At 60.9% G+C, this 68,567-nt stretch overlaps 2 protein-coding genes and 7 pseudogenes across 2 annotated transcripts; 7 read left to right on the top strand and 2 right to left on the bottom strand.

The window, feature by feature from the left end:
- Positions 1-3,478: 3,478 nt before the first annotated feature.
- Positions 3,479-4,886, bottom strand: LOC134730304 (angiogenic factor with G patch and FHA domains 1-like; annotated as a pseudogene).
- A 1,901-nt stretch (positions 4,887-6,787) lies between these two features.
- Positions 6,788-12,726, top strand: LOC129397654 (retinoic acid receptor responder protein 2-like; annotated as a pseudogene).
- Positions 12,727-19,515: 6,789 nt separating this feature from the next.
- Positions 19,516-21,350, top strand: LOC134730329 (protein FRG2-like-1). The gene is given in 4 exon segments (XM_063604072.1): positions 19,516-19,875; positions 20,134-20,211; positions 20,441-20,518; positions 20,836-21,350. Coding segments are annotated over 4 exon segments (849 nt in total). The 5' UTR covers positions 19,516-19,697.
- Positions 21,351-25,872: 4,522 nt separating this feature from the next.
- On the top strand, positions 25,873-28,440 carry LOC134730223 (proline-rich protein 36-like; annotated as a pseudogene).
- Positions 28,441-29,187: 747 nt separating this feature from the next.
- LOC134730222 (proline-rich protein 36-like) lies at positions 29,188-31,749 on the top strand (annotated as a pseudogene).
- Positions 31,750-32,496: 747 nt separating this feature from the next.
- LOC134730221 (proline-rich protein 36-like) lies at positions 32,497-35,064 on the top strand (annotated as a pseudogene).
- A 2,150-nt stretch (positions 35,065-37,214) lies between these two features.
- On the top strand, positions 37,215-38,701 carry LOC134730220 (double homeobox protein 4C-like). Its single transcript, XM_063603600.1, has 2 exons — positions 37,215-38,471; positions 38,609-38,701. Exon 1 carries the CDS (start codon positions 37,215-37,217, stop codon positions 38,313-38,315), a length of 1,101 nt encoding a protein of 366 aa, XP_063459670.1. The 3' UTR covers positions 38,316-38,471; positions 38,609-38,701.
- Positions 38,702-39,111: 410 nt separating this feature from the next.
- LOC134730328 (lysine-specific demethylase 6B-like) lies at positions 39,112-41,491 on the top strand (annotated as a pseudogene).
- Positions 41,492-43,340: 1,849 nt separating this feature from the next.
- LOC134730219 (proline-rich protein 36-like) lies at positions 43,341-45,910 on the bottom strand (annotated as a pseudogene).
- Between the last annotated feature and the right edge of the window lie 22,657 nt (positions 45,911-68,567).

Below are 68,567 nucleotides of genomic sequence, written 5' to 3'. Positions count from 1 at the left end.
AGGGGCACTCAGGGGTCCACACCTCCTTTAGAATACCCAGCATCCCCACACTATCAGAGTCTTCTGTAGAATCTAAGCTTGTTTCACCTCCTCCTTATGCTCCTTTCTATCAGCCTTTGCCAGGTACAATAGAGACCAGCCCAGCTGCAGTTACTCACAGTGGGACTTCACACCATCCAGGGCCAGAGAAATTGCTCCTCTTACAGAAAGTTCCAAATGGAGAGAGGACCATCAGAGTGCTTGTTCTACTCTCAATAAATGATCTAATCCAATATAAGCAACAACTCTGATGGCCCTCAGACAACTTCAGCGCATTTACTGAAGGCTTCCAGGCTCTAACTTTGACCACCATTCAACTGTACCATCCATAAATGGACCGAATGACTGCTGCCAACTTAGCTGCACAAAATTTTGCTTATTAGCAAAAAATAGAAAATACTTAAAACGTTTGTTGCTTTCACCATTTTAATGCAAAATACTTTTGCAGCATAAATGTCACCATAAGGTGGAGCCTTGGGAATCCAGTATAAACTATCTCAGAAAACCTCAATGGGTCCGCAACAAGCAGCAGAGGGCCTCAGTAGACTTCAACAACATCTGGACTCCATGGCCACTGTAGTCCGACAAAAGCAAAGAGCCTGGGATCTTCTCCCAGCCAGGCAAAGAGGAACATGTTTATATCTAAAAGAGGAATGCTGTTTTTGAGATCAATCAGCCCGGTTTAGTCCAAGAAAATATTAAAAATATCATCACCCAGGCAGACAAAATTGAATCTCTATGAACTTCCATGGGACCATGAAAGCAATGTCTATTACCTGCCTTACTCTCTTTAATAGTAACAGCCATTACTATACTTTCAGCTTTTACTTTTGTTCCAATTTTGTTTAAAATGTTAACTGATTTCTTGCTCTCTTGCTTACGGCAACTCCATGTTTGCATGATGGTTTTGCAAGGCTTTCAACATTTGGCTGCCAACATCTTGCCCACTGGTTCCACAAATTACATGGTTTACACCCAGTTAGATCACACAGGAAGAAACTTTAGGGCCCAGACTAGGCAGAAATAACACCCACTCAGCAGGAAACAGCTCCAGAAAAAGTGACCTAGCCCCTCAACCTCCAATATGATTATGACCCTAAGATCTCTTAGGGGGAAACTGAGGCAGAATAGATCAGAATAGATAGTCAAGAAAATGACCATGATCTCGGGATACAGAAATGTGGGGAAATTATAAATAGAACTACCATATGATGCAGCAATCTCATTGCTGGGTTTATATCAAAAGGAAACAAAATAAGCATGTCAAAAAAGACAACTGCACTCTCATGTGTATTAAGCAGTATTCAAAATAACCCAAACCACTATTTCTTCTAAGTATTTCTTAATTTACCTTTTTTTTCATATATTACACCCTAAACTTTTAAAGGTTTCATGTCTGGTTTCCAATTTCTGAAACTTACAAGTCACTGATTCTTTGTTGCCTTCCTATTTAGAGTCTGGTAAAACAATTAAATGCTTTTTATTTCTTCTCAATCTAATCTTCATATATAAATATATTTATATTTTCTATTAATTTGCCTTCTATAACATATATGACTACATTAATTGTGATCAGCATTTCACTTTACTAGCCCTCTTTTTGGCTCAGCCTATTTTAATATGTAATTTGTATGTTGTACATTAAATTGTTTTACAACACTTTCAATACTTTACTTTTCATTGGCCTCTTTTCCAAAGATAGCTTGACAAGCTCGTAGTTTCTTTCCACATTATTTTGGTTTCTTGTTTTTCCATTATATTGACTTAAACATGTAAATATAAATTCAATATCTGAGATTTATGTGCCATATAATTTCTTCTGATGCTTCACACCAGTAGCTCATCTCCTTGTGTGCGACATAATTTATAATTTAATCCTCACATATGGGAGACACCGCATTCCAATGCCTGCAGGCAGTTTCTCTTTATTTATTCCATTTGCTTTGTCAGAAGGGAACAACCCACACGGACCTGACATTCTTGTAATCAGACGCATCTGAGTGGAGCCCTGGCCTCTTAGGTTGATTACTTCTCTGGATCATTACCTTTATTTACTTCCAGTGCTGGGAGGTTTTCTTAATTTCCTTTCAACTATATTAGGCATTCTGTGAATTCTTGTAACTTCTTGGTGATTTTAATTGTCTGCATTAAGTGTTTAAAGTATATTACTTTTCTGAAAAGCAGAAATATCAATAATTGCATATATGACTGAAATATTTTACATAGATTTTCTATGGCATCTATCACCATGAGAAATTCCAAGTTTTTTTCATTTGAAACACCCCTCTCATCAATAGACCATATTGTAATAATTTGTAGAGTGTGATTACTTTTATACCATTAGAAAAATAATTATATATTATGTACATATTTTTGAAATACTCCACTGCAATAAATAGTATATGGTCAGAAGTATTGTTTTCTCTAACCTAAAACTAATATGAGTAAAATTATCTACCTGAATTCAGACCTTTTGGCTTCAATGGCCATTCTGTCTCATTAGCACTTCCCTGATCCATAAAAGACATCATTCGTATTTTTTGTTTAATTCATAATTTATTGAAATGAGTAATTTAATGTTATAATGTTTTATGGCAATTTAGGACATTTTCAATAAATATATTGAGCTTGAGGCCCTGGCTAAGTATTCCTTTTGTACTCAAAATCAGATTTTTCTGGCACAACTTCATTGCCTGCAATGGTATTTATAAAAAGTATGAATGCCAGCACATGGACTATTTCAATACTGTACTCTTTTTTTCATGTATAAACATTTCATTAGCTATGAAACAAACCAAATACCAATGCTGAATGCACAGTATATATCAACAAATGCAGATTCTTCACCGAAGAAAACAATAAAAGACTAATTTTCTGTGACATGTCACCTGTTCATTAGTTCTTTAATATGATTTAGGCTATTCCAAATATAAGAAAATGTATGCATCACTATTCATGTCTCAACATTTTTTATCTAGGTCCTGAAGGACATAAAAAAGAATGTATATTGTCAGATTTATTTTTATAGATTTTAGATGTTTCTTTTGCTGTATTTTCTGTGCATGCTACTATGAATATATGGAGACAAGGACAAATGAGCATTTAAGTGGTTATATGAATTTTGCTTATATGGCTAATTGCTTATATGGATGTTGTAAATGACAAGATAAAATAGTAAAGTTTGATAAACTTATCTGTGCCCTGTGAACTTTAGTTCACTTACTGTATAACTTAATTCAGTCACTAATTATTAATTTAAAAAGTGTTTTTTAAAAGCTGCAAACCACATTTTATTACACATTTCTGAATCAGGAAGGGGTAAACTGTGACACAGCTTTCTTATGCCACTGACTTTTTTGGGGAGAAACATTCTGCAATAAAATAAGAGTTTCCAAACTCTATTTATAAAAAAGCTTGAGTTTTCTTCTGTGATTAACCTTCACTCCTCAGTCCCTTTTACCCGAGGAATGGTTCCTAGGTCATCTTTTGGAAGTTTAGTATCTGGAAAGTTTTTGGCAAACCTCTCCTGTGCTTTGTCCCAGTTGTTGTTGTTGTTCTTGTTTTGGAGAAGGTGAGTCTCTTTAACTGAGGATGGTTTGTCTGTCTCCAATCCTGCATGTGTTTGCCAAAGCTGAAGCTGTATTGGAGTTTTTATTCTCCCACCATCCTTCCCCGGGCCTTCTCCTGTTTTCAACACATCTTTTTCAACATCTTCTGACCTTTGTCGCCATCAGTAATTTCAGAATGAACAGATGCAGCAGCAGCATCTCTTTGGAAATTTCCTTCACTTCCAATCTGCTCCCTATGTTTTCCAGCTCTATCTTTATATTTTTGATTCTCCAGTATCTTAACATCTTTGTAGTCTGTATTCTGTAAACCATATTTTACTCATGTATTTTTAAAATCCTTTTCTTCTTTCCAAGTCGTTTCCTTCTTAGTTAATGATGGACCAACAAATGATTCATCTTTCTTATCAAGGAAAAGGTGAGCTCTAACCTGCCTGGTTCACATCCAGCACAGCTATTTCTGCCAGGGTGAATGTAATAGGATAACACAGTGTCTCCAACTTTCACTTTACCTCCCTGCTCAGGTTCATAAGGGTCACATTTAGTTTTCAGCTGAACAATCCATTTTCCATTAACAATTGTTCCATTTTGACTGCCTGATCCAAAAGGACATCACTTTGTAAGTCATGGTCAAAAGAGATTTCTGCATGAAACTTACACCAGCTTCAGGGATTCGAAGAGTATGCTCCATGTCATTTTCTCTTCCAATTGGAGCAGGTTTTACAGCAGTAATGATGAAGAATGATCCTGTCTGTAGCACAGGTGATCTAATGACAATTACTCTCATATATGAGGTCCACAATTTTTCCTCATCTTCCTCCTCAGTGTCTTTTGCAGTTGCATTGCGTTTACTGGTAATGCCTTCATCATAACTACCCTCGGTCTGAGAGTCTGTAATTTCACCTTCTTCTGGTTCACTATCAGTCTCCGTGATTTTCTCATCCTTAACGATGAATTGAGATGTTTTCATTAAAAGGGGATTCCATAGTATTTCCACTAACTGCAACAGCGAATTTTGGGGATTATTTTTGTGATGAATGCCTATTTTGGCTTTTTTTTTCACATTTGTGAAATTGTCTTTCTCATTGCAGCTTGTATGTTCAACACTGAAGGCTTCTCGATCCTCTGAATTCAAATCCTTTTCCTCATCGTTTTTTTGTAGAAGAATCCTTTCTTTTCTCAATGTTTCATTTTTGTTTCGTGCTATAAGTCTCATAAGGTTGCAAATCTACTCGAGAATGAAACCGATAGCGACCACTTTCCACATCACAGTAGTAATAAATTAAATCATAATATATTTGATTCTCAGAATCTTAATAGAAACCAGTGCTGTGCTGAAAATACAGTCCAGTATTTTCATCATCACTAAATCCAGTCTGTGATAAACCCGCTTCTGCTGCAGCTCTCAAACTTCCAGCTAATGACGAACCTTCTAAGGACGTATCTTGTGCTGCTAATGCAGAGGCTGGCTCCTGTGAATTGGAGGCAGATGACCCTCTTGTCTACACTTAACATTTGCTGTCCTATCAGTACCAGGGTGAGCGTCATTTTCTATTTATAACTTGTCGTTAGAATTCAAAGCAGGACTTTCAATATCCTGATCTTGCTGATCTGACCGTTCAGTCACTCACTTTATTTGGAAGACTAACATCATTAGAGTAGGTCTGATAATAATCTGAGATTGACCAAGGAGCATGGTTCTCTGCGAGTACTTCTACATCAGACTTTTATTATCTCCATTTCTCCCACAGCGGAGTACGTTACTGAGTTCTTCCAGCTGCGTGCGGAGCTCCTGGCGGTTGCTCGTGTCGCTCTGAGCAGCCGTCCTGTGCGAGGCCATAGCTTCTCCCGTTCCCGCACCTGCCGCCTGCAGCTCCGCGTTCGGGTTCCAGCTTCTCCGCCCTCCTTCTCCGCTGGGCCCGCTCGGGCTCGGGGAGGGGGAGGAGCGGCCACAGCGAAGGCGCTGGCGGCGGGTACGGGCAGAGGCCGCGGGTACGGGCGCCAGACGGCTGCGGCCTCGGAGGGGCTGCGCGGGGCCGAAGCGGGGGCCGGCGGAGCCACAGCCCCGGGGGCGCGCGGGCAGCCACAGGCAGCCTCCCCGGCCAGGAGGCCCCGAAACGCGGAGCCTAACGGGGCTGCGGCAAGAGCAAGGGGACGGCGATGGCCCTGCCGGATCTGCGTGCCTGGAATCCTGGGAACGACTGTACCCTCCCCAGCCACGGGGGCGCGGGAGGAGCGTCGAAGTCCAGGGGCCCGAAGCGCTCCGGCCGTTCCCGAGTTGAGCTGCGAACAGTGGCCAAGCGTGTTTTAAATCGAGTTTCCGTGTGGCTAGATATGACCTGCTGGTTACTCTTATTTTTTCTCCATTCGTTGAGCTATGATTGACAAATTGAAAAGTGTGTATTTTTAGGGTGTACAATAGAGTGTTTTGAGATGTCAGTGGTCTTTAAATTACCTCAGTTAAGCTAGTTAGCCTATCTATCCCCTCACATAGTGAATACGTTTCTGTGTGTGTGGTGAGAGCACCTGAGATCTACTCTTGCAGCAAATTTCAAGTACACGGTATTGTTAACTATAGTCACTATTCTGTACATTAGGTCCCCAGCAGTTACTCACCTTGTAACTGAAGGTGCGCCCCTTCCATGGAAATCTCCCCACTTTCCCCACTTCCTAGCCCATGGGAACCAGCGTTCTACTGTTTCCATGGCTTTTTAAAATTTTTATTTACTTTTTTAGATTTTACATACAAACGAGATCATGCAGTAGTTGTCTTTCTGTATTCAGCTTATTTCATTTAGCATAATGTCTTCAAGATTTATCAATATTGTTGTGGATGAAAGAGTTTCATTTTTATTAAAGCTGAAATTATGTCTCTCAGTTTATCTGTATCAGAGGAGTGCAGATACCCTTGATGATCCTGATTTTATGTCCTTTGGCTAAATACTCCTAATTGGGATTAATGGTAGTTCTAGTTTAAAAATTTGAAGGAACCTCCATACTGTTTTTCATAATAGCTGCACCAATTGACATCCTCAGCAACAGTGCACAAGTGTTCTCTTTTTCCACACCCTAACACTTTTTGTCTTTTGACTTTTTAATAATAGGTATCCAAACACCACGATAAGGTGATACCTCATTGTGATTTTGATTTTAATTACTGTGATAATTAGTGATGTTGAGCATTTTTTATATACCTGCTGGCCATTTGTATATCTTTGGAAAAATTACTATTTATATATTTTGCCCAATTATTAATCAAGAAATTGCTTTTAATTCTGCTGTGGGTTTTTTGTATTGATTAGTATGACATATATTTTGGATAGTAACATATTATCCTACATATGGTTTACAAATATTTTCTCCCATTCCATATAATGCCTTTATATTTTGCTGATTGTTTCCTTTATTGTGCAGAAAATTTTTACTTTGACATAGTTCCACTTGTTTATTTTTGCTTTTGTTGACTGTGTTCTTGGTGTCAAATCCAAAACATCATTGCCATGACCAGTGTCAAGGAGGTTTTTCTCCATTTTTTTTTTTTAGAGGATTCATGATTTCAGTTCTTATGTTTAAGTCTTTATTTCATTTCAAATTCATTTTGTGATGACATCAGAGAAAGGTTTACTTTTTGTCTGTGCGTATCTAGTTTTTCCTACACCACTCCTTGATGTGTTTATCCTTTCTCCATTCTGTGGGATTGGTTGACTGTATATCTGTGAGTTTATTTCTGGGTCCTCTATTCTGTTCTATTGGTTTTTATGTAGGTACTATACTATATTAATGACTACAGCTTTGTAATATAGTTTGAAATCAGGAAGTGTGAGGCTTTCAGCCTTTTTGTTCTCAGTATTTGGCTATTTGAGGTCTTTTGTGGTTCCATACTAATTTTAAAATTGTTGTTCTACATTTTAATAAAATGGCATTAAAATTTTGATAGAAATTTAACTCTGTAGATCACTTTGTGTAGTATGGATATTTTAACAATATTAATTTTTAAAATCCATGAACACATATTTCCCATTTTGTATTCTTCATTTTCTTTCCTCAACATTTTATAGTTTTCAGCATGCAGATCTTTCATATTCTTTGTTAACTCATTCCTAAGTACTTCATTCTATTTGCTAATATTGTAAATGGAACTATCTTTATTCCTGTTTCAGATATTTTGTTGTTACTGTAAAAAAATGCCACTGATGTTCATATGTTAATATTGTATCCTGAGAATTTACTGACTTAGTTGGTTAGTTATAACAGGTTTTTTTTTTTTTTCTGGTAAAATGGTGGGTATTCTGAATTCTGGTTAAACTTTAAATTGATAATTGCTATTATCATTTCAAAATTATTTAAAATATGACCAGATGGATTCCTGCTTTCATGAATTCAATGGAATTCAAATCTTCCCATTTAAAATAATTTTGCCGGTTGACCTAGACCCCGGGGATCGGGGGCACCCCGTGGGAGCCCGGAGATTCGCTTGGGGGTGGGAGGGAGAAGCCATCAGAGACGGGGCTGAGCTGGGGAAGCGGAGAGGGGCTCCGGGGACAGCCGGGAGGAGAGAGGGTCGTGTCGGAGACCCAGTGGGGAGAGAGAATGGGCCGGAAAAGGAGGAAGGGTGAGAGTGGGCAACAGGACGGCTTCCCGGCGCGGCAGGGAACTTTGCTGAAACTGCGGGCCCCAGGGAACAGCGCGGGCAGGGTGGGAGGGAGTGGAGAGGACCCAGCAGACCCGAAGGTCAGTGTGGAGAAAGGGACATTTCCGGGTTCCTTCGCCTCTGCCCAGCGTTCTGCGGGCATGGCTCCCCCCAGGGGCAGGGGAGGAGGTGGCTCCCGGCGGGCTCGGAGAACTAAGGGGCGCACACCCACTTCGCAGGGCCGGGGTGACAGGGGAAGCCTGAGACGGCTGCGGATCTCGCTGGCCCCGTGGGTGGGCGCGGGGGACGCGGGAGGGGCCGAGCTCACCGGGCCAGCGCCGGGGCCTGCAGGTGGCCCTGGAGGAATCTGCAAGCACCCGCCCGTGCAGCGGGCCTTCCGGGAGACCAGTGTGGACAGCGCCCTGGACACGCCCTTCCCAGCTGGAACATCTGTGAGGCTGGAATTTAAGCTCCAGCAGACAGGGAAGCGGCTGGAGGAAGGACTGGAAGAAACCCAAGTGCAAAGTCAGCCCGAGAGGAGGAAGCAGAAATGCCTGACCTGCGTCAAACTGGACTGTCAGGATAAGGTTCTGGGCAGGATGGTTCGCTGCCCTCCAGAGACGCAGACTCGGCGGGAGCCTGAGGAGCACCAGGGGGCCGGGTGCAGCCCGGCGGAGCGGGCGGTGAGGACCCCACAGCTGCTGCTTCCCTGCACAGTTCGCCTCCTCCAAGGCCCGGCCCCCAGCGGAGCCCAGCGCTGAATCGCATGGCGCCCCCTGGAGCCCTGGCGGGGATAACCAGTGGAAGACCCCACCTCCCAGGGAGAAGACCCCACTGTATCCCCAGATAATAAAACTGTTCTCTCCCCCAAAAAATAAATAAATAATTTTGTCTGGTCTTTGAAAATGTGTATCCCCTGTGTACTGGTCAAAATGCTGCCCATTTATCTATATGCCTAATTAGCCAACTTTTTAATGAAGTTATTAAACATTCTTTTTTATTATGAAACAAAACAGTAAATTTGTTAATGGTTTTAATATCATCTAATATGATTGAAAATATGTCAATTTGTCATTGCCAATGAATCTTTCTGTTATTTATTTTACTCTGTTATGTATTCTGTCCATAAAGGTCTAAGTGGCTTAGAATCTTGCCTAACATATTGTATGTGCTAAGTACTAACTACTCTAATTCATCAAATTATCTTTCTATACCATTCTTAAAATACAATATTATTTTTATTTAGTTTTATTAAAATTTTTTGCCTAATCTAATTATTTATGAAAATTATGAGGTCTATTCAGTTTGTCCTCTTGATAAAAGCCAAAGTTTTTTTTTTTCTCTCTTTTTTTTTTTTTGAGACCGAGTTTCCCTCTGTTCCCCAGGCTGGAGTGCAGTGACACAATCTCGGCTCACCACAAGCTCCGCTTCCCGGGTTCAAGTGATTCTCCTGCCTCAGCCTCCCAAGTAGCTAGGACTACAGGCATGTGCCACCACGCCTGGCTAATTTTTGTATTTTTAGTAGAGATGGGGTTTCACTATATTGGCCACGCTGGTCTTGAACTCCTGACCACGTGATCCGCCCTCCTCAGCCTCCCAAAGTGCTGGGATTATAGGCTTGAGCCACCGCACCAGGCCTTTTTTTTATCTCTTTATTAATACGTGAGAGAGTACAAATGCAGCTCCCTTACAGAAGCATGTTGCATAGTGATGAAGTATGGGCTTTTGGTGTGACAATCATCTGAATGTTGTTTATTGTTCCAATTAGTTATTTTCTCATTCCTAAACCCTCTCCAACCTCCCATCTTTCTGAGTCTCCAGTGTCTATTTTTCCAGTCTCTATATCCAAGTGTATGCTTAATTGAGTTCCCACTTACAAGTGAGAAAATACTGAATTTGATTTTCTGTTTCTGAGTTTTTTCACTTACAGTAATGGCCTCCGGTTTTATTCATGTTGTTGCAAAAGACATGATTTTATTCTTCTTCATGGCTGAGTAGCATTCCATGGTATACTTGTATAGCACATTTTCTTTATTCGATTATTGATTGATAAATTTAAATTGATTTCATATATCGGCTATTATGAATAGTGCTGTGATAAACATGTCAGCATGGGTATTTTCTTTATGTAACAAATTGTTTTCCTTTGGGTAGATACCAAGCAGTGGGAGTGCTGAATCAAATGGAAGTTCTATTTTTAGTCTATTTTGAAATCTCCATACTGTTTTCCAGAGGTTGTAGAAAGTTACTTTCCCACAAACAATGTATAAGTGTTCTCTTTTCTCTCTATCCTTGCTGATAGCGTATTTTTCTGCTTTTTAGTAATAGCCATTCTGCATGGTGTAAGTTGGTATCACCTTGTGGTTTTTAATTGGCATTTCTCTGATCATTGACAAGGTTGAGCATCTTTTACGTGCTTGTTGACCATTGACCATCAGTGTCTTTTTTTTTTTTAATGTTCATGTTCTTTGCTTGCTTTTTAATGAGGTTACTTGTTTTATTTTTGTTGAGCTGTTTGAGTTCCTTGCATATTCTGGACATTAGATCTTTGTCACATGCAAAACTCGTAAACATTTATCTCATTCCATAGGTTTTCTGTTCACTGTGTTAATTAGAAAGCTCATTTTCAGGAGCTTTTTAGTTTAATTGAGTTGCTGTTGTCTATTTTTGTTATTGTTACATCTGCTTTTGAGATCTTAGTCATAAATTCTATGTCCAAGTCAATGTCTAGAAGAGTTTATCCTAGAGTTTCTTCTAGCATTTTTATAGTTTCAGGTCTTACATTTTAGTCTTTTAATCCATATTGAGTTGATTTTTGTATATGGTGGGACACAGGGGTCCCATTCCATTCTTCTGCATACGGAAATATAATTTTTCCAGCACAATTTGTTGAATAGGATGTCATTTCTCCAGTGTGTGTTTTTGTTGACTTTGTAAAAGATCAGTCATTTGTAGGTATGTGGCTTTATTTCTAGGTTCTCTATTCTGTACCATTGATCTATGTGTCGATTTATATCAGTACCATGCTGTTTTGGTTACTACAGCCTTCTAGCATAATTTTAAATCAGATAATGTAATATCTCCAGCTTTATTCTCTTTGCTTAGATTTGCTTTGACTATTCAGGCTCTTTTTGTGGTTCCATAAGAATTTTAGTGGGTTTTTTTTCTAATTTTATAAAAAATAACATTGGCATTTTGGTAGGAATTGCATTTAATATGTAGATTGTTTTGGGCAGTAGAGTCATTTTATTGATCATAATTCTTCCAATCCATAAGCATGGGGATGTTTTTCTCATTTGTGTCATGTACAATTTCTTTCATCAGTGTTTTGTAGTTTTCCTTGAAGGGATCATTCATCTCTTTGACCAATTGTATTTCTAAGCATTTTACCTTTTTTTTGTAGCTGTTGTAAAAGGAAGTGACTTTTTAATTCAGTTCTCAGCTTGATCATCCTTAGTGTATAAAAATGCTATCAATTTTTGTACTTTGATTTTTGCATCCTGAAACATTATTAAATTTATCAAATCTGAGTTTATTGGTGGTCTTTAGAATTTTTGTATATATGATATTATATTATCATCAAAGAGGGAAAATTTGACTTTCTAATTACAACCACATAGATGCTCCCACGAAGATCAATAGACAGAGTCTCTGGGGAGGGCACAAGTGATGGTATTTCTTTAAGCTGGCCATGTGATTATGGCTGGAAGCATGGGCCGAGAGCCACTTAGCTAAGCCTTGCCTCTCAAGTCTGTCTGTCTTTCTTTCTTTCTTTCTTTCTTTCTTTCTTTCTGTCTGTCTGTCTTTCTTTCTGTCTGTCTGTCTTTCTTTCTTTTCTTTCGACAGAGTTTTCACTCATTGTACAGGCAGGAGTGCAGTGGCACCATCTTGGCCCACTGCAACCTCCACTTCCCAGGTTCAAGGGATTCTGCAGACTCAGCCACCCGAGTAGCTAGGATTACAGGCACCAGCCACCACACCTGGCTAATTTTTGTATGTTTTAGTAGAGACATGGTTTGGCCATGTTGCCCAGGCTGGTCTTGAACTCCTGACTTCAGGTTATCTGCCCACTACCACCTCCCAAAGTGTTGGGATTACAGGCATAAGTCACCACACCCGGCTGCCTCTCAAGTTTCAATGTGCATATGAATTATTTCCGATTCCAGGCTCTCTCTTAGTAATGTGATTCTGTGGGTTTGGAAGGGGTCCATGAATTGGCTTCTTTAAAAAGTCTCCTCTTAATGCTGATGTTTCTTCCACTACATCCAATATAGTAGCACTCACCTAGAGAAAGTAGGCACAGCACAGAGCTCCTGACACCCAACACTGTTACCACAACACAAATACTTTTGGCTCAAAGTGGAAGCCACCAATCGCCATTTTCAAACATGTCATTTTCTGCTGGCTCTTTGCAGTTTAGAAAGCCTAGAGAAGGCATCAATGTTTGAGTAAGTCTGCATTTGGAAAACATGTACACATGAGTTAATACAATGTTTACTGAGCACGTACTATGTGTTCAGAAGTCTGTTACAGAGCACTGTTCAGGAAACATTACATGATGTGAGTTAATCCTCATAGCACCCTGGGGAGTTGGGTGCTAAGTTTTCTGTAATTTTCAGGACTTAAATGAAGGGCCTAGCATTTCTATTTTTTCTTCCATTTAAAAAATTATTTACCTGGAAAATAAAATGTGCAGAATAAAAGCTATATCGACAGATGAAGGCATAGAGAAAAAAGGATGAACTGTTCAGAGAGATGTTTTATATTTATATTTACCTTCTTGTGCCTTGTGGAGCAGCTACTGAATTTGCAGGAATGGAAAACAAGTTGCTAGGTGAGGTGTTTCTAGAAGCGCTAGCTTCAATGAAAAAGAAATTGTAACCCCCAAATATAGAATTATTTGCTTCCACTTATCTGCTTTTCCATTTTAGGAAACTGTGGGCACCAGCTCAGGAGAGGCAGCAGGAGCCCCCGCCCGAATCTCTGGTCTCCTTTAATGAGTTCTGTGAGAGAAGACTCTAGGGTGAGGCCAGACCTGGATGAGGCCTTAGAAGAGGGTGGATCTGGGCAGGGCTGGAACAGAAACTGGACCCCATGTTTCTGATGTTCATGCTGGTGGAGTATTTCCAGTTCTGTCTTTCCTAAGCCTTCCCAACAGAGACTTGACTCTTAGAGCTTGTGTAATTTTAATCTGTTTTAGCCACTTCCCTGTCAATTTTTATAACACATGATAACAAGAAACTTAAGCAAAACTCGTAGGGTTTTTTAGGACAATTATATGAGAAGCTAAAAACTTATTTTTACCAAGATAAAAGAAATAGAAATAATCACAACAATAACAATAATTCTTCGTCCATGAATAGCCCTTCAGGTAGTGACATCGGAACTCAAGGAACAGCATAAGGGAAATGGAGCAAATGCAGCCAAGGCCCCCTGTGCAGCTCCCTTCTCCCTTCCGACTACAGGATGCTGAATTCAGCCATTAATCCATTTCCCTTCCGACCACGGGATGCTGAATTCAGCCATTAATCCGTTTCCCTTCCGACCACAGGATGCTGAATTCAGCCATTAATCCGTTTCCCTTCTGACCACAGGATGCTGAATTCAGCCATTAATCTGTTTGCTCTAGATGAAAAGTTTCTGGACAGTAGAAACCATGAATTCTTCATCTGTTTTTCTGATGGTCATGTGATATAGTTTAGATGTCCCCTCCAAATCTCATATTGAATTTTAATCCCCAATGTGGCAGGTGGGGCCTGGGGAGGAGATGGTTGAATCACCGGGTGAGTCCCTCATGGCTCTGTGCCGTCCTTGTGATAGTGAGTACTCGTGAGATCTGGCTGTTTAGAAGTGTGGCGCATCCCTCCCCCATCTTTCTTGTTTCTGCTTCTACCATGTGAGATGCCTGCTTCTCTTTCACCATGATTGTAAGCTTCCCCAGGCCTTCCCAGAAGCAGACGCTGGTGCTTCCTGTACAGCCTGCAGAACCATGAGCCAATCAAACTCTTTTCTTATAAATTACCCAGTCTCAGGTTTTTTAAATAGCAATGCAAGAATAGCTTAATACCTCATATGAAAAGAAAGCAGTTGATATATTTACCAGTTTGAGTACTTACCAGTTTGAGTCTCCAGACCTCTGCCTTGCTTCAACTCAAAGAACAGGAAGGGAGCAACCTCCATCTACTGCCCCTGATTATGGGAGAATCTTCAGTTCATCTTAAAACATTTCAGTCAAAAGCACCGTGTTTTATGTAGAAGAATGAGGGTGTCTGAAAGAATGGGTCTCTTTATTTATTTTTATTTCTGAGACAGGGTCTCTTTCCCTGTCATTCTGGCTGGGGTGCAGTGGTTCACTGCAGCTTTGACATTCTGTGCTCCAGCGATTCTCCCACCTCAGCCTCCCAAGTAGCTGGGACCACACGTGCACACTACCACAACCAGATAATATTTGTATTTTTGGCAGAGATGAGGTTTTTCTGTGTTGAGCATGCTGGTCTTGAACTCCTGAGCTCAAGTGATCCTCCAGCCTCTGCCTTTCAAAGTGCTGGAATTATAGGTGTGAGCCACCACCCCGGGCAGATGGGTCTTAACTGATTTTAATCAGGATACCTGAGCATGGAAGACATGCCCTTAATTTTTTTCCTAATACAATATTTGACAGTTATATAACTATGATTTTTTTATTCCTGTGATTCATAAGGATATGATAGTAAAAGGCCTTGAAAGCCTATAGAAAAAAAGTGCTATATTGTGCTTGAAACCACCTTTTACTCTGAAAGCAAGTGCCATCCAGATACATCTTTTGAGAAGATATTTTCTCCTGCTGCATTTTAGTCAAACAGCTGAGTGTGTCTTGAAGTTGTTTTTTGATTTTTAACAGGACAAGTGTATTTTCTAAGACCCCAAACTCAGGAGTGGCCATGGGGCAAATCACCGCTGCACACATGGAATGCATGCACAGCAAATGCATTTCTCATCCCGAACCAGCAGTTGTTCCCCCTGGGTGCACACAGGAATCACCAGGGAGGCTTTTAAAATTACCTAAACTCAAAAGGCAATAGATAAGTGAACTCAGAATCCCTGCAGTGGGACCTGAGCCATAGTGCTGTTTAAAGCTCTCTGGGTGACTATGGGGTACAACCAAGCCCCCAAACTGCTGCTTTAAATCAGCTTCTTCAGATGAACTAGTGGCAAATGGTTTCCTGAAATGAATGGTTTAAATCAGCCTCTTCCGGTGAACTAGTGGCAAACGGGTTCCTGAAATAAATGGAAAGATTTGCTGCTGGGTTGTGCTCTTCTGATCTTACCTGCATTACCTACTTTTCCTTGCCGAACTGACCTCTGCTACATATTTTATTCCTGATTCAATCCAGTTCTACTCATACCAAATGCATAATATGCACTAGGTGCCCTTGCATTGCTGAACCTCACCGTGGGGAGAGGACTTTGCTGAATAATAATTGCATCCTAAAAAAACTCAAAATACTGGACTCAAATGATCCTCCTGCCTTGGCCTCCCAAAGAGCTGAGAGTGTAGGCATGAGCCACCGTGCTTGGCCTATACCCTAAAAAATTAAAACTATCTTACTTACTAAATTGATGTAAACATGGGAAGACCTAGAAGGTCACCGAAGTGTTACAACATAAGTAAATACCTTGGAATATTAATATCCATCTGATGATGCCCTGAGCAAACATGTCCCACTTTAAAACAGTACAAAACGGTGCTATTATTCTGAGATATGAAGTTAAAATTTTGTGCAAATAGGTAATATTTAAATTTTTATATATGTATAACATTCATGCAGAAAGACGTATACAAAGAAATCATGTAAAGTTCAATGAATTATTACAAAGTGAACACACGTGTGCAATCTAGAAATAGAACCAGCTTCACGGATGTCCTGGCAACCACTTTCTCTCTTTTGCTCCCCCAAAGTCACTAAGATCTTAAGAGCTAACAGTGTAGATCAACTTTGTATTATTATGCATGTTTTATTACAGAAAATTTAAAACATACACAAAATAAAAGAAACAGTACAATAGGCCTGTTACCCAGGCTCAACAACAACTAATAACATGCCAATTTTGTGTTATCTATACTTCAACTCATTTCTCATACAGACTTTGTTATTTATTATTATTTTTTGTGGTGTAAAATGTGTGCTCATTGAAGGTAAAATCTTGGCTGAGCACAATGGCTTAAGCCTGTGTAATCCCATCACTTTGGAATGACAAGGCAGGAGGATCATTTGAGGTCAGGAGTTTGAGAGCAGCCTGGGCAGCATAGTGAGACCACATCTTTATTAAATTTTTTTTTAAATTAATCAGGTGCGGTGGTGCCCGCCTGTAGTTCCAGCTACTTGGGATGTTGACATAGCAGGATCCCTTGATTCTACGAGTTTGAGGCTACAGTGAGTTGTGATTGTGCCACTGCACATCAGCTTGGGTGACAGAGTGAGACTCTGTCTCAAAAAAAAAATAAATAAAGATTCGACCTTAACTAGCTTTTTACACATAAACACACCCATATAAGCAATCCCTCTTTTAACAATAGAAGTACCAAATTAAAAATCATTAATGTGAACCCATTTTTAACTCAGACTTTATCTTTTAATAAGTTTCTTTTCTTTTCTTTTTTTTTTTTTTTTTGAGGTAAGATGTGCACTCATTGAAAGGTCTAATCTTGGCTGGGCACGGTGGCTCACATTCGTAACCTCATCACTTTGGAAGCCAGAGCTCAGGAGTTTGAGGCCAGCCTAGGCAACACAACAAGGCCTCACTGGGGCAAGAGAGTGAGACCTCATCTCTACAATAATTTTTTAAAAGTTAGTTGGGCATAGTGGTGCACACTTGTAGTCACAGCTATTTGGGAGACTGACTTGGGAGGATCACTGGAGTCTGGGAGGTCAAGGCTGCAGTGAGCTGTGATTGCACCACTGCACTCCTTCCAGAGGGACAGAGTGAGGCTCTGTCAAAAAAAGGTACAATTTTAACTGTACATGTTTGACACATCAAACATCCTTATAACAATCCCTCTCCTAAAAATAAAAGTACCCAATTTAACAGTTATTAATATTCATATGAATTACCTAGAAATTTTTTGTTTGTTTTGATTTGGATTTTTATTGAAAGAGGACACCTAGAAATGTTATTTAAAATAGAGGACACCTAGAAATGTTATTTACAATCTAGATTTTGATAAAAATAAGCCTGAGTTTTTTCTTTTTTTGAGATGCAGTTTTGCTCTGTCTCCCAGCTGGAGTGCAGTGGTGTGATCTCGGCTCACCAAAACTTCTGCCTCCTGGGTTCAAGCAATCCTTCTGCCTCCCAACTAGCTGGGATTACAGGCGTGAGCCACCACATTCAGCTAATTTTTTTTTTTTTTTGTATTTTTAGTGCAGATGGGGTTTCCTTATGTTGGCTAGGCTAGCCTTGAACTCCTGACCTAAGGTGATCCACCAGCCTTGGCCTCGCAAAGTGCTGGGATTACAGGCATAAGCCACCGTGCCCGGCCAGGCCTGAGTTTTGCCTGAGAATTTCTCTTTCTAAGAAAGTACATCATATGGCAGTTACAAGGTCTCTTTTGTCTAAAATAAATAGAATTTAATAAATAAAAATTTAAAAAATTTACCTGAGATTAAAGGACAAATCAAAACACATGGGTAATATGTTCTCTGTAGGAATATATTTTAACAATGACATAAATTATTAATTATCAGTAAATGTTATAATAATTTATTAACTAAAATTAACAAAATTCCTATTACGATATCTATGAAAACACTTTCTTAGAGTAAAATATTCTCATATCTTGAGAGGGCACTGGTTAAAAACAGCAAAGATGTGGAAGTCGATGTCTTATCAAGTACTTACTATCACGTAAGTAGCAGACCCCTCTTCACAGCTTTTACAGAGTTATCCAAAAAGCAGTCATTTACACAAGAGCAGACAATTTTCCTAGCTTTCTATTGAGTTTATATGTTAATGTTGTTACAAAATTTATAAAATTACCTGACCAAATTTTATATATTATTTCATAATATATCAAAATTTATTTAGATGTCAAATAAATTTTATATCATAATATTATAATATATAATGATATCATATTATGATAAGTTCCATTTACATTCAGACAATTTCACTGGGCAGTGTCTGTCTACCACTAATTATTTTTTCGTTCCGCTATTTGCACAGGCAGCACAGCTGGGAAAACACAGACTCACCCAACACAGTCTCTTCCCTGTGTCTTTCTCCTCCTCAAGGAATCAGTTCATCAGTCAATCAAGTCATTTGGGACTGGAGGCTGAGTACTCCTTAACATAGAAGGTCTCATTCCTGCATGCTTTCCTCAGCAGAGGGGGAGACAAGAAGGTCCTTTTAGGGGACACTTGCTTGGACATAGACTAGGCTAGTTGGAGGGCTCTGACCAGCAGAGACAGACTCCACCGCAGTAGGAAGGGATGAGGCAGCTATTCTGAACCTGGAGCTCCACCACACCTTGCCCCGTCTCACTGAGGCAGTTTTGAGAGGCTGCCCTGGAATACGTCTTGCTGGTGGATGTTGAGAAACAATGTGGGCTTTGACGGGATTCAGGTGGTGTCCGCAGTGTGAAGACAGGAGCTGATGTTCAGAATCTAGGCTGTTTTTCTTGTGATCAGTTGGGTTACCTGTTTGAGACCAAGTCCATTTTTACTAGGGAGGCTGAACAAAGTCCACAGAACACAATGGCGCTCCCAGGATGACTGAGGAAGGGTGAGAAGGGGGGAAAGTTTTTCCACCGAGACTTTTTGCTACCTCAGGAATCGGGGGCTAATTAGGTTAGCACTGGCTCAACCTAATCAATTCAATTTTATTGCATTTGATCTAATTATCTTCCCCATTTTTAAGGTAGGAAGGGCCATTTCATTTGGTATTTATTTTTTCTCTGCATTTTTATTTCATCATATATGTGTGAATCTAATACAATCAACCATAATTTGACATGTGTTGTTTCCAAGCATTTAAGAAATTATAATATCTATGCATACAATGTTAACACTATGTATAATAAATTCTCTTTCTGTGCAAAATATATAACATATGACAATATAGGCATGTTTAATTGTGCATCTTGAAAGGTGAACAGGATCATAAATCCTTCCAGGTAGGAACTGGGACAGAAATAGGGAGAAATGGTTCCCCGATTTTCCGGTCCCTGTGCTCCCGGTTCTTTGTTTTCTGGACACCATGACAGGATCCTGAAAATGTCTCCCTTTAACTGTATCTAGGTCCCCAGTAGAACTACAGCAAGAAACTTCTGATTGAGGCTCTAAGAAGCAGCAGGAATGAGAAAACTCTTCAGCCAATAAGAGTAAGCCACGCCCAGCCGAGGGATGTATAAAAGGCAGGTCTAGCAGACTAACCCACACTCTGCCTTTGGACGTGAGAGAGAGCGCACCTTTCGCTTGAGCTTCAACATGGGAAAGGGAAATGAAGACCACGATCTCCACTGCTCCTCCATCCAGTGCTCCACTGACCAGCCCCCTTTCCAACAGATCTCCTTTACAGAAAAGGGCTCAGATGAGAAGAAACCATTCAAAGAAAAAGGCAAGACCGCCTTCTCCCATTCCAGTGAGAAGCACACACAAAGGCAAGGTAAGGCCTTGGGCTGCTCCTATAGAGGCTGGAAGGAGGGTTGGAATCAGGGATACTGAGCTGTGTCTTTAGCAGGGTTTTATTTTGAGATTTGGGGATGGGAAATGGCTTAGTGCCCTCAGGGGACTTGAGAAATGTGTTCACTCGTGACACTGGCAGAAGAGCTTCACATGAAAGACTGATTCGCAAAAATGCATCAGAGATAGACTATGGGACTCTGCCTAGGGAGAGGTGAGTCATCTAAACTTTCTTTTGCAGCAGGATCGGAGCCCAATCCAAACAAGGAGAATTCTAAGGAAACCAAGCTCAAGGCTGGGAACAGCACTGCTGGATCAGGTAAGATTTGACTCTTTCAAGGTGAGAAGGGACAGGGAAGCAACACAGGCTCCCCTGGCAAGGAAACTGGGAGCTCCTTGGCAGCCAGGGCCGTACAGATCCTGGACACTGGAGAACAGAAGAGAGCTGGGGTTTGGTGGTAACCTCAGCTCCTGTGTGTCCAGGATGGACTAGGAATTTCAGGGTGTTCAGTTGGAGGCACTTTCTCAAACTCTCATTGTGTTCACAGAACCAGAGTCCAGCTCATATCCGGAAAACTGCAGGAAAAGAAAAATCAGTTCCAAGGACAGCTGCCAAGACACAGCAGGTAGAATCTTGGTGTTTGTTGGTGGTGGTGGTGGTTTTTTTGTTTTTGGTTTGCCCCAAAAGGCAAATAATCAGGAAACTTTTATACGAGGCTTGAGCGGAAAGGGAGTTACTTATTGACAAGTAAATTTTTGAGATCTTAGCACTCTGAGAATATTTGGGGACTCACAAGGGGTTCAGCCTCACTTCATTCCAGTGCTGAGATGGTCAGGAAGGAGTGGGAGAGACAAGTGGGGTTCACCTGGGTGTACAGGGGGTTCTGGAAATCAGGGTCTGTGGGGACTGCTCTGGTGAGTCTCTCACATGCTTTCTTTGCAGGGAACTGTCCAGAAAAGGAGTGCAGCTTGTCGTTGAATAAAAAATCAAGATCCTCCACTGCTGTGCACAACAGTGAAATCCAGGAGACCTGTGATGCCCACCATAGGGGACGTTCCAGGGCTTGCACTGGGCGCAGCAAGCGGCATAGGTCTCGGGCCCTAGGAGTCCAAACACCGTCAATTCGAAAAAGCTTGGTGACCTCTGTGCGAGCTATGTCAGAGGCTGTTTATCAAGACCTAGCCCAGGTGTGGGCACAGCAGATCCATTCTCCACTGACCTGTGAGCAGCTGACACTGCTCACTCGGCTCCGGGGGCCTCTGTGTGCCCAGGTGCAGACCTTGTATTCCATGGCCACCCAGGCAGCTTATGTCTTCCCTGCTGAGAGCTGGCTTGTCCCAGCCACACTGCCTGGTCCTAGGGATTCAGCCCTGGATAGAGAAGCCCATCCCTTCCCTGGGCAGGAGATAACTGAGACTGTCAGTGGATCAGATGAGGCTAAGCTGTGAGCACCCTGACCCTATTCAGCAGAGATGCAGCTCTGGGAATGAGAACAAGGATCTGCTTCTTCTCAGATTCTTCCAGATGACCAGCAGTGACAATTTTAGACACACTGTGTTAATAAATGACAGAACCTGAAGAAGTCATAGGAAAGAAACTTGAGCGGTATACTCAGAATGGTGAGCCCTGAATTTTGCAGACCGCTAAGACTATAGACAAATTTTATATTTCATGTTAGACATTTGATGCCTTTTGGATGTCTGATGACAGTCGTGCGTTTCTATATAATCAGAAAAACATTAGAATGTAATCGTGAATTTGCATATTTTAGATTGTAGAAAAGTAAATATAAAATTATGTGCTCCTTTTTTGTTTTTTGTTTTTTTTTGAGACAGTCTTGCTATGTTACCCAGACTGGAGTGCAGTGGCACAATCTTAGCTCACTGCAATCTCTGCTTCCTGGGTTCAAACAATTCTCATGCCTCAGCCTCCCAAGTAGCTGGGACTACAGGCATGTACTGCTATGCCTGGCTAATTTTTTTTTTTTCTTGTATTGTTAGTAGAGACAGAGTTTTGTCACTTTGGCCAGGTTGGCCTCAAACTCAGGTGATCCACCAGCCTCCGCCTCCCAACGTGCTGGGATTACAGGCATGAGCCGCCTTACCAAGAAATTGTTTCTCTTTTAATCCAGAAAAGGTTGTAGGCTCTCACTCTTCCAGCCTGAACCCATGGAGTGCTAATATCCAAAAACCATTAATAGCACTCCCTGTGGGAAAATGTCTATATATTTTTAGTTTGATATAATTATAGTAAAATTACTATGCAAGCTGTTTACTTTTAATATTTCTACATAAAATTTAAGTCAAGATATATTAAATGGTAAATGATTGTACTTATTTATTGACCTGCCTCATGTTTCATTTCATTTTAAACATCCTAAATTTATATTTTATTATATTTTATACATTTCAAATGATTGTACTTATTTATTGACCTGCCTCATGTTTCATTTCATTTTAAACATCCTAAATTTATATTTTATTATATTTTATACATTTCAATTGATTGTACTATATTGCAGGATATGGAGATTTCATCACGTACTACAATACAGTGTATTTTGTTATATTTGACGTATATTCTACTTGTATTTTGTACTGAGATCATACACTATTTCATTATCTAAGTGTATTAATTACTTGTTTGGTTGCTTTATAATTTTCATTTTATGTAATGAAATAAACAATGTTGTTTGGAATTTTAAATTTCTTTCATATGGAATTTGAATTTAATAAAGATGTGAAAAAGAGAATGTCTTATCGTCACTTCTGTGTCATCCTATCCCTGACCTCCCCACAGCCCACAGCTCTTGTCATAGTCCGGGAATAGTGTTCTATCACTACAGGAAATGGGGCCAATTCAATGGTAATACACAGATATAAATTGGAGATACGGAGATTTTATTCTCGACCACTGCAGTATAAAAGAATCACAGTAACGCGAGTCACACAATTTTTGGGTTGACACTGTTTATGAGTTATGCTTACACTATGCTGTAGAATAACGCTGAAATAAATTATGTCTATTAAACAAATGCACATACATAAATAATGTGTCTAAATAACAATGTACATATCTTAATGAAAATGAATTTTATTGCTAAAAAATGTTAACACACAGATACACACAGTGGGATCATATAATGTTGAAAAATAGAGATGGGGAGAGGAACAGAGACAGAGAGAAAGGGAGGAATGGAGAGAGAAAAGGACAGATGGACAGAGGGACATTGGAAAAGAGAAAGTGGGGAGGGGGGAGGAAGGGAGGTAGGGAGGGAGGAGGGAGGAAGGGAAGGACAGAGGGAGAAAGGGAGCAAGAGACAGAGAGAGGAAAGCAGAGAGAAAAGCGGTCTTCTGCCTCCAGGACCAGCAGGACCTCGCACTCCGGGAAAATGTTGGGTGCCCAGTGCAGGCTGAGTGCTCGGCCGACAGCCACGTCTGCTTGCGGGGCGCTCACCAGCTCACCAGCCCTCCGGACCGCCAGCCCGGGTCACTTCATCCCGGAACAATTCAGACGAATTCCGCCTCCCAAGGAATGAGAGAATTGCCCAGAGAGCAATGAGCCGAGACTCCGGTGATTGTCCGTTTTTAATCCACATGGTTCACAGATGACACAGCCCCACGTTGAGCCTGCAACAGAGCGCGAGGCGGATACTCCCATCCACACGGGAGTCACACTCAGGCCGAGTGAACCGTGATTCCGGGTTCCACGTTCCTTCGTCCTCTGCAAGGGGGCCTGTTGCTCACGTGTCTCCCGCCCCCGAAAGCGTGACCATGTTGACTGTTTCCCGAGCTCTGCAGGGACACAGAAACCTCCAGCGAAGCGTGGAAAAGCAGCATCGTGACTTCGCTCTCCTTTCCAGTTTCCAAACCGGCCACAGTGGAGAATCCCCTTGTTGCAGGAAACAGGAATCCGTCGTCAGGCCGTGATGCACCCGACGTTTCTTTTCTCTGCAGTTTCGCTCTCGTTTTCTACATGAAAATGAACGAGATCCACACCCCTGCGCGCGTGAGACTATCACGGCAATGGCGACACCCACAGGCATTGCCGCCTTCCCGGAGAGGGCCTGGAAAACTCAAGACTGTCATGGAAGTTCAGTTCCACACTCCACCCTTCAGGGTGGTTTCTGCCTGAAAACTGAGTCAAGACAGCGGCTTCCAGTTTCCATAGAATTACGGGAGAGCCTCAGAGAGCCAGCCCCCGAAGCCACTCTTTCCCTCCAATCCGGCCCTACACCCACCCACCCCACAAGGCCCTGGTCCCTGCGGTTTTCGGCTTCGGAGGGCGGGCTACCCCGGGAACTTGGGCCCCGAGCTCATGCATATTCATAACGCGGTGGAGGTGGTAGGTCTTTCTAAGGGCCTCCAGGCTGCACCTGCCGCAGCGCTCCTCCGAGCCTTTGAGAAGGATCACTTTCCAGGCATCGCCGCCTGGGAAGAGCTGGCCAGAGAGACGGGCCTCCCGGAGTCCAGGATTCAGATCTGGTTTCAGAATCGAAGGGCCAGGCACCCGGGACAGGGTGGCAGGGCGCCCGCGCAGGCAGGCGGCCTGTGCAACGCGGCCCCCGGCGGGTGTCACCCTGCTCCCTCGTGGGTCGCCTTCGCCCACACCGGCGCGTGGGGAACGGGGCTTCCCGCACCCCACGTGCCCTGCGCGCCTGGGGCTCTCCCACAGGGGGCTTTCGTGAGCCAGGCAGCGAGGGCCGCCCCCGTGCTGCAGCCCAGCCGGGCCGCGCCGGCAGAGGGGATCTCCCAACCTGCCCCGGCGCGCGGGGATTTTGCCTACGCCGCCCCGGCTCCTCCGGAAGGGGCGCTCTCCCACCCTCAGGCTCCTCGGTGGCCTCCGCACCCGGGCAAAAGCCGGGAGGACCGGGACCCGCAGCGCGACGGCCTGCCGGGCCCTTGCGCGGTGGGACAGCCTGGGCCCGCTCAAGCGGGGCCGCAGGGCCAAGGTGTGCTTGCGCCACCCACGTCCCAGGGGAGCCCGTGGTGGGGCTGGGGCCGGGGTCCCCAGGTCGCCGGGGCGGCGTGGGAACCCCAAGCCGGGGCAGCTCCACCTCCCCAGCCCGCGCCCCCGGAGGCCTCCGCGCGGCAGGGGCAGATGCAAGGCATCCCGGCGCCCTCCCAGGCGCTCCAGGAGCCGGGGCGCTCGTCTGCACTCCCCGGCGGCCTGCTGCTGGATGAGCTCCTGGCGAGCCCGGAGTTTCTGCAGCAGGCGCAAGCTTTCCTAGAAACGGAGGCCCCGGGGGAGCTGGAGGCCTCGGAAGAGGCCGCCTCGCTGGAAGCACCCCTCAGCGAGGAAGAATACCGGGCTCTGCTGGAGGAGCTTTAGGACGCGGGGTTGGGACGGGGTCGGGTGGTTCGGGGCGAGGGCGGTGGCCTCTCTTTCGCGGGGAACACCTGGCTGGCTACGGAGGGGCGTGTCTTCGCCCCGCCCCCGCCACCGGGCTGACCGGCCTGGGATTCCTGCCTTCTAGGTCTAGGCCCGGTGAGAGACTCCACACAGCGGAGAACGGCCATTCTTTCCTGGGCATCCCGGGGATCCCAGAGCCGGCCCAGGTACCAGCAGGTGGGCCGCCTACTGCGCACGCGCGGGTTTGCGGGTTTGCGGGCAGCCGCCTGGGCTGTGGGAGCAGCCCGGGCAGAGCTCTCATGCCTTCCCACCACCCCACCCCGCCGCCTGACCGCCCCCTCCCCACCCCCACCCCCACCCCCCACCGCCGGAAAATGCGTCGTCCCCTGGGCTGGGTGGAGACCCCCGTCCCGCGAAACACCGGGCCCGCGCAGCGTCCAGGCCTGACGCCGCTCCGGCGGCTCTCGCCTCCTCTGCGCCTCCGCGCCACCGTCGCCCGCCCGCCCGCCCGGGCCCCTGCAGCCTCCCAGCTGCCAGCACGGAGCGCCTGGCGGCGGAACGCAGACCCCAGGCCCGGCGCACACCGGGGACGCTGAGCGTTCCAGGCGGGAGGGAAGGCGGGCAGAGATGGAGAGAGGAACGGGAGACCTAGAGGGGCGGAAGGATGGGCGGAGGGACGTTAGGAGGGAGGGAGGGAGGGAGGCAGGGAGGCAGGGAGGAACGGAGGGAAAGACAGAGCGACGCAGGGACTGGGGGCGGGCGGGAGGGAGCCGGGGACAGAGGGAGGAAGGCAGGGAGGAAAAGCGGTCTTCGGCCTCCGGGAGTAGCGGGACCCCCGCCCTCCGGGAAAACGGTCAGCGTCCGGCGCGGGCTGAGGGCTGGGCCCACAGCCGCCGCCGCGCCGGCCGGCGGGGCACTCATTCGCCCCGGTTCCGTAGCCCAGGGAGGGAGTGGGCGGTTTCCTCAGGGACAAAAGACCGGGACTCGGGTTGCCGTCGGGTTTTCACCCGCGCGGCTCACAGACCGCACATCCCCAGGCTGAGCCCTGCAACGCAGCGCGAGGCCGACAGCCCCGACCACGGAGGAGCCACACGCAGGACGACGGAGGCGTGATTTTGGTTTCCGCGTGGCTTCGCCCTCTGCAAGGCGGCCTGTTGCCCACGTCTCTCCGGCCCCCGAAAGGCTGGCCATGCTGACTGTTTGCTCCCGGAGCTCTGCGGGCACCCGGAAACATGCAGGGAAGGGTGGAAGCCCGGCATGGTGCCTTCGCTCTCCTTGCCAGCTTCCAAACCGGCCACACTGCAGACTCCCCATGTTGCCGCACACGGGAATCCATCGTCAGGCCATCACGCCGGGGAGGCATCTCCTCTCTGGGGTCTCGCTCTGGTCTTCTACGTGGAAATGAACGACAGCCACACGCCTGCGTGTGTGAGACTGTCCCGGCAACGGCGACACCCACAGGCATTGCCTCCTTCATGGAGAGAGGGCCTGGAACACTCAAGACTCCCACGGAGGTTCAGTTCCACACTCCCCTCCACCCTCCCAGGCTGGTTTCTCCCTGCTGCAGACGCGTGGGAGCCCAGAGAGCGGCTTCCCGTTCCCGCGGGATGCCTGGAGGGGTCCGGGGAGCCGGCCCCCGAAACGCGCCCCCCTCACCCCTTCCCCCTCTCCCCCCTCCACTTCGTCTCTCCGGCCCCACCACCACCACCACCACCAACACCACCACGCCCTCCCCCATCCCCCCCCCCCCACCACCACCACCACCCCGCCGGCCGCAGGCCTCGACTTGCCCTGGGTCCCTTCCGGGGTGGGGCGCGCTGTCCCAGGGGGGCTCACCGCCATTCATGAAGGGGTGGAGCCTGCCTGCCTGTGGGCCTTTATAAGGGCCGCTGGCTGGCTGGCTGGCTGTCCGGGCAGGCCTCCTGGCTGCACCTGCCGCAGTGCACAGGCCGGCTGAGGTGCACGGGAGCCCGCCGGCCTCTCTCTGCCCGCGTCCGTCCGTGAAATTCCGGCCGGGGCTCACCGCGATGGCCCTCCCGACACCTTCGGACAGCACCCTCCCCGCGGGAGCCCGGGGACCAGGACGGCGACGGAGACTCGTTTGGACCCCGAGCCAAAGCGAGGCCCTGCGAGCCTGCTTTGAGCGGAACCCGTACCCGGGCATCGCCACCAGAGAACGGCTGGCCCAGGCCATCGGCATTCCGGAGCCCAGGGTCCAGATTTGGTTTCAGAACGAGAGGTCACGCCAGCTGAGGCAGCACCGGCGGGAATCTCGGCCCTGGCCCGGGAGACGCGGCCCGCCAGAAGGCCGGCGAAAGCGGACCGCCGTCACCGGATCCCAGACCGCCCTGCTCCTCCGAGCCTTTGAGAAGGATCGCTTTCCAGGCATCGCCGCCCGGGAAGAGCTGGCCAGAGAGACGGGCCTCCCGGAGTCCAGGATTCAGATCTGGTTTCAGAATCGAAGGGCCAGGCACCCGGGACAGGGTGGCAGGGCGCCCGCGCAGGCAGGCGGCCTGTGCAACGCGGCCCCCGGCGGGTGTCACCCTGCTCCCTCGTGGGTCGCCTTCGCCCACACCGGCGCGTGGGGAACGGGGCTTCCCGCACCCCACGTGCCCTGCGCGCCTGGGGCTCTCCCACAGGGGGCTTTCGTGAGCCAGGCAGCGAGGGCCGCCCCCGTGCTGCAGCCCAGCCGGGCCGCGCCGGCAGAGGGGATCTCCCAACCTGCCCCGGCGCGCGGGGATTTTGCCTACGCCGCCCCGGCTCCTCCGGAAGGGGCGCTCTCCCACCCTCAGGCTCCTCGGTGGCCTCCGCACCCGGGCAAAAGCCGGGAGGACCGGGACCCGCAGCGCGACGGCCTGCCGGGCCCTTGCGCGGTGGGACAGCCTGGGCCCGCTCAAGCGGGGCCGCAGGGCCAAGGTGTGCTTGCGCCACCCACGTCCCAGGGGAGCCCGTGGTGGGGCTGGGGCCGGGGTCCCCAGGTCGCCGGGGCGGCGTGGGAACCCCAAGCCGGGGCAGCTCCACCTCCCCAGCCCGCGCCCCCGGAGGCCTCCGCGCGGCAGGGGCAGATGCAAGGCATCCCGGCGCCCTCCCAGGCGCTCCAGGAGCCGGGGCGCTCGTCTGCACTCCCCGGCGGCCTGCTGCTGGATGAGCTCCTGGCGAGCCCGGAGTTTCTGCAGCAGGCGCAAGCTTTCCTAGAAACGGAGGCCCCGGGGGAGCTGGAGGCCTCGGAAGAGGCCGCCTCGCTGGAAGCACCCCTCAGCGAGGAAGAATACCGGGCTCTGCTGGAGGAGCTTTAGGACGCGGGGTTGGGACGGGGTCGGGTGGTTCGGGGCGAGGGCGGTGGCCTCTCTTTCGCGGGGAACACCTGGCTGGCTACGGAGGGGCGTGTCTTCGCCCCGCCCCCGCCACCGGGCTGACCGGCCTGGGATTCCTGCCTTCTAGGTCTAGGCCCGGTGAGAGACTCCACACAGCGGAGAACGGCCATTCTTTCCTGGGCATCCCGGGGATCCCAGAGCCGGCCCAGGTACCAGCAGGTGGGCCGCCTACTGCGCACGCGCGGGTTTGCGGGTCTGCGGGCAGCCGCCTGGGCTGTGGGAGCAGCCCGGGCAGAGCTCTCATGCCTTCCCACCACCCCACCCCGCCGCCTGACCGCCCCCTCCCCACCCCCACCCCCCACCGCCGGAAAATGCGTCGTCCCCTGGGCTGGGTGGAGACCCCCGTCCCGCGAAACACCGGGCCCGCGCAGCGTCCAGGCCTGACGCCGCTCCGGCGGCTCTCGCCTCCTCTGCGCCTCCGCGCCACCGTCGCCCGCCCGCCCGCCCGCCCGGGCCCCTGCAGCCTCCCAGCTGCCAGCACGGAGCGCCTGGCGGCGGAACGCAGACCCCAGGCCCGGCGCACACCGGGGACGCTGAGCGTTCCAGGCGGGAGGGAAGGCGGGCAGAGATGGAGAGAGGAACGGGAGACCTAGAGGGGCGGAAGGATGGGCGGAGGGACGTTAGGAGGGAGGGAGGGAGGGAGGCAGGGAGGCAGGGAGGAACGGAGGGAAAGACAGAGCGACGCAGGGACTGGGGGCGGGCGGGAGGGAGCCGGGGACAGAGGGAGGAAGGCAGGGAGGAAAAGCGGTCTTCGGCCTCCGGGAGTAGCGGGACCCCCGCCCTCCGGGAAAACGGTCAGCGTCCGGCGCGGGCTGAGGGCTGGGCCCACAGCCGCCGCCGCGCCGGCCGGCGGGGCACTCATTCGCCCCGGTTCCGTGGCCCAGGGAGGGAGTGGGCGGTTTCCTCAGGGACAAAAGACCGGGACTCGGGTTGCCGTCGGGTTTTCACCCGCGCGGCTCACAGACCGCACATCCCCAGGCTGAGCCCTGCAACGCAGCGCGAGGCCGACAGCCCCGACCACGGAGGAGCCACACGCAGGACGACGGAGGCGTGATTTTGGTTTCCGCGTGGCTTCGCCCTCTGCAAGGCGGCCTGTTGCCCACGTCTCTCCGGCCCCCGAAAGGCTGGCCATGCTGACTGTTTGCTCCCGGAGCTCTGCGGGCACCCGGAAACATGCAGGGAAGGGTGGAAGCCCGGCATGGTGCCTTCGCTCTCCTTGCCAGCTTCCAAACCGGCCACACTGCAGACTCCCCGTGTTGCCGCACACGGGAATCCATCGTCAGGCCATCACGCCGGGGAGGCATCTCCTCTCTGGGGTCTCGCTCTGGTCTTCTACGTGGAAATGAACGACAGCCACACGCCTGCGTGTGTGAGACTGTCCCGGCAACGGCGACACCCACAGGCATTGCCTCCTTCACGGAGAGAGGGCCTGGAACACTCAAGACTCCCACGGAGGTTCAGTTCCACACTCCCCTCCACCCTCCCAGGCTGGTTTCTCCCTGCTGCAGACGCGTGGGAGCCCAGAGAGCGGCTTCCCGTTCCCGCGGGATGCCTGGAGGTGTCCGGGGAGCCGGCCCCCGAAACGCGCCCCCCTCACCGCTTCCCCCTCTCCCCCCTCCTCTTCGTCTCTCCGGCCCCACCACCACCAACACCACCACGCCCTCCCCCATCCCCCCCCCCCCAACACCACCACCACCACCCCGCCGGCCGCAGGCCTCGACTTGCCCTGGGTCCCTTCCGGGGTGGGGCGGGCTGTCCCAGGGGGGCTCACCGCCATTCATGAAGGGGTGGAGCCTGCCTGCCTGTGGGCCTTTATAAGGGCCGCTGGCTGGCTGGCTGGCTGTCCGGGCAGGCCTCCTGGCTGCACCTGCCGCAGTGCACAGGCCGGCTGAGGTGCACGGGAGCCCGCCGGCCTCTCTCTGCCCGCGTCCGTCCGTGAAATTCCGGCCGGGGCTCACCGCGATGGCCCTCCCGACACCTTCGGACAGCACCCTCCCCGCGGGAGCCCGGGGACCAGGACGGCGACGGAGACTCGTTTGGACCCCGAGCCAAAGCGAGGCCCTGCGAGCCTGCTTTGAGCGGAACCCGTACACGGGCATCGCCACCAGAGAACGGCTGGCCCAGGCCATCGGCATTCCGGAGCCCAGGGTCCAGATTTGGTTTCAGAACGAGAGGTCACGCCAGCTGAGGCAGCACCGGCGGGAATCTCGGCCCTGGCCCGGGAGACGCGGCCCGCCAGAAGGCCGGCGAAAGCGGACCGCCGTCACCGGATCCCAGACCGCCCTGCTCCTCCGAGCCTTTGAGAAGGATCGCTTTCCAGGCATCGCCGCCCGGGAAGAGCTGGCCAGAGAGACGGGCCTCCCGGAGTCCAGGATTCAGATCTGGTTTCAGAATCGAAGGGCCAGGCACCCGGGACAGGGTGGCAGGGCGCCCGCGCAGGCAGGCGGCCTGTGCAACGCGGCCCCCGGCGGGTGTCACCCTGCTCCCTCGTGGGTCGCCTTCGCCCACACCGGCGCGTGGGGAACGGGGCTTCCCGCACCCCACGTGCCCTGCGCGCCTGGGGCTCTCCCACAGGGGGCTTTCGTGAGCCAGGCAGCGAGGGCCGCCCCCGTGCTGCAGCCCAGCCGGGCCGCGCCGGCAGAGGGGATCTCCCAACCTGCCCCGGCGCGCGGGGATTTTGCCTACGCCGCCCCGGCTCCTCCGGAAGGGGCGCTCTCCCACCCTCAGGCTCCTCGGTGGCCTCCGCACCCGGGCAAAAGCCGGGAGGACCGGGACCCGCAGCGCGACGGCCTGCCGGGCCCTTGCGCGGTGGGACAGCCTGGGCCCGCTCAAGCGGGGCCGCAGGGCCAAGGTGTGCTTGCGCCACCCACGTCCCAGGGGAGCCCGTGGTGGGGCTGGGGCCGGGGTCCCCAGGTCGCCGGGGCGGCGTGGGAACCCCAAGCCGGGGCAGCTCCACCTCCCCAGCCCGCGCCCCCGGAGGCCTCCGCGCGGCAGGGGCAGATGCAAGGCATCCCGGCGCCCTCCCAGGCGCTCCAGGAGCCGGGGCGCTCGTCTGCACTCCCCGGCGGCCTGCTGCTGGATGAGCTCCTGGCGAGCCCGGAGTTTCTGCAGCAGGCGCAAGCTTTCCTAGAAACGGAGGCCCCGGGGGAGCTGGAGGCCTCGGAAGAGGCCGCCTCGCTGGAAGCACCCCTCAGCGAGGAAGAATACCGGGCTCTGCTGGAGGAGCTTTAGGACGCGGGGTTGGGACGGGGTCGGGTGGTTCGGGGCGAGGGCGGTGGCCTCTCTTTCGCGGGGAACACCTGGCTGGCTACGGAGGGGCGTGTCTTCGCCCCGCCCCCGCCACCGGGCTGACCGGCCTGGGATTCCTGCCTTCTAGGTCTAGGCCCGGTGAGAGACTCCACACAGCGGAGAACGGCCATTCTTTCCTGGGCATCCCGGGGATCCCAGAGCCGGCCCAGGTACCAGCAGGTGGGCCGCCTACTGCGCACGCGCGGGTTTGCGGGTCTGCGGGCAGCCGCCTGGGCTGTGGGAGCAGCCCGGGCAGAGCTCTCATGCCTTCCCACCACCCCACCCCGCCGCCTGACCGCCCCCTCCCCACCCCCACCCCCCACCGCCGGAAAATGCGTCGTCCCCTGGGCTGGGTGGAGACCCCCGTCCCGCGAAACACCGGGCCCGCGCAGCGTCCAGGCCTGACGCCGCTCCGGCGGCTCTCGCCTCCTCTGCGCCTCCGCGCCACCGTCGCCCGCCCGCCCGCCCGCCCGGGCCCCTGCAGCCTCCCAGCTGCCAGCACGGAGCGCCTGGCGGCGGAACGCAGACCCCAGGCCCGGCGCACACCGGGGACGCTGAGCGTTCCAGGCGGGAGGGAAGGCGGGCAGAGATGGAGAGAGGAACGGGAGACCTAGAGGGGCGGAAGGATGGGCGGAGGGACGTTAGGAGGGAGGGAGGGAGGGAGGCAGGGAGGCAGGGAGGAACGGAGGGAAAGACAGAGCGACGCAGGGACTGGGGGCGGGCGGGAGGGAGCCGGGGACAGAGGGAGGAAGGCAGGGAGGAAAAGCGGTCTTCGGCCTCCGGGAGTAGCGGGACCCCCGCCCTCCGGGAAAACGGTCAGCGTCCGGCGCGGGCTGAGGGCTGGGCCCACAGCCGCCGCCGCGCCGGCCGGCGGGGCACTCATTCGCCCCGGTTCCGTGGCCCAGGGAGGGAGTGGGCGGTTTCCTCAGGGACAAAAGACCGGGACTCGGGTTGCCGTCGGGTTTTCACCCGCGCGGCTCACAGACCGCACATCCCCAGGCTGAGCCCTGCAACGCAGCGCGAGGCCGACAGCCCCGACCACGGAGGAGCCACACGCAGGACGACGGAGGCGTGATTTTGGTTTCCGCGTGGCTTCGCCCTCTGCAAGGCGGCCTGTTGCCCACGTCTCTCCGGCCCCCGAAAGGCTGGCCATGCTGACTGTTTGCTCCCGGAGCTCTGCGGGCACCCGGAAACATGCAGGGAAGGGTGGAAGCCCGGCATGGTGCCTTCGCTCTCCTTGCCAGCTTCCAAACCGGCCACACTGCAGACTCCCCGTGTTGCCGCACACGGGAATCCATCGTCAGGCCATCACGCCGGGGAGGCATCTCCTCTCTGGGGTCTCGCTCTGGTCTTCTACGTGGAAATGAACGACAGCCACACGCCTGCGTGTGTGAGACTGTCCCGGCAACGGCGACACCCACAGGCATTGCCTCCTTCACGGAGAGAGGGCCTGGAACACTCAAGACTCCCACGGAGGTTCAGTTCCACACTCCCCTCCACCCTCCCAGGCTGGTTTCTCCCTGCTGCAGACGCGTGGGAGCCCAGAGAGCGGCTTCCCGTTCCCGCGGGATGCCTGGAGGGGTCCGGGGAGCCGGCCCCCGAAACGCGCCCCCCTCACCCCTTCCCCCTCTCCCCCCTCCACTTCGTCTCTCCGGCCCCACCACCACCACCACCACCAACACCACCACGCCCTCCCCCATCCCCCCCCCCCCACCACCACCACCACCCCGCCGGCCGCAGGCCTCGACTTGCCCTGGGTCCCTTCCGGGGTGGGGCGCGCTGTCCCAGGGGGGCTCACCGCCATTCATGAAGGGGTGGAGCCTGCCTGCCTGTGGGCCTTTATAAGGGCCGCTGGCTGGCTGGCTGGCTGTCCGGGCAGGCCTCCTGGCTGCACCTGCCGCAGTGCACAGGCCGGCTGAGGTGCACGGGAGCCCGCCGGCCTCTCTCTGCCCGCGTCCGTCCGTGAAATTCCGGCCGGGGCTCACCGCGATGGCCCTCCCGACACCTTCGGACAGCACCCTCCCCGCGGGAGCCCGGGGACCAGGACGGCGACGGAGACTCGTTTGGACCCCGAGCCAAAGCGAGGCCCTGCGAGCCTGCTTTGAGCGGAACCCGTACACGGGCATCGCCACCAGAGAACGGCTGGCCCAGGCCATCGGCATTCCGGAGCCCAGGGTCCAGATTTGGTTTCAGAACGAGAGGTCACGCCAGCTGAGGCAGCACCGGCGGGAATCTCGGCCCTGGCCCGGGAGACGCGGCCCGCCAGAAGGCCGGCGAAAGCGGACCGCCGTCACCGGATCCCAGACCGCCCTGCTCCTCCGAGCCTTTGAGAAGGATCGCTTTCCAGGCATCGCCGCCCGGGAAGAGCTGGCCAGAGAGACGGGCCTCCCGGAGTCCAGGATTCAGATCTGGTTTCAGAATCGAAGGGCCAGGCACCCGGGACAGGGTGGCAGGGCGCCCGCGCAGGCAGGCGGCCTGTGCAACGCGGCCCCCGGCGGGTGTCACCCTGCTCCCTCGTGGGTCGCCTTCGCCCACACCGGCGCGTGGGGAACGGGGCTTCCCGCACCCCACGTGCCCTGCGCGCCTGGGGCTCTCCCACAGGGGGCTTTCGTGAGCCAGGCAGCGAGGGCCGCCCCCGTGCTGCAGCCCAGCCGGGCCGCGCCGGCAGAGGGGATCTCCCAACCTGCCCCGGCGCGCGGGGATTTTGCCTACGCCGCCCCGGCTCCTCCGGAAGGGGCGCTCTCCCACCCTCAGGCTCCTCGGTGGCCTCCGCACCCGGGCAAAAGCCGGGAGGACCGGGACCCGCAGCGCGACGGCCTGCCGGGCCCTTGCGCGGTGGGACAGCCTGGGCCCGCTCAAGCGGGGCCGCAGGGCCAAGGTGTGCTTGCGCCACCCACGTCCCAGGGGAGCCCGTGGTGGGGCTGGGGCCGGGGTCCCCAGGTCGCCGGGGCGGCGTGGGAACCCCAAGCCGGGGCAGCTCCACCTCCCCAGCCCGCGCCCCCGGAGGCCTCCGCGCGGCAGGGGCAGATGCAAGGCATCCCGGCGCACTCCCAGGCGCTCCAGGAGCCGGGGCGCTCGTCTGCACTCCCCGGCGGCCTGCTGCTGGATGAGCTCCTGGCGAGCCCGGAGTTTCTGCAGCAGGCGCAAGCTTTCCTAGAAACGGAGGCCCCGGGGGAGCTGGAGGCCTCGGAAGAGGCCGCCTCGCTGGAAGCACCCCTCAGCGAGGAAGAATACCGGGCTCTGCTGGAGGAGCTTTAGGACGCGGGGTTGGGACGGGGTCGGGTGGTTCGGGGCGAGGGCGGTGGCCTCTCTTTCGCGGGGAACACCTGGCTGGCTACGGAGGGGCGTGTCTTCGCCCCGCCCCCGCCACCGGGCTGACCGGCCTGGGATTCCTGCCTTCTAGGTCTAGGCCCGGTGAGAGACTCCACACAGCGGAGAACGGCCATTCTTTCCTGGGCATCCCGGGGATCCCAGAGCCGGCCCAGGTACCAGCAGGTGGGCCGCCTACTGCGCACGCGCGGGTTTGCGGGTTTGCGGGCAGCCGCCTGGGCTGTGGGAGCAGCCCGGGCAGAGCTCTCATGCCTTCCCACCACCCCACCCCGCCGCCTGACCGCCCCCTCCCCACCCCCACCCCCACCCCCCACCGCCGGAAAATGCGTCGTCCCCTGGGCTGGGTGGAGACCCCCGTCCCGCGAAACACCGGGCCCGCGCAGCGTCCAGGCCTGACGCCGCTCCGGCGGCTCTCGCCTCCTCTGCGCCTCCGCGCCACCGTCGCCCGCCCGCCCGCCCGGGCCCCTGCAGCCTCCCAGCTGCCAGCACGGAGCGCCTGGCGGCGGAACGCAGACCCCAGGCCCGGCGCACACCGGGGACGCTGAGCGTTCCAGGCGGGAGGGAAGGCGGGCAGAGATGGAGAGAGGAACGGGAGACCTAGAGGGGCGGAAGGATGGGCGGAGGGACGTTAGGAGGGAGGGAGGGAGGGAGGCAGGGAGGCAGGGAGGAACGGAGGGAAAGACAGAGCGACGCAGGGACTGGGGGCGGGCGGGAGGGAGCCGGGGACAGAGGGAGGAAGGCAGGGAGGAAAAGCGGTCTTCGGCCTCCGGGAGTAGCGGGACCCCCGCCCTCCGGGAAAACGGTCAGCGTCCGGCGCGGGCTGAGGGCTGGGCCCACAGCCGCCGCCGCGCCGGCCGGCGGGGCACTCATTCGCCCCGGTTCCGTGGCCCAGGGAGGGAGTGGGCGGTTTCCTCAGGGACAAAAGACCGGGACTCGGGTTGCCGTCGGGTTTTCACCCGCGCGGCTCACAGACCGCACATCCCCAGGCTGAGCCCTGCAACGCAGCGCGAGGCCGACAGCCCCGACCACGGAGGAGCCACACGCAGGACGACGGAGGCGTGATTTTGGTTTCCGCGTGGCTTCGCCCTCTGCAAGGCGGCCTGTTGCCCACGTCTCTCCGGCCCCCGAAAGGCTGGCCATGCTGACTGTTTGCTCCCGGAGCTCTGCGGGCACCCGGAAACATGCAGGGAAGGGTGGAAGCCCGGCATGGTGCCTTCGCTCTCCTTGCCAGCTTCCAAACCGGCCACACTGCAGACTCCCCATGTTGCCGCACACGGGAATCCATCGTCAGGCCATCACGCCGGGGAGGCATCTCCTCTCTGGGGTCTCGCTCTGGTCTTCTACGTGGAAATGAACGACAGCCACACGCCTGCGTGTGTGAGACTGTCCCGGCAACGGCGACACCCACAGGCATTGCCTCCTTCACGGAGAGAGGGCCTGGAACACTCAAGACTCCCACGGAGGTTCAGTTCCACACTCCCCTCCACCCTCCCAGGCTGGTTTCTCCCTGCTGCAGACGCGTGGGAGCCCAGAGAGCGGCTTCCCGTTCCCGCGGGATGCCTGGAGGGGTCCGGGGAGCCGGCCCCCGAAACGCGCCCCCCTCACCCCTTCCCCCTCTCCCCCCTCCACTTCGTCTCTCCGGCCCCACCACCACCACCACCACCAACACCACCACGCCCTCCCCCATCCCCCCCCCCCCCCCCACCACCACCACCCCGCCGGCCGCAGGCCTCGACTTGCCCTGGGTCCCTTCCGGGGTGGGGCGCGCTGTCCCAGGGGGGCTCACCGCCATTCATGAAGGGGTGGAGCCTGCCTGCCTGTGGGCCTTTATAAGGGCCGCTGGCTGGCTGGCTGGCTGTCCGGGCAGGCCTCCTGGCTGCACCTGCCGCAGTGCACAGGCCGGCTGAGGTGCACGGGAGCCCGCCGGCCTCTCTCTGCCCGCGTCCGTCCGTGAAATTCCGGCCGGGGCTCACCGCGATGGCCCTCCCGACACCTTCGGACAGCACCCTCCCCGCGGGAGCCCGGGGACCAGGACGGCGACGGAGACTCGTTTGGACCCCGAGCCAAAGCGAGGCCCTGCGAGCCTGCTTTGAGCGGAACCCGTACACGGGCATCGCCACCAGAGAACGGCTGGCCCAGGCCATCGGCATTCCGGAGCCCAGGGTCCAGATTTGGTTTCAGAACGAGAGGTCACGCCAGCTGAGGCAGCACCGGCGGGAATCTCGGCCCTGGCCCGGGAGACGCGGCCCGCCAGAAGGCCGGCGAAAGCGGACCGCCGTCACCGGATCCCAGACCGCCCTGCTCCTCCGAGCCTTTGAGAAGGATCGCTTTCCAGGCATCGCCGCCCGGGAAGAGCTGGCCAGAGAGACGGGCCTCCCGGAGTCCAGGATTCAGATCTGGTTTCAGAATCGAAGGGCCAGGCACCCGGGACAGGGTGGCAGGGCGCCCGCGCAGGCAGGCGGCCTGTGCAACGCGGCCCCCGGCGGGTGTCACCCTGCTCCCTCGTGGGTCGCCTCGTGGGTCGCTTCCCGCACCCCACGTGCCCTGCGCGCCTGGGGCTCTCCCGCAGGGGGCTTTCGTGGGCCAGGCAGCAAGGGCCGCCCCCGTGCTGCAGCCCAGCCGGGCCGCGCCGGCAGAGGGGATCTCCCAACCTGCCCCGGCGCGCGGGGATTTTGCCTACGCCGCCCCGGCTCCTCCGGAAGGGGCGCTCTCCCACCCTCAGGCTCCTCGGTGGCCTCCGCACCCGGGCAAAAGCCGGGAGGACCGGGACCCGCAGCGCGACGGCCTGCCGGGCCCTTGCGCGGTGGGACAGCCTGGGCCCGCTCAAGCGGGGCCGCAGGGCCAAGGTGTGCTTGCGCCACCCACGTCCCAGGGGAGCCCGTGGTGGGGCTGGGGCCGGGGTCCCCAGGTCGCCGGGGCGGCGTGGGAACCCCAAGCCGGGGCAGCTCCACCTCCCCAGCCCGCGCCCCCGGAGGCCTCCGCGCGGCAGGGGCAGATGCAAGGCATCCCGGCGCACTCCCAGGCGCTCCAGGAGCCGGGGCGCTCGTCTGCACTCCCCGGCGGCCTGCTGCTGGATGAGCTCCTGGCGAGCCCGGAGTTTCTGCAGCAGGCGCAAGCTTTCCTAGAAACGGAGGCCCCGGGGGAGCTGGAGGCCTCGGAAGAGGCCGCCTCGCTGGAAGCACCCCTCAGCGAGGAAGAATACCGGGCTCTGCTGGAGGAGCTTTAGGACGCGGGGTTGGGACGGGGTCGGGTGGTTCGGGGCGAGGGCGGTGGCCTCTCTTTCGCGGGGAACACCTGGCTGGCTACGGAGGGGCGTGTCTTCGCCCCGCCCCCGCCACCGGGCTGACCGGCCTGGGATTCCTGCCTTCTAGGTCTAGGCCCGGTGAGAGACTCCACACAGCGGAGAACGGCCATTCTTTCCTGGGCATCCCGGGGATCCCAGAGCCGGCCCAGGTACCAGCAGGTGGGCCGCCTACTGCGCACGCGCGGGTTTGCGGGTTTGCGGGCAGCCGCCTGGGCTGTGGGAGCAGCCCGGGCAGAGCTCTCATGCCTTCCCACCACCCCACCCCGCCGCCTGACCGCCCCCTCCCCACCCCCACCCCCACCCCCCACCGCCGGAAAATGCGTCGTCCCCTGGGCTGGGTGGAGACCCCCGTCCCGCGAAACACCGGGCCCGCGCAGCGTCCAGGCCTGACGCCGCTCCGGCGGCTCTCGCCTCCTCTGCGCCTCCGCGCCACCGTCGCCCGCCCGCCCGCCCGGGCCCCTGCAGCCTCCCAGCTGCCAGCACGGAGCGCCTGGCGGCGGAACGCAGACCCCAGGCCCGGCGCACACCGGGGACGCTGAGCGTTCCAGGCGGGAGGGAAGGCGGGCAGAGATGGAGAGAGGAACGGGAGACCTAGAGGGGCGGAAGGATGGGCGGAGGGACGTTAGGAGGGAGGGAGGGAGGGAGGCAGGGAGGCAGGGAGGAACGGAGGGAAAGACAGAGCGACGCAGGGACTGGGGGCGGGCGGGAGGGAGCCGGGGACAGAGGGAGGAAGGCAGGGAGGAAAAGCGGTCTTCGGCCTCCGGGAGTAGCGGGACCCCCGCCCTCCGGGAAAACGGTCAGCGTCCGGCGCGGGCTGAGGGCTGGGCCCACAGCCGCCGCCGCGCCGGCCGGCGGGGCACTCATTCGCCCCGGTTCCGTGGCCCAGGGAGGGAGTGGGCGGTTTCCTCAGGGACAAAAGACCGGGACTCGGGTTGCCGTCGGGTTTTCACCCGCGCGGCTCACAGACCGCACATCCCCAGGCTGAGCCCTGCAACGCAGCGCGAGGCCGACAGCCCCGACCACGGAGGAGCCACACGCAGGACGACGGAGGCGTGATTTTGGTTTCCGCGTGGCTTCGCCCTCTGCAAGGCGGCCTGTTGCCCACGTCTCTCCGGCCCCCGAAAGGCTGGCCATGCTGACTGTTTGCTCCCGGAGCTCTGCGGGCACCCGGAAACATGCAGGGAAGGGTGGAAGCCCGGCATGGTGCCTTCGCTCTCCTTGCCAGCTTCCAAACCGGCCACACTGCAGACTCCCCATGTTGCCGCACACGGGAATCCATCGTCAGGCCATCACGCCGGGGAGGCATCTCCTCTCTGGGGTCTCGCTCTGGTCTTCTACGTGGAAATGAACGACAGCCACACGCCTGCGTGTGTGAGACTGTCCCGGCAACGGCGACACCCACAGGCATTGCCTCCTTCACGGAGAGAGGGCCTGGAACACTCAAGACTCCCACGGAGGTTCAGTTCCACACTCCCCTCCACCCTCCCAGGCTGGTTTCTCCCTGCTGCAGACGCGTGGGAGCCCAGAGAGCGGCTTCCCGTTCCCGCGGGATGCCTGGAGGGGTCCGGGGAGCCGGCCCCCGAAACGCGCCCCCCTCACCCCTTCCCCCTCTCCCCCCTCCACTTCGTCTCTCCGGCCCCACCACCACCACCACCACCAACACCACCACGCCCTCCCCCATCCCCCCCCCCCCCCCACCACCACCACCCCGCCGGCCGCAGGCCTCGACTTGCCCTGGGTCCCTTCCGGGGTGGGGCGCGCTGTCCCAGGGGGGCTCACCGCCATTCATGAAGGGGTGGAGCCTGCCTGCCTGTGGGCCTTTATAAGGGCCGCTGGCTGGCTGGCTGGCTGTCCGGGCAGGCCTCCTGGCTGCACCTGCCGCAGTGCACAGGCCGGCTGAGGTGCACGGGAGCCCGCCGGCCTCTCTCTGCCCGCGTCCGTCCGTGAAATTCCGGCCGGGGCTCACCGCGATGGCCCTCCCGACACCTTCGGACAGCACCCTCCCCGCGGGAGCCCGGGGACCAGGACGGCGACGGAGACTCGTTTGGACCCCGAGCCAAAGCGAGGCCCTGCGAGCCTGCTTTGAGCGGAACCCGTACACGGGCATCGCCACCAGAGAACGGCTGGCCCAGGCCATCGGCATTCCGGAGCCCAGGGTCCAGATTTGGTTTCAGAACGAGAGGTCACGCCAGCTGAGGCAGCACCGGCGGGAATCTCGGCCCTGGCCCGGGAGACGCGGCCCGCCAGAAGGCCGGCGAAAGCGGACCGCCGTCACCGGATCCCAGACCGCCCTGCTCCTCCGAGCCTTTGAGAAGGATCGCTTTCCAGGCATCGCCGCCCGGGAAGAGCTGGCCAGAGAGACGGGCCTCCCGGAGTCCAGGATTCAGATCTGGTTTCAGAATCGAAGGGCCAGGCACCCGGGACAGGGTGGCAGGGCGCCCGCGCAGGCAGGCGGCCTGTGCAACGCGGCCCCCGGCGGGTGTCACCCTGCTCCCTCGTGGGTCGCCTCGTGGGTCGCTTCCCGCACCCCACGTGCCCTGCGCGCCTGGGGCTCTCCCGCAGGGGGCTTTCGTGGGCCAGGCAGCAAGGGCCGCCCCCGTGCTGCAGCCCAGCCGGGCCGCGCCGGCTGCGCTCCCCGGCGGCCTGCTGCTGGATGAGCTCCTGGCGAGCCCGGAGTTTCTGCAGCAGGCGCAAGCTTTCCTAGAAACGGAGGCCCCGGGGGAGCTGGAGGCCTCGGAAGAGGCCGCCTCGCTGGAAGCACCCCTCAGCGAGGAAGAATACCGGGCTCTGCTGGAGGAGCTTTAGGACGCGGGGTTGGGACGGGGTCGGGTGGTTCGGGGCAAGGGCGGTGGCCTCTCTTTCGCGGGGAACACCTGGCTGGCTACGGAGGGGCGTGTCTTCGCCCCGCCCCCTCCACCGGGCTGACAGGCCTGGGATTCCTGCCTTCTAGGTCTAGGCCCGGTGAGAGACTCCACACAGCGGAGAACGGCCATTCTTTCCTGGGCATCCCGGGGATCCCAGAGCCGGCCCAGGTACCAGCAGGTGGGCCGCCTACTGCGCACGCGCGGGTTTGCGGGTTTGCGGGCAGCCGCCTGGGCTGTGGGAGCAGCCCGGGCAGAGCTCTCACGCCTTTCCACCAGCCCACCCCGCCGCCTGTCCGCCCCCACCCCACCCCCACCCCCCACCCCCGGAAAATGCGTCGTCCCCTGGGCTGGGTGGAGACCCCCGTCCCGCGAAACACCGGGCCCGCGCAGCGTCCAGGCCTGACGCCGCTCCGGCGGCTCTCGCCTCCTCTGCGCCTCCGCGCCACCGTCGCCCGCCCGCCCGGGCCCCTGCAGCCTCCCAGCTGCCAGCACGGAGCGCCTGGCGGCGGAACGCAGACCCCAGGCCCGGCGCACACCGGGGACGCTGAGCGTTCCAGGCGGGAGGGAAGGCGGGCAGAGATGGAGAGAGGAACGGGAGACCTAGAGGGGCGGAAGGATGGGCGGAGGGACGTTAGAAGGGAGGGAGGGAGGGCGGGAGGCAGGGAGGGACAGCCAGCCCCACCCCGGAAGGGACCCAGGGCAAGTCGAGGCCTGCGGCCTGCGGGGTTGTGGTTGTGGTGGGAGGGGTGGGTGGGGGAGGGCGTGGTGGTGTTGGTGATGGTGGTGGTGGTGGGGCCGGAGAGACGAAGAGGAAGGGGGAGAGGGGTAAGGGGTGAGGGGGGCGCGTTTCGGTGGCTGGCTCTCCGGACCTCTCCAGGGATCCCGCGGGAACGGGAAGCGGCTCCCTGGGCTCCCACGCGTCTGCAGCAGGGAGAAACCAGCCTGGGAGGGTGGAGGGGAGTGTGGAACTGAACCTCCGTGGGAGTCTTGAGTGTTCCAGGCCCTCTCTCCGTGAAGGAGGCAATGCCTGTGGGTGTCGCCGTTGCCGGGACAGTCTAACACGCAGGCGTGTGGCTGTCGTTCATTTCCGTTCCTCCCTGCCTCCCTGCCTCCCTCCCTCCCTCCCTCCCTCCTAACGTCCCTCCGCCCATCCTTCCGCCCCTCTAGGTCTCCCGTTCCTCTCTCCATCTCTGCCCGCCTTCCCTCCCGCCTGGAACGCTCAGCGTCCCCGGTGTGCGCCGGGCCTGGGGTCTGCGTTCCGCCGCCAGGCGCTCCGTGCTGGCAGCTGGGAGGCTGCAGGGGCCCGGGCGGGCGGGCGGGCGGGCGACGGTGGCGCGGAGGCGCAGAGGAGGCGAGAGCCGCCGGAGCGGCGTCAGGCCTGGACGCTGCGCGGGCCCGGTGTTTCGCGGGACGGGGGTCTCCACCCAGCCCAGGGGACGACGCATTTTCCGGCGGTGGGGGGTGGGGGTGGGGAGGGGGCGGTCAGGCGGCGGGGTGGGGTGGTGGGAAGGCATGAGAGCTCTGCCCGGGCTGCTCCCACAGCCCAGGCGGCTGCCCGCAGACCCGCAAACCCGCGCGTGCGCAGTAGGCGGCCCACCTGCTGGTACCTGGGCCGGCTCTGGGATCCCCGGGATGCCCAGGAAAGAATGGCCGTTCTCCGCTGTGTGGAGTCTCTCACCGGGCCTAGACCTAGAAGGCAGGAATCCCAGGCCGGTCAGCCCGGTGGCGGGGGCGGGGCGAAGACACGCCCCTCCGTAGCCAGCCAGGTGTTCCCCGCGAAAGAGAGGCCACCGCCCTCGCCCCGAACCACCCGACCCCGTCCCAACCCCGCGTCCTAAAGCTCCTCCAGCAGAGCCCGGTATTCTTCCTCGCTGAGGGGTGCTTCCAGCGAGGCGGCCTCTTCCGAGGCCTCCAGCTCCCCCGGGGCCTCCGTTTCTAGGAAAGCTTGCGCCTGCTGCAGAAACTCCGGGCTCGCCAGGAGCTCATCCAGCAGCAGGCCGCCGGGGAGTGCAGACGAGCGCCCCGGCTCCTGGAGCGCCTGGGAGGGCGCCGGGATGCCTTGCATCTGCCCCTGCCGCGCGGAGGCCTCCGGGGGCGCGGGCTGGGGAGGTGGAGCTGCCCCGGCTTGGGGTTCCCACGCCGCCCCGGCGACCTGGGGACCCCGGCCCCAGCCCCACCACGGGCTCCCCTGGGACGTGGGTGGCGCAAGCACACCTTGGCCCTGCGGCCCCGCTTGAGCGGGCCCAGGCTGTCCCACCGCGCAAGGGCCCGGCAGGCCGTCGCGCTGCGGGTCCCGGTCCTCCCGGCTTTTGCCCGGGTGCGGAGGCCACCGAGGAGCCTGAGGGTGGGAGAGCGCCCCTTCCGGAGGAGCCGGGGCGGCGTAGGCAAAATCCCCGCGCGCCGGGGCAGGTTGGGAGATCCCCTCTGCCGGCGCGGCCCGGCTGGGCTGCAGCACGGGGGCGGCCCTCGCTGCCTGGCTCACGAAAGCCCCCTGTGGGAGAGCCCCAGGCGCGCAGGGCACGTGGGGTGCGGGAAGCCCCGTTCCCCACGCGCCGGTGTGGGCGAAGGCGACCCACGAGGGAGCAGGGTGACACCCGCCGGGGGCCGCGTTGCACAGGCCGCCTGCCTGCGCGGGCGCCCTGCCACCCTGTCCCGGGTGCCTGGCCCTTCGATTCTGAAACCAGATCTGAATCCTGGACTCCGGGAGGCCCGTCTCTCTGGCCAGCTCTTCCCGGGCGGCGATGCCTGGAAAGCGATCCTTCTCAAAGGCTCGGAGGAGCAGGGCGGTCTGGGATCCGGTGACGGCGGTCCGCTTTCGCCGGCCTTCTGGCGGGCCGCGTCTCCCGGGCCAGGGCCGAGATTCCCGCCGGTGCTGCCTCAGCTGGCGTGACCTCTCGTTCTGAAACCAAATCTGGACCCTGGGCTCCGGAATGCCGATGGCCTGGGCCAGCCGTTCTCTGGTGGCGATGCCCGGGTACGGGTTCCGCTCAAAGCAGGCTCGCAGGGCCTCGCTTTGGCTCGGGGTCCAAACGAGTCTCCGTCGCCGTCCTGGTCCCCGGGCTCCCGCGGGGAGGGTGCTGTCCGAAGGTGTCGGGAGGGCCATCGCGGTGAGCCCCGGCCGGAATTTCACGGACGGACGCGGGCAGAGAGAGGCCGGCGGGCTCCCGTGCACCTCAGCCGGCCTGTGCACTGCGGCAGGTGCAGCCAGGAGGCCTGCCCGGACAGCCAGCCAGCCAGCCAGCGGCCCTTATAAAGGCCCACAGGCAGGCAGGCTCCACCCCTTCATGAATGGCGGTGAGCCCCCCTGGGACAGCGCGCCCCACCCCGGAAGGGACCCAGGGCAAGTCGAGGCCTGCGGCCGGCGGGGTGGTGGTGGTGGTGGGGGGGGGGGGGGATGGGGGAGGGCGTGGTGGTGTTGGTGGTGGTGGTGGTGGTGGGGCCGGAGAGACGAAGTGGAGGGGGGAGAGGGGGAAGGGGTGAGGGGGGCGCGTTTCGGGGGCCGGCTCCCCGGACCCCTCCAGGCATCCCGCGGGAACGGGAAGCCGCTCTCTGGGCTCCCACGCGTCTGCAGCAGGGAGAAACCAGCCTGGGAGGGTGGAGGGGAGTGTGGAACTGAACCTCCGTGGGAGTCTTGAGTGTTCCAGGCCCTCTCTCCGTGAAGGAGGCAATGCCTGTGGGTGTCGCCGTTGCCGGGACAGTCTCACACACGCAGGCGTGTGGCTGTCGTTCATTTCCACGTAGAAGACCAGAGCGAGACCCCAGAGAGGAGATGCCTCCCCGGCGTGATGGCCTGACGATGGATTCCCGTGTGCGGCAACATGGGGAGTCTGCAGTGTGGCCGGTTTGGAAGCTGGCAAGGAGAGCGAAGGCACCATGCCGGGCTTCCACCCTTCCCTGCATGTTTCCGGGTGCCCGCAGAGCTCCGGGAGCAAACAGTCAGCATGGCCAGCCTTTCGGGGGCCGGAGAGACGTGGGCAACAGGCCGCCTTGCAGAGGGCGAAGCCACGCGGAAACCAAAATCACGCCTCCGTCGTCCTGCGTGTGGCTCCTCCGTGGTCGGGGCTGTCGGCCTCGCGCTGCGTTGCAGGGCTCAGCCTGGGGATGTGCGGTCTGTGAGCCGCGCGGGTGAAAACCCGACGGCAACCCGAGTCCCGGTCTTTTGTCCCTGAGGAAACCGCCCACTCCCTCCCTGGGCCACGGAACCGGGGCGAATGAGTGCCCCGCCGGCCGGCGCGGCGGCGGCTGTGGGCCCAGCCCTCAGCCCGCGCCGGACGCTGACCGTTTTCCCGGAGGGCGGGGGTCCCGCTACTCCCGGAGGCCGAAGACCGCTTTTCCTCCCTGCCTTCCTCCCTCTGTCCCCGGCTCCCTCCCGCCCGCCCCCAGTCCCTGCGTCGCTCTGTCTTTCCCTCCGTTCCTCCCTGCCTCCCTGCCTCCCTCCCTCCCTCCCTCCTAACGTCCCTCCGCCCATCCTTCCGCCCCTCTAGGTCTCCCGTTCCTCTCTCCATCTCTGCCCGCCTTCCCTCCCGCCTGGAACGCTCAGCGTCCCCGGTGTGCGCCGGGCCTGGGGTCTGCGTTCCGCCGCCAGGCGCTCCGTGCTGGCAGCTGGGAGGCTGCAGGGGCCCGGGCGGGCGGGCGGGCGGGCGACGGTGGCGCGGAGGCGCAGAGGAGGCGAGAGCCGCCGGAGCGGCGTCAGGCCTGGACGCTGCGCGGGCCCGGTGTTTCGCGGGACGGGGGTCTCCACCCAGCCCAGGGGACGACGCATTTTCCGGCGGTGGGGGGTGGGGGTGGGGAGGGGGCGGTCAGGCGGCGGGGTGGGGTGGCGGGAAGGCATGAGAGCTCTGCCCGGGCTGCTCCCACAGCCCAGGCGGCTGCCCGCAGACCCGCAAACCCGCGCGTGCGCAGTAGGCGGCCCACCTGCTGGTACCTGGGCCGGCTCTGGGATCCCCGGGATGCCCAGGAAAGAATGGCCGTTCTCCGCTGTGTGGAGTCTCTCACCGGGCCTAGACCTAGAAGGCAGGAATCCCAGGCCGGTCAGCCCGGTGGCGGGGGCGGGGCGAAGACACGCCCCTCCGTAGCCAGCCAGGTGTTCCCCGCGAAAGAGAGGCCACCGCCCTCGCCCCGAACCACCCGACCCCGTCCCAACCCCGCGTCCTAAAGCTCCTCCAGCAGAGCCCGGTATTCTTCCTCGCTGAGGGGTGCTTCCAGCGAGGCGGCCTCTTCCGAGGCCTCCAGCTCCCCCGGGGCCTCCGTTTCTAGGAAAGCTTGCGCCTGCTGCAGAAACTCCGGGCTCGCCAGGAGCTCATCCAGCAGCAGGCCGCCGGGGAGTGCAGACGAGCGCCCCGGCTCCTGGAGCGCCTGGGAGGGCGCCGGGATGCCTTGCATCTGCCCCTGCCGCGCGGAGGCCTCCGGGGGCGCGGGCTGGGGAGGTGGAGCTGCCCCGGCTTGGGGTTCCCACGCCGCCCCGGCGACCTGGGGACCCCGGCCCCAGCCCCACCACGGGCTCCCCTGGGACGTGGGTGGCGCAAGCACACCTTGGCCCTGCGGCCCCGCTTGAGCGGGCCCAGGCTGTCCCACCGCGCAAGGGCCCGGCAGGCCGTCGCGCTGCGGGTCCCGGTCCTCCCGGCTTTTGCCCGGGTGCGGAGGCCACCGAGGAGCCTGAGGGTGGGAGAGCGCCCCTTCCGGAGGAGCCGGGGCGGCGTAGGCAAAATCCCCGCGCGCCGGGGCAGGTTGGGAGATCCCCTCTGCCGGCGCGGCCCGGCTGGGCTGCAGCACGGGGGCGGCCCTCGCTGCCTGGCTCACGAAAGCCCCCTGTGGGAGAGCCCCAGGCGCGCAGGGCACGTGGGGTGCGGGAAGCCCCGTTCCCCACGCGCCGGTGTGGGCGAAGGCGACCCACGAGGGAGCAGGGTGACACCCGCCGGGGGCCGCGTTGCACAGGCCGCCTGCCTGCGCGGGCGCCCTGCCACCCTGTCCCGGGTGCCTGGCCCTTCGATTCTGAAACCAGATCTGAATCCTGGACTCCGGGAGGCCCGTCTCTCTGGCCAGCTCTTCCCGGGCGGCGATGCCTGGAAAGCGATCCTTCTCAAAGGCTCGGAGGAGCAGGGCGGTCTGGGATCCGGTGACGGCGGTCCGCTTTCGCCGGCCTTCTGGCGGGCCGCGTCTCCCGGGCCAGGGCCGAGATTCCCGCCGGTGCTGCCTCAGCTGGCGTGACCTCTCGTTCTGAAACCAAATCTGGACCCTGGGCTCCGGAATGCCGATGGCCTGGGCCAGCCGTTCTCTGGTGGCGATGCCCGGGTACGGGTTCCGCTCAAAGCAGGCTCGCAGGGCCTCGCTTTGGCTCGGGGTCCAAACGAGTCTCCGTCGCCGTCCTGGTCCCCGGGCTCCCGCGGGGAGGGTGCTGTCCGAAGGTGTCGGGAGGGCCATCGCGGTGAGCCCCGGCCGGAATTTCACGGACGGACGCGGGCAGAGAGAGGCCGGCGGGCTCCCGTGCACCTCAGCCGGCCTGTGCACTGCGGCAGGTGCAGCCAGGAGGCCTGCCCGGACAGCCAGCCAGCCAGCCAGCGGCCCTTATAAAGGCCCACAGGCAGGCAGGCTCCACCCCTTCATGAATGGCGGTGAGCCCCCCTGGGACAGCGCGCCCCACCCCGGAAGGGACCCAGGGCAAGTCGAGGCCTGCGGCCGGCGGGGTGGTGGTGGTGGTGGTGGTGGGGGGGGGGATGGGGGAGGGCGTGGTGGTGTTGGTGGTGGTGGTGGGGGGGGGGCCGGAGAGACGAAGAGGAGGGGGGAGAGGGGGAAGGGGTGAGGGGGGCGCGTTTCGGGGGCCGGCTCCCCGGACCCCTCCAGGCATCCCGCGGGAACGGGAAGCCGCTCTCTGGGCTCCCACGCGTCTGCAGCAGGGAGAAACCAGCCTGGGAGGGTGGAGGGGAGTGTGGAACTGAACCTCCGTGGGAGTCTTGAGTGTTCCAGGCCCTCTCTCCGTGAAGGAGGCAATGCCTGTGGGTGTCGCCGTTGCCGGGACAGTCTCACACACGCAGGCGTGTGGCTGTCGTTCATTTCCACGTAGAAGACCAGAGCGAGACCCCAGAGAGGAGATGCCTCCCCGGCGTGATGGCCTGACGATGGATTCCCGTGTGCGGCAACATGGGGAGTCTGCAGTGTGGCCGGTTTGGAAGCTGGCAAGGAGAGCGAAGGCACCATGCCGGGCTTCCACCCTTCCCTGCATGTTTCCGGGTGCCCGCAGAGCTCCGGGAGCAAACAGTCAGCATGGCCAGCCTTTCGGGGGCCGGAGAGACGTGGGCAACAGGCCGCCTTGCAGAGGGCGAAGCCACGCGGAAACCAAAATCACGCCTCCGTCGTCCTGCGTGTGGCTCCTCCGTGGTCGGGGCTGTCGGCCTCGCGCTGCGTTGCAGGGCTCAGCCTGGGGATGTGCGGTCTGTGAGCCGCGCGGGTGAAAACCCGACGGCAACCCGAGTCCCGGTCTTTTGTCCCTGAGGAAACCGCCCACTCCCTCCCTGGGCCACGGAACCGGGGCGAATGAGTGCCCCGCCGGCCGGCGCGGCGGCGGCTGTGGGCCCAGCCCTCAGCCCGCGCCGGACGCTGACCGTTTTCCCGGAGGGCGGGGGTCCCGCTACTCCCGGAGGCCGAAGACCGCTTTTCCTCCCTGCCTTCCTCCCTCTGTCCCCGGCTCCCTCCCGCCCGCCCCCAGTCCCTGCGTCGCTCTGTCTTTCCCTCCGTTCCTCCCTGCCTCCCTGCCTCCCTCCCTCCCTCCCTCCTAACGTCCCTCCGCCCATCCTTCCGCCCCTCTAGGTCTCCCGTTCCTCTCTCCATCTCTGCCCGCCTTCCCTCCCGCCTGGAACGCTCAGCGTCCCCGGTGTGCGCCGGGCCTGGGGTCTGCGTTCCGCCGCCAGGCGCTCCGTGCTGGCAGCTGGGAGGCTGCAGGGGCCCGGGCGGGCGGGCGGGCGGGCGACGGTGGCGCGGAGGCGCAGAGGAGGCGAGAGCCGCCGGAGCGGCGTCAGGCCTGGACGCTGCGCGGGCCCGGTGTTTCGCGGGACGGGGGTCTCCACCCAGCCCAGGGGACGACGCATTTTCCGGCGGTGGGGGGTGGGGGTGGGGAGGGGGCGGTCAGGCGGCGGGGTGGGGTGGCGGGAAGGCATGAGAGCTCTGCCCGGGCTGCTCCCACAGCCCAGGCGGCTGCCCGCAGACCCGCAAACCCGCGCGTGCGCAGTAGGCGGCCCACCTGCTGGTACCTGGGCCGGCTCTGGGATCCCCGGGATGCCCAGGAAAGAATGGCCGTTCTCCGCTGTGTGGAGTCTCTCACCGGGCCTAGACCTAGAAGGCAGGAATCCCAGGCCGGTCAGCCCGGTGGCGGGGGCGGGGCGAAGACACGCCCCTCCGTAGCCAGCCAGGTGTTCCCCGCGAAAGAGAGGCCACCGCCCTCGCCCCGAACCACCCGACCCCGTCCCAACCCCGCGTCCTAAAGCTCCTCCAGCAGAGCCCGGTATTCTTCCTCGCTGAGGGGTGCTTCCAGCGAGGCGGCCTCTTCCGAGGCCTCCAGCTCCCCCGGGGCCTCCGTTTCTAGGAAAGCTTGCGCCTGCTGCAGAAACTCCGGGCTCGCCAGGAGCTCATCCAGCAGCAGGCCGCCGGGGAGTGCAGACGAGCGCCCCGGCTCCTGGAGCGCCTGGGAGGGCGCCGGGATGCCTTGCATCTGCCCCTGCCGCGCGGAGGCCTCCGGGGGCGCGGGCTGGGGAGGTGGAGCTGCCCCGGCTTGGGGTTCCCACGCCGCCCCGGCGACCTGGGGACCCCGGCCCCAGCCCCACCACGGGCTCCCCTGGGACGTGGGTGGCGCAAGCACACCTTGGCCCTGCGGCCCCGCTTGAGCGGGCCCAGGCTGTCCCACCGCGCAAGGGCCCGGCAGGCCGTCGCGCTGCGGGTCCCGGTCCTCCCGGCTTTTGCCCGGGTGCGGAGGCCACCGAGGAGCCTGAGGGTGGGAGAGCGCCCCTTCCGGAGGAGCCGGGGCGGCGTAGGCAAAATCCCCGCGCGCCGGGGCAGGTTGGGAGATCCCCTCTGCCGGCGCGGCCCGGCTGGGCTGCAGCACGGGGGCGGCCCTCGCTGCCTGGCTCACGAAAGCCCCCTGTGGGAGAGCCCCAGGCGCGCAGGGCACGTGGGGTGCGGGAAGCCCCGTTCCCCACGCGCCGGTGTGGGCGAAGGCGACCCACGAGGGAGCAGGGTGACACCCGCCGGGGGCCGCGTTGCACAGGCCGCCTGCCTGCGCGGGCGCCCTGCCACCCTGTCCCGGGTGCCTGGCCCTTCGATTCTGAAACCAGATCTGAATCCTGGACTCCGGGAGGCCCGTCTCTCTGGCCAGCTCTTCCCGGGCGGCGATGCCTGGAAAGCGATCCTTCTCAAAGGCTCGGAGGAGCAGGGCGGTCTGGGATCCGGTGACGGCGGTCCGCTTTCGCCGGCCTTCTGGCGGGCCGCGTCTCCCGGGCCAGGGCCGAGATTCCCGCCGGTGCTGCCTCAGCTGGCGTGACCTCTCGTTCTGAAACCAAATCTGGACCCTGGGCTCCGGAATGCCGATGGCCTGGGCCAGCCGTTCTCTGGTGGCGATGCCCGGGTACGGGTTCCGCTCAAAGCAGGCTCGCAGGGCCTCGCTTTGGCTCGGGGTCCAAACGAGTCTCCGTCGCCGTCCTGGTCCCCGGGCTCCCGCGGGGAGGGTGCTGTCCGAAGGTGTCGGGAGGGCCATCGCGGTGAGCCCCGGCCGGAATTTCACGGACGGACGCGGGCAGAGAGAGGCCGGCGGGCTCCCGTGCACCTCAGCCGGCCTGTGCACTGCGGCAGGTGCAGCCAGGAGGCCTGCCCGGACAGCCAGCCAGCCAGCCAGCGGCCCTTATAAAGGCCCACAGGCAGGCAGGCTCCACCCCTTCATGAATGGCGGTGAGCCCCCCTGGGACAGCGCGCCCCACCCCGGAAGGGACCCAGGGCAAGTCGAGGCCTGCGGCCGGCGGGGTGGTGGTGGTGGTGGTGGTGGGGGGGGGGATGGGGGAGGGCGTGGTGGTGTTGGTGGTGGTGGTGGGGGGGGGGCCGGAGAGACGAAGAGGAGGGGGGAGAGGGGGAAGGGGTGAGGGGGGCGCGTTTCGGGGGCCGGCTCCCCGGACCCCTCCAGGCATCCCGCGGGAACGGGAAGCCGCTCTCTGGGCTCCCACGCGTCTGCAGCAGGGAGAAACCAGCCTGGGAGGGTGGAGGGGAGTGTGGAACTGAACCTCCGTGGGAGTCTTGAGTGTTCCAGGCCCTCTCTCCGTGAAGGAGGCAATGCCTGTGGGTGTCGCCGTTGCCGGGACAGTCTCACACACGCAGGCGTGTGGCTGTCGTTCATTTCCACGTAGAAGACCAGAGCGAGACCCCAGAGAGGAGATGCCTCCCCGGCGTGATGGCCTGACGATGGATTCCCGTGTGCGGCAACATGGGGAGTCTGCAGTGTGGCCGGTTTGGAAGCTGGCAAGGAGAGCGAAGGCACCATGCCGGGCTTCCACCCTTCCCTGCATGTTTCCGGGTGCCCGCAGAGCTCCGGGAGCAAACAGTCAGCATGGCCAGCCTTTCGGGGGCCGGAGAGACGTGGGCAACAGGCCGCCTTGCAGAGGGCGAAGCCACGCGGAAACCAAAATCACGCCTCCGTCGTCCTGCGTGTGGCTCCTCCGTGGTCGGGGCTGTCGGCCTCGCGCTGCGTTGCAGGGCTCAGCCTGGGGATGTGCGGTCTGTGAGCCGCGCGGGTGAAAACCCGACGGCAACCCGAGTCCCGGTCTTTTGTCCCTGAGGAAACCGCCCACTCCCTCCCTGGGCCACGGAACCGGGGCGAATGAGTGCCCCGCCGGCCGGCGCGGCGGCGGCTGTGGGCCCAGCCCTCAGCCCGCGCCGGACGCTGACCGTTTTCCCGGAGGGCGGGGGTCCCGCTACTCCCGGAGGCCGAAGACCGCTTTTCCTCCCTGCCTTCCTCCCTCTGTCCCCGGCTCCCTCCCGCCCGCCCCCAGTCCCTGCGTCGCTCTGTCTTTCCCTCCGTTCCTCCCTGCCTCCCTGCCTCCCTCCCTCCCTCCCTCCTAACGTCCCTCCGCCCATCCTTCCGCCCCTCTAGGTCTCCCGTTCCTCTCTCCATCTCTGCCCGCCTTCCCTCCCGCCTGGAACGCTCAGCGTCCCCGGTGTGCGCCGGGCCTGGGGTCTGCGTTCCGCCGCCAGGCGCTCCGTGCTGGCAGCTGGGAGGCTGCAGGGGCCCGGGCGGGCGGGCGGGCGGGCGACGGTGGCGCGGAGGCGCAGAGGAGGCGAGAGCCGCCGGAGCGGCGTCAGGCCTGGACGCTGCGCGGGCCCGGTGTTTCGCGGGACGGGGGTCTCCACCCAGCCCAGGGGACGACGCATTTTCCGGCGGTGGGGGGTGGGGGTGGGGGTGGGGAGGGGGCGGTCAGGCGGCGGGGTGGGGTGGCGGGAAGGCATGAGAGCTCTGCCCGGGCTGCTCCCACAGCCCAGGCGGCTGCCCGCAGACCCGCAAACCCGCGCGTGCGCAGTAGGCGGCCCACCTGCTGGTACCTGGGCCGGCTCTGGGATCCCCGGGATGCCCAGGAAAGAATGGCCGTTCTCCGCTGTGTGGAGTCTCTCACCGGGCCTAGACCTAGAAGGCAGGAATCCCAGGCCGGTCAGCCCGGTGGCGGGGGCGGGGCGAAGACACGCCCCTCCGTAGCCAGCCAGGTGTTCCCCGCGAAAGAGAGGCCACCGCCCTCGCCCCGAACCACCCGACCCCGTCCCAACCCCGCGTCCTAAAGCTCCTCCAGCAGAGCCCGGTATTCTTCCTCGCTGAGGGGTGCTTCCAGCGAGGCGGCCTCTTCCGAGGCCTCCAGCTCCCCCGGGGCCTCCGTTTCTAGGAAAGCTTGCGCCTGCTGCAGAAACTCCGGGCTCGCCAGGAGCTCATCCAGCAGCAGGCCGCCGGGGAGTGCAGACGAGCGCCCCGGCTCCTGGAGCGCCTGGGAGGGCGCCGGGATGCCTTGCATCTGCCCCTGCCGCGCGGAGGCCTCCGGGGGCGCGGGCTGGGGAGGTGGAGCTGCCCCGGCTTGGGGTTCCCACGCCGCCCCGGCGACCTGGGGACCCCGGCCCCAGCCCCACCACGGGCTCCCCTGGGACGTGGGTGGCGCAAGCACACCTTGGCCCTGCGGCCCCGCTTGAGCGGGCCCAGGCTGTCCCACCGCGCAAGGGCCCGGCAGGCCGTCGCGCTGCGGGTCCCGGTCCTCCCGGCTTTTGCCCGGGTGCGGAGGCCACCGAGGAGCCTGAGGGTGGGAGAGCGCCCCTTCCGGAGGAGCCGGGGCGGCGTAGGCAAAATCCCCGCGCGCCGGGGCAGGTTGGGAGATCCCCTCTGCCGGCGCGGCCCGGCTGGGCTGCAGCACGGGGGCGGCCCTCGCTGCCTGGCTCACGAAAGCCCCCTGTGGGAGAGCCCCAGGCGCGCAGGGCACGTGGGGTGCGGGAAGCCCCGTTCCCCACGCGCCGGTGTGGGCGAAGGCGACCCACGAGGGAGCAGGGTGACACCCGCCGGGGGCCGCGTTGCACAGGCCGCCTGCCTGCGCGGGCGCCCTGCCACCCTGTCCCGGGTGCCTGGCCCTTCGATTCTGAAACCAGATCTGAATCCTGGACTCCGGGAGGCCCGTCTCTCTGGCCAGCTCTTCCCGGGCGGCGATGCCTGGAAAGCGATCCTTCTCAAAGGCTCGGAGGAGCAGGGCGGTCTGGGATCCGGTGACGGCGGTCCGCTTTCGCCGGCCTTCTGGCGGGCCGCGTCTCCCGGGCCAGGGCCGAGATTCCCGCCGGTGCTGCCTCAGCTGGCGTGACCTCTCGTTCTGAAACCAAATCTGGACCCTGGGCTCCGGAATGCCGATGGCCTGGGCCAGCCGTTCTCTGGTGGCGATGCCCGGGTACGGGTTCCGCTCAAAGCAGGCTCGCAGGGCCTCGCTTTGGCTCGGGGTCCAAACGAGTCTCCGTCGCCGTCCTGGTCCCCGGGCTCCCGCGGGGAGGGTGCTGTCCGAAGGTGTCGGGAGGGCCATCGCGGTGAGCCCCGGCCGGAATTTCACGGACGGACGCGGGCAGAGAGAGGCCGGCGGGCTCCCGTGCACCTCAGCCGGCCTGTGCACTGCGGCAGGTGCAGCCAGGAGGCCTGCCCGGACAGCCAGCCAGCCAGCCAGCGGCCCTTATAAAGGCCCACAGGCAGGCAGGCTCCACCCCTTCATGAATGGCGGTGAGCCCCCCTGGGACAGCGCGCCCCACCCCGGAAGGGACCCAGGGCAAGTCGAGGCCTGCGGCCGGCGGGGTGGTGGTGGTGGTGGTGGGGGGGGGGGGGATGGGGGAGGGCGTGGTGGTGTTGGTGGTGGTGGTGGTGGGGGGGCCGGAGAGACGAAGAGGAGGGGGGAGAGGGGGAAGGGGTGAGGGGGGCACGTTTCGGGGGCCGGCTCCCCGGACCCCTCCAGGCATCCCGCGGGAACGGGAAGCCGCTCTCTGGGCTCCCACGCGTCTGCAGCAGGGAGAAACCAGCCTGGGAGGGTGGAGGGGAGTGTGGAACTGAACCTCCGTGGGAGTCTTGAGTGTTCCAGGCCCTCTCTCCGTGAAGGAGGCAATGCCTGTGGGTGTCGCCGTTGCCGGGACAGTCTCACACACGCAGGCGTGTGGCTGTCGTTCATTTCCACGTAGAAGACCAGAGCGAGACCCCAGAGAGGAGATGCCTCCCCGGCGTGATGGCCTGACGATGGATTCCCGTGTGCGGCAACATGGGGAGTCTGCAGTGTGGCCGGTTTGGAAGCTGGCAAGGAGAGCGAAGGCACCATGCCGGGCTTCCACCCTTCCCTGCATGTTTCCGGGTGCCCGCAGAGCTCCGGGAGCAAACAGTCAGCATGGCCAGCCTTTCGGGGGCCGGAGAGACGTGGGCAACAGGCCGCCTTGCAGAGGGCGAAGCCACGCGGAAACCAAAATCACGCCTCCGTCGTCCTGCGTGTGGCTCCTCCGTGGTCGGGGCTGTCGGCCTCGCGCTGCGTTGCAGGGCTCAGCCTGGGGATGTGCGGTCTGTGAGCCGCGCGGGTGAAAACCCGACGGCAACCCGAGTCCCGGTCTTTTGTCCCTGAGGAAACCGCCCACTCCCTCCCTGGGCCACGGAACCGGGGCGAATGAGTGCCCCGCCGGCCGGCGCGGCGGCGGCTGTGGGCCCAGCCCTCAGCCCGCGCCGGACGCTGACCGTTTTCCCGGAGGGCGGGGGTCCCGCTACTCCCGGAGGCCGAAGACCGCTTTTCCTCCCTGCCTTCCTCCCTCTGTCCCCGGCTCCCTCCCGCCCGCCCCCAGTCCCTGCGTCGCTCTGTCTTTCCCTCCGTTCCTCCCTGCCTCCCTGCCTCCCTCCCTCCCTCCCTCCTAACGTCCCTCCGCCCATCCTTCCGCCCCTCTAGGTCTCCCGTTCCTCTCTCCATCTCTGCCCGCCTTCCCTCCCGCCTGGAACGCTCAGCGTCCCCGGTGTGCGCCGGGCCTGGGGTCTGCGTTCCGCCGCCAGGCGCTCCGTGCTGGCAGCTGGGAGGCTGCAGGGGCCCGGGCGGGCGGGCGGGCGGGCGACGGTGGCGCGGAGGCGCAGAGGAGGCGAGAGCCGCCGGAGCGGCGTCAGGCCTGGACGCTGCGCGGGCCCGGTGTTTCGCGGGACGGGGGTCTCCACCCAGCCCAGGGGACGACGCATTTTCCGGCGGTGGGGGGTGGGGGTGGGGAGGGGGCGGTCAGGCGGCGGGGTGGGGTGGTGGGAAGGCATGAGAGCTCTGCCCGGGCTGCTCCCACAGCCCAGGCGGCTGCCCGCAGACCCGCAAACCCGCGCGTGCGCAGTAGGCGGCCCACCTGCTGGTACCTGGGCCGGCTCTGGGATCCCCGGGATGCCCAGGAAAGAATGGCCGTTCTCCGCTGTGTGGAGTCTCTCACCGGGCCTAGACCTAGAAGGCAGGAATCCCAGGCCGGTCAGCCCGGTGGCGGGGGCGGGGCGAAGACACGCCCCTCCGTAGCCAGCCAGGTGTTCCCCGCGAAAGAGAGGCCACCGCCCTCGCCCCGAACCACCCGACCCCGTCCCAACCCCGCGTCCTAAAGCTCCTCCAGCAGAGCCCGGTATTCTTCCTCGCTGAGGGGTGCTTCCAGCGAGGCGGCCTCTTCCGAGGCCTCCAGCTCCCCCGGGGCCTCCGTTTCTAGGAAAGCTTGCGCCTGCTGCAGAAACTCCGGGCTCGCCAGGAGCTCATCCAGCAGCAGGCCGCCGGGGAGTGCAGACGAGCGCCCCGGCTCCTGGAGCGCCTGGGAGGGCGCCGGGATGCCTTGCATCTGCCCCTGCCGCGCGGAGGCCTCCGGGGGCGCGGGCTGGGGAGGTGGAGCTGCCCCGGCTTGGGGTTCCCACGCCGCCCCGGCGACCTGGGGACCCCGGCCCCAGCCCCACCACGGGCTCCCCTGGGACGTGGGTGGCGCAAGCACACCTTGGCCCTGCGGCCCCGCTTGAGCGGGCCCAGGCTGTCCCACCGCGCAAGGGCCCGGCAGGCCGTCGCGCTGCGGGTCCCGGTCCTCCCGGCTTTTGCCCGGGTGCGGAGGCCACCGAGGAGCCTGAGGGTGGGAGAGCGCCCCTTCCGGAGGAGCCGGGGCGGCGTAGGCAAAATCCCCGCGCGCCGGGGCAGGTTGGGAGATCCCCTCTGCCGGCGCGGCCCGGCTGGGCTGCAGCACGGGGGCGGCCCTCGCTGCCTGGCTCACGAAAGCCCCCTGTGGGAGAGCCCCAGGCGCGCAGGGCACGTGGGGTGCGGGAAGCCCCGTTCCCCACGCGCCGGTGTGGGCGAAGGCGACCCACGAGGGAGCAGGGTGACACCCGCCGGGGGCCGCGTTGCACAGGCCGCCTGCCTGCGCGGGCGCCCTGCCACCCTGTCCCGGGTGCCTGGCCCTTCGATTCTGAAACCAGATCTGAATCCTGGACTCCGGGAGGCCCGTCTCTCTGGCCAGCTCTTCCCGGGCGGCGATGCCTGGAAAGCGATCCTTCTCAAAGGCTCGGAGGAGCAGGGCGGTCTGGGATCCGGTGACGGCGGTCCGCTTTCGCCGGCCTTCTGGCGGGCCGCGTCTCCCGGGCCAGGGCCGAGATTCCCGCCGGTGCTGCCTCAGCTGGCGTGACCTCTCGTTCTGAAACCAAATCTGGACCCTGGGCTCCGGAATGCCGATGGCCTGGGCCAGCCGTTCTCTGGTGGCGATGCCCGGGTACGGGTTCCGCTCAAAGCAGGCTCGCAGGGCCTCGCTTTGGCTCGGGGTCCAAACGAGTCTCCGTCGCCGTCCTGGTCCCCGGGCTCCCGCGGGGAGGGTGCTGTCCGAAGGTGTCGGGAGGGCCATCGCGGTGAGCCCCGGCCGGAATTTCACGGACGGACGCGGGCAGAGAGAGGCCGGCGGGCTCCCGTGCAACTCAGCCGGCCTGTGCACTGCGGCAGGTGCAGCCAGGAGGCCTGCCCGGACAGCCAGCCAGCCAGCCAGCGGCCCTTATAAAGGCCCACAGGCAGGCAGGCTCCACCCCTTCATGAATGGCGGTGAGCCCCCCTGGGACAGCCCGCCCCACCCCGGAAGGGACCCAGGGCAAGTCGAGGCCTGCGGCCGGCGGGGTGGTGGTGGTGGTGGTGGTGGGGGGGGGGATGGGGGAGGGCGTGGTGGTGTTGGTGGTGGTGGTGGTGGGGGGGCCGGAGAGACGAAGAGGAGGGGGGAGAGGGGGAAGGGGTGAGGGGGGCACGTTTCGGGGGCCGGCTCCCCGGACCCCTCCAGGCATCCCGCGGGAACGGGAAGCCGCTCTCTGGGCTCCCACGCGTCTGCAGCAGGGAGAAACCAGCCTGGGAGGGTGGAGGGGAGTGTGGAACTGAACCTCCGTGGGAGTCTTGAGTGTTCCAGGCCCTCTCTCCGTGAAGGAGGCAATGCCTGTGGGTGTCGCCGTTGCCGGGACAGTCTCACACACGCAGGCGTGTGGCTGTCGTTCATTTCCACGTAGAAGACCAGAGCGAGACCCCAGAGAGGAGATGCCTCCCCGGCGTGATGGCCTGACGATGGATTCCCGTGTGCGGCAACATGGGGAGTCTGCAGTGTGGCCGGTTTGGAAGCTGGCAAGGAGAGCGAAGGCACCATGCCGGGCTTCCACCCTTCCCTGCATGTTTCCGGGTGCCCGCAGAGCTCCGGGAGCAAACAGTCAGCATGGCCAGCCTTTCGGGGGCCGGAGAGACGTGGGCAACAGGCCGCCTTGCAGAGGGCGAAGCCACGCGGAAACCAAAATCACGCCTCCGTCGTCCTGCGTGTGGCTCCTCCGTGGTCGGGGCTGTCGGCCTCGCGCTGCGTTGCAGGGCTCAGCCTGGGGATGTGCGGTCTGTGAGCCGCGCGGGTGAAAACCCGACGGCAACCCGAGTCCCGGTCTTTTGTCCCTGAGGAAACCGCCCACTCCCTCCCTGGGCCACGGAACCGGGGCGAATGAGTGCCCCGCCGGCCGGCGCGGCGGCGGCTGTGGGCCCAGCCCTCAGCCCGCGCCGGACGCTGACCGTTTTCCCGGAGGGCGGGGGTCCCGCTACTCCCGGAGGCCGAAGACCGCTTTTCCTCCCTGCCTTCCTCCCTCTGTCCCCGGCTCCCTCCCGCCCGCCCCCAGTCCCTGCGTCGCTCTGTCTTTCCCTCCGTTCCTCCCTGCCTCCCTGCCTCCCTCCCTCCCTCCCTCCTAACGTCCCTCCGCCCATCCTTCCGCCCCTCTAGGTCTCCCGTTCCTCTCTCCATCTCTGCCCGCCTTCCCTCCCGCCTGGAACGCTCAGCGTCCCCGGTGTGCGCCGGGCCTGGGGTCTGCGTTCCGCCGCCAGGCGCTCCGTGCTGGCAGCTGGGAGGCTGCAGGGGCCCGGGCGGGCGGGCGGGCGGGCGACGGTGGCGCGGAGGCGCAGAGGAGGCGAGAGCCGCCGGAGCGGCGTCAGGCCTGGACGCTGCGCGGGCCCGGTGTTTCGCGGGACGGGGGTCTCCACCCAGCCCAGGGGACGACGCATTTTCCGGCGGTGGGGGGTGGGGGTGGGGAGGGGGCGGTCAGGCGGCGGGGTGGGGTGGTGGGAAGGCATGAGAGCTCTGCCCGGGCTGCTCCCACAGCCCAGGCGGCTGCCCGCAGACCCGCAAACCCGCGCGTGCGCAGTAGGCGGCCCACCTGCTGGTACCTGGGCCGGCTCTGGGATCCCCGGGATGCCCAGGAAAGAATGGCCGTTCTCCGCTGTGTGGAGTCTCTCACCGGGCCTAGACCTAGAAGGCAGGAATCCCAGGCCGGTCAGCCCGGTGGCGGGGGCGGGGCGAAGACACGCCCCTCCGTAGCCAGCCAGGTGTTCCCCGCGAAAGAGAGGCCACCGCCCTCGCCCCGAACCACCCGACCCCGTCCCAACCCCGCGTCCTAAAGCTCCTCCAGCAGAGCCCGGTATTCTTCCTCGCTGAGGGGTGCTTCCAGCGAGGCGGCCTCTTCCGAGGCCTCCAGCTCCCCCGGGGCCTCCGTTTCTAGGAAAGCTTGCGCCTGCTGCAGAAACTCCGGGCTCGCCAGGAGCTCATCCAGCAGCAGGCCGCCGGGGAGTGCAGACGAGCGCCCCGGCTCCTGGAGCGCCTGGGAGGGCGCCGGGATGCCTTGCATCTGCCCCTGCCGCGCGGAGGCCTCCGGGGGCGCGGGCTGGGGAGGTGGAGCTGCCCCGGCTTGGGGTTCCCACGCCGCCCCGGCGACCTGGGGACCCCGGCCCCAGCCCCACCACGGGCTCCCCTGGGACGTGGGTGGCGCAAGCACACCTTGGCCCTGCGGCCCCGCTTGAGCGGGCCCAGGCTGTCCCACCGCGCAAGGGCCCGGCAGGCCGTCGCGCTGCGGGTCCCGGTCCTCCCGGCTTTTGCCCGGGTGCGGAGGCCACCGAGGAGCCTGAGGGTGGGAGAGCGCCCCTTCCGGAGGAGCCGGGGCGGCGTAGGCAAAATCCCCGCGCGCCGGGGCAGGTTGGGAGATCCCCTCTGCCGGCGCGGCCCGGCTGGGCTGCAGCACGGGGGCGGCCCTCGCTGCCTGGCTCACGAAAGCCCCCTGTGGGAGAGCCCCAGGCGCGCAGGGCACGTGGGGTGCGGGAAGCCCCGTTCCCCACGCGCCGGTGTGGGCGAAGGCGACCCACGAGGGAGCAGGGTGACACCCGCCGGGGGCCGCGTTGCACAGGCCGCCTGCCTGCGCGGGCGCCCTGCCACCCTGTCCCGGGTGCCTGGCCCTTCGATTCTGAAACCAGATCTGAATCCTGGACTCCGGGAGGCCCGTCTCTCTGGCCAGCTCTTCCCGGGCGGCGATGCCTGGAAAGCGATCCTTCTCAAAGGCTCGGAGGAGCAGGGCGGTCTGGGATCCGGTGACGGCGGTCCGCTTTCGCCGGCCTTCTGGCGGGCCGCGTCTCCCGGGCCAGGGCCGAGATTCCCGCCGGTGCTGCCTCAGCTGGCGTGACCTCTCGTTCTGAAACCAAATCTGGACCCTGGGCTCCGGAATGCCGATGGCCTGGGCCAGCCGTTCTCTGGTGGCGATGCCCGGGTACGGGTTCCGCTCAAAGCAGGCTCGCAGGGCCTCGCTTTGGCTCGGGGTCCAAACGAGTCTCCGTCGCCGTCCTGGTCCCCGGGCTCCCGCGGGGAGGGTGCTGTCCGAAGGTGTCGGGAGGGCCATCGCGGTGAGCCCCGGCCGGAATTTCACGGACGGACGCGGGCAGAGAGAGGCCGGCGGGCTCCCGTGCACCTCAGCCGGCCTGTGCACTGCGGCAGGTGCAGCCAGGAGGCCTGCCCGGACAGCCAGCCAGCCAGCCAGCGGCCCTTATAAAGGCCCACAGGCAGGCAGGCTCCACCCCTTCATGAATGGCGGTGAGCCCCCCTGGGACAGCGCGCCCCACCCCGGAAGGGACCCAGGGCAAGTCGAGGCCTGCGGCCGGCGGGGTGGTGGTGGTGGTGGTGGTGGGGGGGGGGATGGGGGAGGGCGTGGTGGTGTTGGTGGTGGTGGTGGTGGGGGGGCCGGAGAGACGAAGAGGAGGGGGGAGAGGGGGAAGGGGTGAGGGGGGCACGTTTCGGGGGCCGGCTCCCCGGACCCCTCCAGGCATCCCGCGGGAACGGGAAGCCGCTCTCTGGGCTCCCACGCGTCTGCAGCAGGGAGAAACCAGCCTGGGAGGGTGGAGGGGAGTGTGGAACTGAACCTCCGTGGGAGTCTTGAGTGTTCCAGGCCCTCTCTCCGTGAAGGAGGCAATGCCTGTGGGTGTCGCCGTTGCCGGGACAGTCTCACACACGCAGGCGTGTGGCTGTCGTTCATTTCCACGTAGAAGACCAGAGCGAGACCCCAGAGAGGAGATGCCTCCCCGGCGTGATGGCCTGACGATGGATTCCCGTGTGCGGCAACATGGGGAGTCTGCAGTGTGGCCGGTTTGGAAGCTGGCAAGGAGAGCGAAGGCACCATGCCGGGCTTCCACCCTTCCCTGCATGTTTCCGGGTGCCCGCAGAGCTCCGGGAGCAAACAGTCAGCATGGCCAGCCTTTCGGGGGCCGGAGAGACGTGGGCAACAGGCCGCCTTGCAGAGGGCGAAGCCACGCGGAAACCAAAATCACGCCTCCGTCGTCCTGCGTGTGGCTCCTCCGTGGTCGGGGCTGTCGGCCTCGCGCTGCGTTGCAGGGCTCAGCCTGGGGATGTGCGGTCTGTGAGCCGCGCGGGTGAAAACCCGACGGCAACCCGAGTCCCGGTCTTTTGTCCCTGAGGAAACCGCCCACTCCCTCCCTGGGCCACGGAACCGGGGCGAATGAGTGCCCCGCCGGCCGGCGCGGCGGCGGCTGTGGGCCCAGCCCTCAGCCCGCGCCGGACGCTGACCGTTTTCCCGGAGGGCGGGGGTCCCGCTACTCCCGGAGGCCGAAGACCGCTTTTCCTCCCTGCCTTCCTCCCTCTGTCCCCGGCTCCCTCCCGCCCGCCCCCAGTCCCTGCGTCGCTCTGTCTTTCCCTCCGTTCCTCCCTGCCTCCCTGCCTCCCTCCCTCCCTCCCTCCTAACGTCCCTCCGCCCATCCTTCCGCCCCTCTAGGTCTCCCGTTCCTCTCTCCATCTCTGCCCGCCTTCCCTCCCGCCTGGAACGCTCAGCGTCCCCGGTGTGCGCCGGGCCTGGGGTCTGCGTTCCGCCGCCAGGCGCTCCGTGCTGGCAGCTGGGAGGCTGCAGGGGCCCGGGCGGGCGGGCGGGCGGGCGACGGTGGCGCGGAGGCGCAGAGGAGGCGAGAGCCGCCGGAGCGGCGTCAGGCCTGGACGCTGCGCGGGCCCGGTGTTTCGCGGGACGGGGGTCTCCACCCAGCCCAGGGGACGACGCATTTTCCGGCGGTGGGGGGTGGGGGTGGGGAGGGGGCGGTCAGGCGGCGGGGTGGGGTGGTGGGAAGGCATGAGAGCTCTGCCCGGGCTGCTCCCACAGCCCAGGCGGCTGCCCGCAGACCCGCAAACCCGCGCGTGCGCAGTAGGCGGCCCACCTGCTGGTACCTGGGCCGGCTCTGGGATCCCCGGGATGCCCAGGAAAGAATGGCCGTTCTCCGCTGTGTGGAGTCTCTCACCGGGCCTAGACCTAGAAGGCAGGAATCCCAGGCCGGTCAGCCCGGTGGCGGGGGCGGGGCGAAGACACGCCCCTCCGTAGCCAGCCAGGTGTTCCCCGCGAAAGAGAGGCCACCGCCCTCGCCCCGAACCACCCGACCCCGTCCCAACCCCGCGTCCTAAAGCTCCTCCAGCAGAGCCCGGTATTCTTCCTCGCTGAGGGGTGCTTCCAGCGAGGCGGCCTCTTCCGAGGCCTCCAGCTCCCCCGGGGCCTCCGTTTCTAGGAAAGCTTGCGCCTGCTGCAGAAACTCCGGGCTCGCCAGGAGCTCATCCAGCAGCAGGCCGCCGGGGAGTGCAGACGAGCGCCCCGGCTCCTGGAGCGCCTGGGAGGGCGCCGGGATGCCTTGCATCTGCCCCTGCCGCGCGGAGGCCTCCGGGGGCGCGGGCTGGGGAGGTGGAGCTGCCCCGGCTTGGGGTTCCCACGCCGCCCCGGCGACCTGGGGACCCCGGCCCCAGCCCCACCACGGGCTCCCCTGGGACGTGGGTGGCGCAAGCACACCTTGGCCCTGCGGCCCCGCTTGAGCGGGCCCAGGCTGTCCCACCGCGCAAGGGCCCGGCAGGCCGTCGCGCTGCGGGTCCCGGTCCTCCCGGCTTTTGCCCGGGTGCGGAGGCCACCGAGGAGCCTGAGGGTGGGAGAGCGCCCCTTCCGGAGGAGCCGGGGCGGCGTAGGCAAAATCCCCGCGCGCCGGGGCAGGTTGGGAGATCCCCTCTGCCGGCGCGGCCCGGCTGGGCTGCAGCACGGGGGCGGCCCTCGCTGCCTGGCTCACGAAAGCCCCCTGTGGGAGAGCCCCAGGCGCGCAGGGCACGTGGGGTGCGGGAAGCCCCGTTCCCCACGCGCCGGTGTGGGCGAAGGCGACCCACGAGGGAGCAGGGTGACACCCGCCGGGGGCCGCGTTGCACAGGCCGCCTGCCTGCGCGGGCGCCCTGCCACCCTGTCCCGGGTGCCTGGCCCTTCGATTCTGAAACCAGATCTGAATCCTGGACTCCGGGAGGCCCGTCTCTCTGGCCAGCTCTTCCCGGGCGGCGATGCCTGGAAAGCGATCCTTCTCAAAGGCTCGGAGGAGCAGGGCGGTCTGGGATCCGGTGACGGCGGTCCGCTTTCGCCGGCCTTCTGGCGGGCCGCGTCTCCCGGGCCAGGGCCGAGATTCCCGCCGGTGCTGCCTCAGCTGGCGTGACCTCTCGTTCTGAAACCAAATCTGGACCCTGGGCTCCGGAATGCCGATGGCCTGGGCCAGCCGTTCTCTGGTGGCGATGCCCGGGTACGGGTTCCGCTCAAAGCAGGCTCGCAGGGCCTCGCTTTGGCTCGGGGTCCAAACGAGTCTCCGTCGCCGTCCTGGTCCCCGGGCTCCCGCGGGGAGGGTGCTGTCCGAAGGTGTCGGGAGGGCCATCGCGGTGAGCCCCGGCCGGAATTTCACGGACGGACGCGGGCAGAGAGAGGCCGGCGGGCTCCCGTGCAACTCAGCCGGCCTGTGCACTGCGGCAGGTGCAGCCAGGAGGCCTGCCCGGACAGCCAGCCAGCCAGCCAGCGGCCCTTATAAAGGCCCACAGGCAGGCAGGCTCCACCCCTTCATGAATGGCGGTGAGCCCCCCTGGGACAGCCCGCCCCACCCCGGAAGGGACCCAGGGCAAGTCGAGGCCTGCGGCCGGCGGGGTGGTGGTGGTGGTGGTGGTGGGGGGGGGGATGGGGGAGGGCGTGGTGGTGTTGGTGGTGGTGGTGGTGGGGGGGCCGGAGAGACGAAGAGGAGGGGGGAGAGGGGGAAGGGGTGAGGGGGGCACGTTTCGGGGGCCGGCTCCCCGGACCCCTCCAGGCATCCCGCGGGAACGGGAAGCCGCTCTCTGGGCTCCCACGCGTCTGCAGCAGGGAGAAACCAGCCTGGGAGGGTGGAGGGGAGTGTGGAACTGAACCTCCGTGGGAGTCTTGAGTGTTCCAGGCCCTCTCTCCGTGAAGGAGGCAATGCCTGTGGGTGTCGCCGTTGCCGGGACAGTCTCACACACGCAGGCGTGTGGCTGTCGTTCATTTCCACGTAGAAGACCAGAGCGAGACCCCAGAGAGGAGATGCCTCCCCGGCGTGATGGCCTGACGATGGATTCCCGTGTGCGGCAACATGGGGAGTCTGCAGTGTGGCCGGTTTGGAAGCTGGCAAGGAGAGCGAAGGCACCATGCCGGGCTTCCACCCTTCCCTGCATGTTTCCGGGTGCCCGCAGAGCTCCGGGAGCAAACAGTCAGCATGGCCAGCCTTTCGGGGGCCGGAGAGACGTGGGCAACAGGCCGCCTTGCAGAGGGCGAAGCCACGCGGAAACCAAAATCACGCCTCCGTCGTCCTGCGTGTGGCTCCTCCGTGGTCGGGGCTGTCGGCCTCGCGCTGCGTTGCAGGGCTCAGCCTGGGGATGTGCGGTCTGTGAGCCGCGCGGGTGAAAACCCGACGGCAACCCGAGTCCCGGTCTTTTGTCCCTGAGGAAACCGCCCACTCCCTCCCTGGGCCACGGAACCGGGGCGAATGAGTGCCCCGCCGGCCGGCGCGGCGGCGGCTGTGGGCCCAGCCCTCAGCCCGCGCCGGACGCTGACCGTTTTCCCGGAGGGCGGGGGTCCCGCTACTCCCGGAGGCCGAAGACCGCTTTTCCTCCCTGCCTTCCTCCCTCTGTCCCCGGCTCCCTCCCGCCCGCCCCCAGTCCCTGCGTCGCTCTGTCTTTCCCTCCGTTCCTCCCTGCCTCCCTGCCTCCCTCCCTCCCTCCCTCCTAACGTCCCTCCGCCCATCCTTCCGCCCCTCTAGGTCTCCCGTTCCTCTCTCCATCTCTGCCCGCCTTCCCTCCCGCCTGGAACGCTCAGCGTCCCCGGTGTGCGCCGGGCCTGGGGTCTGCGTTCCGCCGCCAGGCGCTCCGTGCTGGCAGCTGGGAGGCTGCAGGGGCCCGGGCGGGCGGGCGGGCGGGCGACGGTGGCGCGGAGGCGCAGAGGAGGCGAGAGCCGCCGGAGCGGCGTCAGGCCTGGACGCTGCGCGGGCCCGGTGTTTCGCGGGACGGGGGTCTCCACCCAGCCCAGGGGACGACGCATTTTCCGGCGGTGGGGGGTGGGGGTGGGGAGGGGGCGGTCAGGCGGCGGGGTGGGGTGGTGGGAAGGCATGAGAGCTCTGCCCGGGCTGCTCCCACAGCCCAGGCGGCTGCCCGCAGACCCGCAAACCCGCGCGTGCGCAGTAGGCGGCCCACCTGCTGGTACCTGGGCCGGCTCTGGGATCCCCGGGATGCCCAGGAAAGAATGGCCGTTCTCCGCTGTGTGGAGTCTCTCACCGGGCCTAGACCTAGAAGGCAGGAATCCCAGGCCGGTCAGCCCGGTGGCGGGGGCGGGGCGAAGACACGCCCCTCCGTAGCCAGCCAGGTGTTCCCCGCGAAAGAGAGGCCACCGCCCTCGCCCCGAACCACCCGACCCCGTCCCAACCCCGCGTCCTAAAGCTCCTCCAGCAGAGCCCGGTATTCTTCCTCGCTGAGGGGTGCTTCCAGCGAGGCGGCCTCTTCCGAGGCCTCCAGCTCCCCCGGGGCCTCCGTTTCTAGGAAAGCTTGCGCCTGCTGCAGAAACTCCGGGCTCGCCAGGAGCTCATCCAGCAGCAGGCCGCCGGGGAGTGCAGACGAGCGCCCCGGCTCCTGGAGCGCCTGGGAGGGCGCCGGGATGCCTTGCATCTGCCCCTGCCGCGCGGAGGCCTCCGGGGGCGCGGGCTGGGGAGGTGGAGCTGCCCCGGCTTGGGGTTCCCACGCCGCCCCGGCGACCTGGGGACCCCGGCCCCAGCCCCACCACGGGCTCCCCTGGGACGTGGGTGGCGCAAGCACACCTTGGCCCTGCGGCCCCGCTTGAGCGGGCCCAGGCTGTCCCACCGCGCAAGGGCCCGGCAGGCCGTCGCGCTGCGGGTCCCGGTCCTCCCGGCTTTTGCCCGGGTGCGGAGGCCACCGAGGAGCCTGAGGGTGGGAGAGCGCCCCTTCCGGAGGAGCCGGGGCGGCGTAGGCAAAATCCCCGCGCGCCGGGGCAGGTTGGGAGATCCCCTCTGCCGGCGCGGCCCGGCTGGGCTGCAGCACGGGGGCGGCCCTCGCTGCCTGGCTCACGAAAGCCCCCTGTGGGAGAGCCCCAGGCGCGCAGGGCACGTGGGGTGCGGGAAGCCCCGTTCCCCACGCGCCGGTGTGGGCGAAGGCGACCCACGAGGGAGCAGGGTGACACCCGCCGGGGGCCGCGTTGCACAGGCCGCCTGCCTGCGCGGGCGCCCTGCCACCCTGTCCCGGGTGCCTGGCCCTTCGATTCTGAAACCAGATCTGAATCCTGGACTCCGGGAGGCCCGTCTCTCTGGCCAGCTCTTCCCGGGCGGCGATGCCTGGAAAGCGATCCTTCTCAAAGGCTCGGAGGAGCAGGGCGGTCTGGGATCCGGTGACGGCGGTCCGCTTTCGCCGGCCTTCTGGCGGGCCGCGTCTCCCGGGCCAGGGCCGAGATTCCCGCCGGTGCTGCCTCAGCTGGCGTGACCTCTCGTTCTGAAACCAAATCTGGACCCTGGGCTCCGGAATGCCGATGGCCTGGGCCAGCCGTTCTCTGGTGGCGATGCCCGGGTACGGGTTCCGCTCAAAGCAGGCTCGCAGGGCCTCGCTTTGGCTCGGGGTCCAAACGAGTCTCCGTCGCCGTCCTGGTCCCCGGGCTCCCGCGGGGAGGGTGCTGTCCGAAGGTGTCGGGAGGGCCATCGCGGTGAGCCCCGGCCGGAATTTCACGGACGGACGCGGGCAGAGAGAGGCCGGCGGGCTCCCGTGCACCTCAGCCGGCCTGTGCACTGCGGCAGGTGCAGCCAGGAGGCCTGCCCGGACAGCCAGCCAGCCAGCCAGCGGCCCTTATAAAGGCCCACAGGCAGGCAGGCTCCACCCCTTCATGAATGGCGGTGAGCCCCCCTGGGACAGCGCGCCCCACCCCGGAAGGGACCCAGGGCAAGTCGAGGCCTGCGGCCGGCGGGGTGGTGGTGGTGGTGGTGGTGGGGGGGGGGATGGGGGAGGGCGTGGTGGTGTTGGTGGTGGTGGTGGTGGGGGGGCCGGAGAGACGAAGAGGAGGGGGGAGAGGGGGAAGGGGTGAGGGGGGCACGTTTCGGGGGCCGGCTCCCCGGACCCCTCCAGGCATCCCGCGGGAACGGGAAGCCGCTCTCTGGGCTCCCACGCGTCTGCAGCAGGGAGAAACCAGCCTGGGAGGGTGGAGGGGAGTGTGGAACTGAACCTCCGTGGGAGTCTTGAGTGTTCCAGGCCCTCTCTCCGTGAAGGAGGCAATGCCTGTGGGTGTCGCCGTTGCCGGGACAGTCTCACACACGCAGGCGTGTGGCTGTCGTTCATTTCCACGTAGAAGACCAGAGCGAGACCCCAGAGAGGAGATGCCTCCCCGGCGTGATGGCCTGACGATGGATTCCCGTGTGCGGCAACATGGGGAGTCTGCAGTGTGGCCGGTTTGGAAGCTGGCAAGGAGAGCGAAGGCACCATGCCGGGCTTCCACCCTTCCCTGCATGTTTCCGGGTGCCCGCAGAGCTC

The sequence above is a fragment of the Pan paniscus genome, chromosome 3, assembly GCF_029289425.2.
Source record: "Pan paniscus chromosome 3, NHGRI_mPanPan1-v2.0_pri, whole genome shotgun sequence".
Classification (NCBI taxonomy): Eukaryota; Metazoa; Chordata; class Mammalia; order Primates; family Hominidae; genus Pan; species Pan paniscus.
This window is presented reverse-complemented; position numbering and strand designations above follow the sequence as displayed.

Bases quoted from the DNA above. Each gene is read 5' to 3' on its own strand.
- LOC134730220 (XM_063603600.1), top strand. From the start codon at position 37,215: ATGGCCCTCCCGACACCTTCGGACAGCACCCTCCCCGCGGGAGCCCGG.